The 71,084-nt window shown below is 50.9% G+C and overlaps 3 protein-coding genes across 6 annotated transcripts in view; 1 reads left to right on the top strand and 2 right to left on the bottom strand.

The window, feature by feature from the left end:
* Window positions 1–3,941: 3,941 nt before the first annotated feature.
* Window positions 3,942–21,168, bottom strand: LOC144739917 (phospholipid phosphatase 2-like). Its single transcript, XM_078622800.1, has 7 exons — window positions 20,072–21,168; window positions 12,134–12,288; window positions 8,677–8,823; window positions 7,971–8,101; window positions 6,486–6,543; window positions 5,189–5,365; window positions 3,942–4,832 (listed from the first exon to the last, which is right to left on the bottom strand). The coding sequence occupies exons 1-7, from the start codon at window positions 20,160–20,162 to the stop codon at window positions 4,617–4,619; spliced, it is 975 nt and encodes a 324-aa protein (XP_078478926.1). The 5' UTR covers window positions 20,163–21,168; the 3' UTR covers window positions 3,942–4,616.
* Window positions 21,169–31,599: 10,431 nt separating this feature from the next.
* Window positions 31,600–49,659, top strand: LOC144739926 (deoxyribonuclease-2-alpha-like). Its single transcript, XM_078622812.1, has 7 exons — window positions 31,600–31,698; window positions 35,357–35,457; window positions 37,772–37,922; window positions 39,236–39,317; window positions 40,665–40,826; window positions 41,692–41,889; window positions 44,927–49,659. Exons 1-7 carry the CDS (start codon window positions 31,696–31,698, stop codon window positions 45,364–45,366), a joined length of 1,137 nt encoding a protein of 378 aa, XP_078478938.1. The 5' UTR covers window positions 31,600–31,695; the 3' UTR covers window positions 45,367–49,659.
* A 6,671-nt stretch (window positions 49,660–56,330) lies between these two features.
* The window catches only part of LOC144739938 (interleukin-6 receptor subunit beta-like), a 34,828-nt gene continuing 20,074 nt past the window's right edge, over window positions 56,331–71,084 (bottom strand). Inside the window, exons 6-19 of one of the 4 annotated variants that reach the window (XM_078622845.1) lie at window positions 70,679–70,875; window positions 69,890–70,053; window positions 69,494–69,683; window positions 68,486–68,568; window positions 67,203–67,281; window positions 66,463–66,519; window positions 65,531–65,725; window positions 64,043–64,258; window positions 63,626–63,730; window positions 62,083–62,232; window positions 61,147–61,290; window positions 60,535–60,631; window positions 58,828–58,903; window positions 56,331–57,813 (exon numbers count right to left, since the gene is read on the bottom strand). In XM_078622845.1, coding sequence (XP_078478971.1) covers window positions 57,052–57,813; window positions 58,828–58,903; window positions 60,535–60,631; window positions 61,147–61,290; window positions 62,083–62,232; window positions 63,626–63,730; window positions 64,043–64,258; window positions 65,531–65,725; window positions 66,463–66,519; window positions 67,203–67,281; window positions 68,486–68,568; window positions 69,494–69,683; window positions 69,890–70,053; window positions 70,679–70,875 — 2,515 coding nt within the window. In that variant the 3' untranslated portion in view covers window positions 56,331–57,051. Of the gene's footprint in view, window positions 57,814–58,827; window positions 58,904–60,534; window positions 60,632–61,146; window positions 61,291–62,082; window positions 62,233–63,625; window positions 63,731–64,042; window positions 64,259–65,530; window positions 65,741–66,447; window positions 66,520–67,202; window positions 67,282–68,485; window positions 68,569–69,493; window positions 69,684–69,889; window positions 70,054–70,678; window positions 70,876–71,084 lie in introns of all 4 variants that reach the window. The other 3 variants (XM_078622837.1, XM_078622829.1, XM_078622821.1) reach the window with 3 other exon arrangements.

The following is a 71,084-nucleotide window of genomic DNA, read 5'->3' on the forward strand; positions in this document are numbered from 1 at the left end:
TGGTCGGGATCAACCGGGTCCGTCTTTGCCATCGTCCCTCCGGATGAATAACACGAGTCCCACTTTGCTGAACATCAACAATGTTTGTCATATGCATTGACTGGTTCTGACCATAACAGTGTGGAATTTCCACCACTTGCTCAGGCCTGTCAATTACCTGAGCAAGAGCAAGTGCTCAGCTCATGGCTGTTTCTTTAATTTGAAACTAGAAATGCAATGAAACTTATTTATCTGTAAAGATGGGACGAAATATTAGTGAAGAGGGATACGTAGCATCAGCTTTTTATATATGTAATGTCTTATATGCAATATTGTAAAAATCTAATAAATATTTTAATTATGAAAGTAATTACTAGAATTCATACTCATAATTAACGTTTTTGAGTTTAGATCGCGTTATTTATAAATGTGTCGTAACCCTCCACCACCCGACACGGCCAATCAGTAAAAAAGTGTCACGTTGACAAAAGACAAATAGTTCACTGCTTTACCCCACCGGTGTGTTGAAGCGTGAAACCACAACATTTACAATTTTTTGAGTACGACGTTTCGCTGGTAATTGCATCCAGCATCATCGGGCAATTTGCCCGACACATTTATAAATAACGCGATCTAGACCCAAAAACGTTGATTATGAATAATATTGGTCGCGAAAGCCTACGTGTTAAACAGAATTCATACTCGTTGGTTTTTCCGGTAAGGTACGTGACTTTACCGAAAAAACCACCAAAGAGTATGAATCCTTGCAGTCACGAACACTTCAAATCTAGAACTAATAACGAGAACTTGTAGGTTTTAGTGAACTTGGTTGAGGACAAAGGGTGACACTAATGGATTACAATTTATCGTTGAGCAGGTATGAAAAGGAGGATGATGGTTGACACTGATGATGATTGACTATATTGATGTATGTTTTGTCGGTCGTGGTGGCATTATGGTGGAAGGGATGGAATGGGGTCCCCTGTCTGTCTCCCCGCTCCCTCTTCGTATCCCGACGCCAAGTGCTCTCCGGCGCGTGGACCCTGGGGCAGTTGCACTGCCTGTACACTCGATCGCTAAGGGGCCGTCCATAAATGACGTCACGCAATTTTGGAGGATTTTTTACCCCCCCCCCCCACCCTCGTTACACGGCGTCACAAAAAGACAGACCACCCCTCAAATATGACGTCACAAAGCTCTGCCCCCCCCCCCAAATAAAACATGCTTCAAATCGCTTTAAACTATTGTCATTGTAGTGAGTATTTAATGTGGCGCTGCACTCTGATGTCGTAGGAGAAAACATGTATTTAAAAAGTCTATTTAATTAAGTAGAACGTGTTGTCTATATTTATTTAAAGTTGCGCATTTTTATGTGACGTAACATTTCTTAAACCCCCCGCCCCTCTCGTCACACATCGTCACAAATGTCTGACCCCCCCCCCCCCTAGGTGCGTGACATCATTAATGGACGGCCCCTAAGCCTCTGATGGGAATGTTGATGACCAACCACCACTGGTATTTACAACAAAAAACGCAAAAACCTCAACCAGTCCCTTCAAATAAATCCGGGATGTTTATTCGCATCGCAATACAAGTTGTACATAATTGTGTATCACAACACTAAACATTGGCGAGCTCTTCAGATGGGCGTGCAAACGACTGCAGTGAAACTATAATACTTTAACAAGGCCGCGGCTGGCCACGTGGGTCGAACAAGGGTTTTGAAAACGGCCACGTGGCACAGACAATATTCTCCATTGCACCCACGGTGGCCTGGACGAAATAAAAGCACGGATAATATAAAACCGTCGTTTTGCTTATCTATACAGAATAACATGGGGGCTGAAGCCGTACAATATTTAATACATTGTTTCCTAAAGTAACCGATTTACTTCCCTACAAGAATACGATCACGCGGGGCAATACGTCGTGGAAACCCTAGGGGCCGTCCATAAATGACGTCACGCGATTTTGGACGATTTTTTACCCCCCCCCTCGTCACACGGCGTCACAAAAAGTCAGACCCCCCCTCAAATATGACGTCACAAAGCTCTGCCCCCCCCCCAAAACATTTCAATTTTGAAAATAAAACATGCTTCAAATCGCTTTAAACTATTGTCATTGTAGTGTTATAACAATTAGTTATGTCAAATTTCTCACCCCCCCCCCCCCGTCACACATCGTCACAAATGTCTGACCCCCCCCCCTAGGTGCGTGACGTCATTTATGGACGGCCCCCTAGACGAGTGAGAAGCTCCAAATAATTATTTGGAGCTCCATTGTAATCGAAGCAGCCGCGGGCGTAAATTACCAATTTGTTCACAAGCGCGGATCACCCGCCGGTCGTCTTGCCGAGTCGAGCCACGTGACCTCCCGATAACTCGCACGTGACTCTTGAGCGTCACAATGGGGGCACGGCCGATCACGTGATGTGGAACCACCCACGGGGTGGAATTCCCGGCGCTGCTCGTCCCGAGGGCAGAGATCGAACTTTGGGGACGATTCACGAGCCCACGGCGGTTGTACGAGCTGACACGGTCGTCATTATTTTCGCCTCCTTTTCTGTACGATCCAATGGTTACGTTGTTTGTTAGCTCCATTTCGCCTTCCCACCACGTGATGTCAAACAGACGTCGTGGTCTTTTTGAGTTGTGTTTTACCCTCTCAACATGGTGACACGAATCCTTATTACAACCCATGATGGGCCCTTCAAATACGCAGTCATCGACTCTTACACAAAACGATTCAATGCTCGTATTGTGAATGTAACAATTCGATTTAAATGAATCATGCCAGGCCGAGCGCGTCTGTTCCACGGTTCCATTGACTCATCAACGCATTTCTATCCCCGGTGGGTGATGTTCTCGTGTTGTGGTGGCGATTGTCGTGGCCGAAACGTCCTCGTTACGTTCCCGCGGTCTTGCAGAACATTCTTCGAAAAGCGGACGCCGTGTCTCGCTCTCTCTCACCTAACACGATTATTCCTTCACGAGCCTTTGGCCCGTCCAAGGACGGGTGTATTGCAGTAAATCTGAAACTTGCAAGCGAAAAAGCAGACCGCGACTTGATATATTCATTGCATCCATTCGTGTGTAATTTGTAAGGCCGCGGTGACACAGACTTATTTCATTTAAAGGTTATAATTCCTCCTGGTTCATCACGACGTCCTTTTTACTTTGATGTCTCAACAGCGTCACGGCGATCACGTGACGTGAGGGTTCTGCCTTTGTAGTGAGGGTTGTGAGTTGACGCCGAGGAGGGGGGAGGAGGCGCCTCGCCCCCCCCCATGTGGAGTGACGTCAGCCGCTAATTATTATGAATGGCGGGGGTCCATTTTGATTATTAATGAGGAGCGCTGGTTGATGTGGAGTGACGTCACCTGCTCATGATTATTAATGAGGGGGGCTGGTCGATGTGGAGTGACGTCACGAGTGTTGCACACAGACATTCTTGGCTCATTATAGTAGGTAATAAAAATGGTGGGGGGGCGGGGTGTCCATTTGTAGGACGTCACCTGCTCATGATTATTAATGAGGGGGGCTGTTCGATGTGGAGTGACGTCACTTCCGCATGATTATTAGTGAGGGGGGGGTACTCCATATTCAGTGACGTCACCCGCTCATGATTATTAATGAGGGGTGGGGGGGGGGGTGTACATTTGGAGGACGTCACCTGCTCATGAATATTAATGAGGGGGGCTGGTCGATGTGGAGTGACGTCACGAGCGTTAAGGACATTCCTTCATGCTCTGTAATAAAGAGTGATTCACCCCGTGTCAGTCGTCCGGTATAATTAAATAGCAACTAGCGGTTAGTTTATATATAAGATGTGCAGGGTGGTCCAGATGTCTTGTCACCCCAAATTCATTGACCCGCTAACATTTTTTCCCTTTGCATATTCGTTTCTATTTTAAATAAACCTCGCTTGAATATTTTTTAAGTTTTAGAGAATGCAATGGGGGGGGGGGGGGGGTGTCACAAGACATTTGGACCACCGCCTTGTAAAGTAACATGAGGGTCCTCAGGAGCTGGACTCGCAGTGGACGAGTCGCATGAAGGTCACCCCGCAGTCCTCCTCCTCCTCCCACACTTTCCTCGTCGCTCTTCCTCCCCACCATTGATCTACGTTCCCCCCCCCCGCTCGTTGGAAGCCGACATCAAGTTCAAGTTTCGTTGGAAGCCGACATCGCGTGCCCGACGACTCAAGCCCCAGCGTGACACCGCCAGAGCTCTCCCTCTTATCCAGAGACCAGATTGTGATCTCCCGTATGTGTGCGGCCGCAAACTCATCCGTCGTCGCTATATCAACATTTAAATTAAATCGACAGCGACGCATCAACCGGGAGGGCATGAGCTTCATTAAGATGCAAAGCTTCCCTCCCAGTCTGCATGTGAGCCGCGGGCCCATCGTCCAAACAAACGCAGGGATATGATTAGATAAACCACACCGACGCTGCCCAACAGCGATCGGCTATTTCAAATCGCGCCAGCTATGGGACGATGCATCAGGGGATGCGGTCGCCTCCGTGTTCGATTTTGCGAGCGTCGGGGGACGCAGCGGACCAGGTGAGCCGCGCGTTGGCCCCCGTCGAGTCTCCGCGATGGGAAACAATGAACGTCTCTCGAAGCTGTGGCCCTTTAGGCCATTATGAGCCGCCCCGTGAGCGCCAGGTCGCCCGCCAGCTTCCCGTTGCCGTTGAGGTGGTCCTCGCCGCCTCCGCCGCTGCCGCTGCCGCCGCTGCCGCCGATGCTGGGGGTCCCCGCGGACGGAGGCGACGGGTTCGACGTTGGGCTGGGGACGCGACTCCACTCCAGCCGCACCTCCCGGGGGAAGAGGCCCGAGATGTGGAAGACCTGTGTGGGAGGGAGGTGGTTCTGTTCGTTGATGATGCTTATCCACAGACGAAATCTCAATCGAGGCTCTGGATCTGCAACCAGATCTCCAGGAGCATGGAGCTCTCCCCTTCAGTCTCTGTGCCCCCAAATGCTCTGTGCTCCCATAGGTCATGTGCCACCAATGGGCCTTAGTGCCCCAACAATCCCTGCTCCCCCTGTGATCTCCACACTCCTTGCAATTCACATGCCCCCACCCCCCCAGCTCTCGATCCACGAGCCTCTTCCTTTTCTGAACCCTGCGATACCTGTGAACCCCCTCCCGACCCCAGTACCCCTGCACATCCCCCTCCACCCCCCCCCCCTACGAGCCTCACCACGAACACGGCCACCAGGCCCCCCTGCAGGAACCCGGCGGCGACGTCGCCCACGTGGTGCTTGTAGTCGGAGACGCGCGAGAGGCCCACGAACATGGCGAGCAGCAGCGCCACGGCCTGCAGCAGCGGGCGCAGCGAACGCGCCCCTTGCCAGCGCAGACGCGCCTCCACGTACAGCTAGGGGGGCACGGGGGTGTGGGGGGCACAGGAATGTGGGGACGCAGGGATGTGAGGACACAGGCACGCGGGGACGTGGGGACGTGGGAACACGGGGCATGGAGACACGGGGATGCGGGGAAACAGCGATTCTGGGACACGGAGACGTGGGGACGTGGGAACACGGGGCATGGGGACACGGGGATGCCGGGACACTTGGATGCGGAGGCGCAGAGATTCTGGGACACGGGGACGAGCTATCAGAGACGACATTTCTGGGAGGCTCAACAGGCACCCATGGCGAGCCGAGAGCCACTTCCTCCACCAGCCAGGCCCACAGAACAAGTAGCCGCCCCGCAACCTTCGTGCGACAACAACAACAACATCATCATCCTGGTGCTGTAATCGTCCGCGTCATGGTGGAGAAAGTTAAAGGAACAAAATAGGGACAGTTTTTTTTTTTGCGTACGTGGCATGCGTGGTGGGTTTTCGCTGGGTGAGCCCAATTTCTTTCCGCGGGTCCAATGCTCAAATGTAATTTTCAAAATGGCCCATATATAGTATGAGGGGGCAGGTTTGTAGGGTTATTCCTAATCCTATCACGGACGCATTGGTGGTTCCAGCACCACACCCAGTCATTGCAATTTCCCCAGTGTTGTTCATTTAAGGCTGAGTCCATCGAGGGGAGACCCAGTACAGGTGATGATAACACTTTACAATGGTGTTAATCATTTATTGGGAATTGTATGCAGTGAGTGAAACACTGCGCCACTGTTCCCCACCAACATGCACACACACACAACATAAAGACAACGACCCCCTTGTCGAACCTTAACAGACTGTTGGGGCATCTGTGGAGGCTGGCACGGCACACGAGGTGGTGGTTGGTCAGCACCACGCCCGACTGCCTTTGTCTCCATAGTGGCAATGTGTACACATTTCAACAAGTTGTACTTATTTGAGGCTGAGTCGACCTAGGGGAGACCCAGGACCGTTCTGATAATTGTCACTTCCGTTGGCCTTGAGTGCGGGAATCGCACTCGGGTAGCCGAGTTTGCAGGGCAGTGCGATAACCACTCCACTACTTCTCCCCACGTACACACACACACACGTACGAATACGCGCACGCGCATGTACTCACAACGAGGAAGACCATGCTGTACATTGCGAAGGATGCATGGCCAGAGAAGAACGACTTCCTGGGGAAACAAAGGTCCAGACACAATTACTACAGATCCACGACCACCACATATCCACGACCACTATAGATCCACAATCACTCTAGATGCAAAATCACTACAGATCCAAGACAACTCTAGATCCACGATCACTGTAGATCCGCAATCACTACAATTTTTATCAAAAACATTTAACAGAAGTTGCTGACCCAAGGTTTTGGAGCCACCCCAGGCACGCCTCATTGCATCTCCATTCTGCCATCTCAATCCTCATATAAAAACTCACTCTTATTAAAATCACGAAATTTGAACGTGTGAATGTGATTGTACAATATAATTGCGATTATTACGTTTTTAAAAAAAGATGTAATTGCAGAATGCTTTGATGTTGTCTGCCGGCTGAGTCGCCCTTGATAAAGAAGCGTCCTAGCTCAATGAGCTCCACTCAGTGGGAAATACACTCCTGGTTCTGACACTATAGATCCAGACACGGCCACTCGGACTTTACACTGGCAGAGTATGTGCGACACATTGGAGTTGTCGTTGATCCTGAGCTCTCCCTGACCTCTCGTTCTCTCGCCACACATCTCAACATCGCCAGGACCTCACACCTCCTCCATCTGCCCAACATCTCCCACACCCGTCGCTTCCTCACCCCAGCTGCCACCGAGACCCCCCCCCCACGCACCCCATGCCTCCATCGTCAACATCGTCAACATCATCACGACTCGACGATGGCAACTTTGTCCTCTACGGCCTCCCCACATCCCCAGATCCCTCATCTCCAAATGCATGAACGAGTCAACATTTATTCAACGCTGCAGAATTGTGCTCCGCCGTGGCCAGTCCAGCAATATCCGTCGTACATCTGTGCTCAGTTTAACACGAAGTAGGCTTTCGCGACCGATATCGTCCATAATAAAGGTGTTTGTGGGGTTAGATCGCGGTAAACATGAATGTGTCGTTCGCCCGCCACCACTCGACACAGCCAATTAGTCAGCGTTTTCATGTTACTACTTCCGCACACTGCTTGTGTGTTGGAGAGTAAACCCCACAACATGTACAATTTGAGTACGACGTTTCTCTGGCGATTACAACCAGCTTCATCAGGCGATCTACCAGGATTGTGCAGAAGTCTTCCTGTTTTCGGTCTTAAATAGAGTAAAGTTGACGTCATCATCGTGAGCCTATCAGGTGCGAAGACCAGAGGAGGGTTAATGTAGTCATATCAATTACAATGCGTCGTGCTAATCTGAGAATATGCAGTACCTATTCTACACAGAGACTGAGAGTGCAGAGATTACACCTGTGCTCTCTGCCTTAGCCAACCCGCGCGACTGAACAGCGTGGCAGTCAACTCAGTCTCACGACACCGACACAGGCACGGAGGTGGGGGGAGAGCGCCGATCCGGCAGCGGATTGACAAACGGGCTGCCACACTCTCTCACCGCGCCTCTGTCACGAGCTTGGGGTTGCCCGTGCACACGTCTTCCGTGATGAAGCCCTGCGAGCAGTCGGTGAGCGCCGGGTCCGGGCGGCACACGGACAGGAAGTGAGGGCGCAGACGCCCGGTCCACGTCTGCAGAGACACGGGGAGAGATGGGTACACAGGAGGGGTCAAGAGGGGGGGAGGGAGACGTGAGATGGAGGAGACAGACAGGAGACATATTTCGTGGGGCATGGAGGTAAGAGGAGATACGATGACACAGGATGAGACAAGCACGAGGAGGTGGGGAGAGACACCAAGACAGATACAGGATGAGACGTGGTGACCCAGGGAGAGACACACCGAGGTAGGGGGAAGGCGCAATAAGATGGAGGGCGCACGAGAAAAATGATGGGGGAATTGGAGGACACGTGGAGATATGGGTAAACACAAGGAGACAACGATCGATGGGAGATGAGATGCAGGGGAGACATTAGGAAAAGGGAGACAGGGAATAATAATAAAGGAAGCAGGTTTGATGTTGACGGTAATGATGATGGTGACAATGGTGTTGATGAATGATGGCGGCCATAATGGTGATGATAACGAGGGTGGTGTTGATGACGTGGGTGGTGGTGACGATGGTGACGATGACTATGGTGGTAATGATTATGATGCTGATGCTGCTGATGATGACGCCGACGATGGGCGGTGGGCCCTCAGCGCACCTTGGCGAGTGCGGTGAGGGAGAGGCTCGCCGCGGCCCCCAGCAGGAAGGAGCCCACCAGGCGGTACAGGTTCGGCACCAGGTTCCCTCCGCGCAGAGGATCCCGCCGCAGCTGGGAGCGGCCCCGGATGCATTCCACCAGCACCACCTGCGGTGCCGCGAGCAGCGAGCACACAGCGAACACTCTCTCTCTTAACATCGACTGTCATCGTCATCGACCACGAACGGTATCAGCATCATCAATTGTCATCGATGCACTCCACCAGCACCACCTGCGGTGCCGCGAGCACCACACAGCGAACACTCTCTCCCTTAACATCGATTGTCATCATCATCGTCATCGACCACGAACGGTATCAGCATCATCAATTGTCATCGATGCACTCCACCAGCACCACCTGCGCAGCCGCGAGCACCGCACAGCGAACACTCTCTCTCTTAACATCGACTGTCATCATCGTCATCGACCACGAACGGTATCAGCATCATCAATTGTCATCGACTATCAGCTTCAGTCATCAACATAAATCAGCATCGATTATTATCAGTAAATATCATCATCAGCATAGATCAGCATTAATGAGCATCGACTATCATCAGCCTCAATCAACATCGGCGATCATCATAATCAGCACCGTTCATCATCGACGTCATCTGCACGAACCGCTATGTACATATTCTTAGGTTTTTTCGGTAAAGTCACGTAGGTAAAACATAAAAATAAAAATTAATAAAAGTAAAATAAAAAATAAAATAAAAATAACGACGTTTCGGAGGCAACACAAGCTTCCGTCTTCAGATGGAACCGCCACAGCACGACTGCTGTATCAAGTGAAAGAAATTCCAAGAAAACAGTCCTTGTATATATACTGGCTGAGGGTGGGAGGAGCCAAGGTAGGCCCTGGATATTATGTTTGTGAGGTTCGGTGCGGCTGAAGCACGCTGTTAGGAATGAGCCTTTGTTGTGTCTACATACTCATCAACACTCCTCATTCTAGATTTGAAGCTTTCGTGACTGCAATGATTCATATTCTTAGGTATTTTCGGTAAAGTCACGTAGGTAAAAAAAATTAATTAATAAAAGTAAAATAAAAATAATATTAAATTTGTATTTTACTTTTATAAATTTTAATTTTTTACCTACGTGACTTTACCGAAAAAACCTAAGAAAAATAACACTCCTCATCACGAATTGGCCGATCGTCTCAACGGCGTTCGTGAGTGGATAGCGCCGCCTCCACTGCGCCCCCGTGTGGCAGACAAACGCCACGACGCGCACGCCGGCTGCTTTTGTCGATTGCAGAGCAGCGGCGACGACAATTTCACATTCAGGTGGTCAAAGCCGGAGAGCCGCGTGAGGAGACAGCGGAGCGTGTCCCTCTGATGTCTCCGTCGTGTTTGCGGATCGGGTATTGTGCCGTCCTACGTCGTACGGCCTCTGCTCTGGATGACCACGGCCGTACACTGGAGCGTTTTTAAATTGTCCACTTGTACATCAGGTATCCGCACCTGCCATGGCTTGTTCCAATGGGGTTTAGGGTGGACCATGAGGCTCGTGGAAGATCAAAGCCAGAGATCTTCTGGACATCGAGGTAGCCTGAGCCAGCCTGCTGGGAAGGCATCGAGGGTAGAGATTTACTACATCTCTGACCTCTCTATCTACGTCCTGACGTGGGAAGGGGTCATTGCCCAAAGCGTCACCAATTTAACCTTTCTGTTCTTTTTGAGGCAGTGTTGCTGACGAACGTAAATATAACACGTAGGCTTTCGCGACCAATACTATTATTATAATTGTTTTGTTTTGTGGTCAGATCGTGACAATTAAATGTGTCATAACCCCCCCCTCCACCCAACACAGCCGATGAATACATTTGTCACATGAACAACAAACGTGCCAAACGATGACTGCTTCAGCAGCGGGCACCGGTGTCTTAAAGACACGGGCGCCACAGTGGCGAGATGTCGCCGGGTCTACAGGAGATCCATGGGCTCGATCCCGACCTTGACGACTGCTGCATATTTGGAGTTTGCATGTTCTCCCCGTGGTGGCGTGGATTTTTCTCCGGGTCCTCCGGTTTTACCCTCCACATTTAGAATCAACACGCGTTTCGAGTATTTGGCTGCTATACATTTACACATGATAAGCCGCTTCGTTGAGCTATCATTTGTGGCCAGGTCACTTCTGAAAAATAACTTTTTAGCTCAGTGGGCCTTACCTGATAAATAATAACTATTCATAGTTTACATTTAAATGGGTACGAGACGTGTTGAGTTTTGTTATTTAACGATTATCAAATAACGAATTTCAACCAATTATATGTTGCTGGGAAGGGAGTATTTGTGTCGCCAATAAGCTGATACCGACCAAGGCCAGTAGGGCACACCTCGTTCCTGCAGCGGGGGGGGGGGGGAGGCTTCCATCCAGCAGTGGATTGACACGGGGCAGTACAGCAAAGTGGGGACAATGTTTTGAGAACTGTAGGAAATTACGGGGGCGCGGGGGGGGGGTGCAATGATTAATTCCCGTGGGGAGCGGGGGGCGAGGTGGGTCTGGGTCCCTGACAGACTGCATATCCCTGCAAGCTACATGGATTTCTTGGCTGTAAAACCCGAGATGGATCTCAATGTCTGTCTGACGTGGAACCGTCCCCGATCCTATGGTGCGGCGCTGCCTCCTCTAATGCCGTTTCCTTAAAACGCTTTTTGTCCTGGAGGTTCCAAATTCCTGAGCAGTTCCAAATTCCTGCACGGAAAATTCCTGCGCGAGGACACGCGGCGCGCGATGCTCCCTCTACCCTCCGAGCCGCGCGCGTTCAGCCAGCAAAAGAGCGGCGCACGCTCCAGTGGCCTCGGGCAAATCAGCGCCCCCCCCGCCGCCCGCCGCCTCCGCCCGCCAGCCTTGAACGCTTCCTGCTGAACGTTCGTTCACTCGACCTTTGGTAACTGTTTTTGCTTTATTGTGATAACGTTTTATTTTATTACCCATGGTGTCTGGGAAAGAAGGCCTGGCAAGCGAGTGTGCTGGCAATGTGGCCAAACAGTCAAGGAAAAGCATCAGTGTGGACGTAAAAATGCAGGTTGATACGACGCGTGGAGGTGGGAGAGCATCAGGTTCATGTTGGACGCAGCTTGGGTTTGGCTGCGCCAATGGTTAGAACCATTCTCAAGAATGCAGAGAATACGAGGGCTTCTGCTCAAGCCATCATATCGTTAACTGCAACAAAGACAGCTCATTCAAGGAGTATATTAAGGCTATTACCATTACAACAATGAAGCCCTTATATATCGCTCATAGGTTGCGCTGTCGCTAACGCATCTCCATTGGAACCATGTGATGATGACCTCCAATAGCGCGGTTGCGTATAGCGCTCCGTTTACCAAGAACGCATCCTCAGCATTGTATTGTGGCGACGACTGCGCGCGTTGTGCTCCAGTTGCTTCGTTTGTGCGAGGCTCACGCTGACGACGGTGATGAGAACCCCCCCGGCGCTGAGCGCTCCGTCCGAGATCGTGTCGCTCGTGACGGGGTAGGAGATGGTTTGGTCCCCGCAGTAGAAGCCCCGGTGAATGGGGCTCACGATGTTGAGCTCCAGCGCGAGGAACGGCAGGGCGGCTAGCGGGGGGGGGGGGGGGTGTGGGGAGGGGGTCACGCGGCCGGGGAGAGAAGGCAGAGGTCACAGCGATGAGTGAGCGAAACCGCAGTGGATTATCAAATATGCATACGAAACCTTTTTTTTACCAAAAACTATTTTTGCATATTTTTGTAAATGTTTATTTCGATTGTTATATGGACATCATGCCATACAATGCTGGAATACCGTAATTTAGTGCATTCTTGTACCTCAATTAACGACCCGCGGAAGCAGATACTGTATTAGATAACTACTTCTGAGATTCAAACAATACATTCTCTCCGCACTATGGGGGCACAACTTTCTACTATGCTCTACTAAAAATTGACGGTCATTGCATTGCGGGTAAACTGACGTTTAAAAAACATATCTTAGTAAATATATTTATTCTTCCCAAAAATAAGCCAAACCAAATGTCACGTGATAACAAAACAAATTGAGTCATTGGTGGCCACGTGGTTAGCGTCTACTCATTAACTCCACTAGAGAACCCCGTTAAACCACGGGCGGTAGTTGAAGCCCAGATTCGAAGCCAGGATTCTCAGCAGTGCCAGCACAAAGCACAGACCTCTGAACAAGCCTACCCAGTCAACATTGCAATAACGTGAGAGATATTTCCGAATGGATCACTTCATCTCACGACGTGTAATGACAGGGTGACACCTACTGGCTGGAAGGGGAATCACGGTTACGGGCAAGGTTAATTAACAACCAATCAGAGAAGGAGGTGTATCTGGGCCAAAGGTGGAAGGTGGGGTTAGCCGAGATACTCCGGGAACCTGCTCGAAGGTTCAACGAGAGGGCGGGGCCGGAGGCGGGGCCTAGCCACGCCTGGGGGGATATAAGGGGGAGCGAACTCGGGGCTCTGGGCTCGTGTGGGGTCCAGGGTCCTGGCTGTGTCGCTGTTCACCGACATCTCTCTCTGTCACCCGGCCACGTGGAAGATCTCTTGCGTGGCTTCCATCCATCGCCGTCATCGCCACACCGCCAGCCAGCAGTGTAGCCGAGTGAGGGCGATGGGACCACGCCGAGTGATCGGCTGTGTGTAGCCAGTTGAGACGTTAATATCTAGTGTTGTACTCAGTGTGAGGAAGAATAAGTGTTGGCCTGTGTTGTGCCCAGTGGCTACACACAGTCGATCACTCGGATGCTGCTCATTACATACGTATGACATAGTGCCAATAGACCAGGATATAGGACTTATTCTCTGCTCTTCAATTCTCATCTAGTTCCACAAAATAGACTGAAACAGCACAATTGAGATGCATTGTTTTGAGAAAAACACAAATATATGTCCACAACAACATTTTATCGTATCGAAAATCAGTATACAGGGTTGTGTAAATACTTTTTTTTTAAATCTGCTTTGAGAAATTAAGGGATTTTTTATTGTGTCTGTTCAATGCAATTGGGCACGTTCATTAACACTCGTACTATTTCAAATGCTATATACGTGTTCAGCGTGTGAGTTTTACACAGAGCCAGGCAGAAGCTTCAACCTTATTTTGCACAAATTGTAGTCGCAATTCTGAGGCCGTGGCCGAGCTTTGGTTATCAGGCAGCCTTCAACGGTCTTTAGAACACTGCACTGTACACTCATACTGCAGTGGGGAAGAAGCAGACAGCTAATTTATTCTCGTGTGAGATCACAAATCTTCACTGTCCACCCCAGGGTTGTCTCTTGGATGTCTCTACATGTCACTGGGTTTTTAATTAAGAAGTAGTACGGATTAAAAAAAAACCTTCTTTTCGGTTTCAGAGTTCAGAAACTTCCCGTTTTGCAAAGGGGGACTTTTGCTTCCTTTAGCAGCCACTGCTGGGTCATTGCGATCTGTGTTTGCAAAATCGTCCTGATTAGAGCTGTGGGTCATTGGATGGAATTCGTCACGTGTTGCTCATTTCTTATTCTCAGCACAGCGTTGTTCGGTGTGCACTTACTTGAATATTTATGTGAATACGATACCACAGATGTTCCGATGCAATACTGAATCGATTGAACCCCTCGGTAAGTTTGCGTATTATCAGCCCTGATCTATCCGCTGCTGGATGAAGGCCTCACCGGAGCCGTCGCCAATATCTCTCTGTCTCGCAACGCGACGGGTCCATGTAGCTCACAAGATGAATTCATCACTACCCCTTTGACTGCCACTCCATCATTAGTCTCGACCACCTGGCTAAACTCAATTAAACAATTTTGTTTCAGATCAGCGGTAAGGCCCGCTGAGCTATATAGCTCTTTTTCAGAAGCAACCTGGTCACAAATGCTCAACGAAGTGGCTTATCGCGTGGAATGTACAACAGCCAACGCATGTTGATTCTAAATGTGGCGGGAAAAACTGAAGGACCCGGAGAAAAATCCACACAGCTACGGGGAGAGCGACACCGCAAACTCCAAATATACAGGAGTCAGGGTCGGGATCGACCTCCTGTATACCAGGCGAGGTAGTTAACATCTCGCCACACATGAACTTGACCTGAAACTTGCCCTTCCTTGCGACTTGCTCTGCCCGTGCCCACTGAGCTTGTTCCATAGGCAGCAAGATGTCTCCAACATGTGGGACCTCTTCTCGACGTGTTCCTCTTCCGGCCTCCCAGCGCCAACCCAGCACACGCAGCTCGCCATGCCTCTTTGCTCACTTTCTCAGCTTGTTATTCAATTTTCGCCGTCGATGTTCCGTACGCCGAATGACCCAAAATCGATAGGTGTGGGTAAAGACAGGAGCCATGGTGGCCGCAGAGTGTGCAAGCGGTGCAACTGCACGGTGAGGATGCCAGGTATTGAATTCATCACGCATAGTCGGCGAAGGACCGTCGTGCCAAACGTGTGACCTCTTGCGATAGCATTCGCATCAACTTGCTCTTGCTGCCACACACCGGTGTCTTAGAGTGATTTGTTTGATCCACGGATCACGGGGGGCGAGGGGGGGGGGGGGGCTGTGGGGCGACTACGGGGGGCAGCTCCTTTCCTTTGAGGGTCGCAGTTCTCACTTCGAACGTCAACCGCCAACTGAAGTGAGCGCAATTTGTTGGCGTTTTTGCGCATCAAGACGGGGCGACGGTGTCCAAAAAGTGACACCACTGCCGTCTCCCAGCACCGGGCAATGAAGGGGGAGGTCATTGGATAGGTTGGGGGGCTCATGTCCTACCTCGCACCAGGGCCCATGCCAACCACGCTACTGCGTGGGTGGCAGAGATGCCCTCTGTGCAAGTCTGGGTGGGACAAGAGCCGCCGTCGGGGGTGCATTCTTCCTCCACAATGGGTTCTAGTAAAAGTGAAACTCGAAGCCACTTGGCATTGACGGCGTTATAACCTTTGCGCGCCCTTGCGTAGCACAGAGGCTCTTGACCGAGCAGATCGAGGTTGTGACACCTACGGCCCGCTTGTCAATCCACCGCTGAATCAGGGGCTCTCCCTATCGTGCGGGTTATGGATGGATTTTTGGTTGACCATACTTCTCACCGCGCTGTTCAGTGAGGGATTGGCAAAGGTGGGGGATCATATGTTGGAGCATAGAACAGTGCAACAATGGATTGTGCTGCACCGCTGCACTGTTGCCCATAACCTAACTCCGCAGCAGCCGATGACGCTTGTTTTGTGCGTGGTGTTTGCCCATCCGCGAGCGACTTTGACTCAACGCTGCTTCGCTTCATGGATCTGACGAGATCGGGCCGCACTGCGGTGGTTTGATCATAGGCAATTAAACTTATTCGAATATTTTCATCTCTTTATTCAAATTAGTTGAGTGACTCACTGTTTTTTCCAGAAATGTGTTTTTTTTCTCGTAGATGTGACGAGCACTCGTGGGGACGCGTGCTGTTATTTCACGGGATTTATCCATCGGCGTGCTGACTGTAACCGTGATTGCATAAAATCCATCGCGTGTGGCCGATTTCGACATGAACCTCATTCACCGCTTCCCAAATATATGACGGCATTTAAATATGCATCCTGTTCGCGTGTAAGAAAGGTCTCTTTGGGGTTAGGTATACATCACATGTTTATACATCGAATCGATTTGCCAAATAACGTTTGTGAGAATAAACGACGCATTAACCCCAAACGGTGAAGATGAGCCTCGTGCCTCTGATGACTCTTCGCCACCGCCACCCCCTTCACTCTTCCACCTCCTTCATCCCCTTCACTTTCCCACCTCCTCCTCCACCCCCTTCACTCTTTCACTGCTTCCACCCTCCACCTCCTCGCCCATATCTCCTTATTCTCCCCCCCCAACCCCTTGCCCGCATCTATCCTTCTCCGCTCCTCCGCCCCCATCGCCCGCATCACCACAATCGCCCACCTGATCTCATTCCACAGGTGAAACCACGCGCATGGGATTTCCGCTTCACGTGACCCAACGAACATCTCGCAGAGTCTGGAAAATTCCTCGTTTCCATGACCACCGGGAACAACCCCAGATCTTGCTGTGGTTCGGCACCAGTTCCCAGATCTGGGTTCCCACGCTCCGTGACCCATGGTGCTGCTCTGTCGCGTCGGACCAAACCGTGGAGCGCATCATCTGACGCTTGCCGGCGTCGCCCATACACGGGCAACGCCACAGACATCCGCGACATCTCCCCTGGGGGCCACCGCATGGCCCAACGACCTCAGCATTAACTTCTAACCACGGTGGCGAGATGTTAACTACCTCGCCTGGTATGCAGTAGTTCGTGGGTTCAATCCCGACCCTGACGCCTGCTGCTGTATATTTGGAGTTTGCATGTGCTCCCCGCGGTCGTTTTCCAGGGTCAGCCCAGATAAAAACGCACGGCTGAGTTTAAAAACCGAGCCTGGGAGCCCAGGTACCGAGACCGTTTGGAATGTTGACCCAGACTGCTGTGCGAACACACACTCGTGCGTCCAGGGCCGGTTTGAGAAGCGAGCCAGCACGCTCCCCCGTGGTTGTGGAGACTCGTGCAGCGCCTCCGCTATTCTCTGGGCTCAGTGTTATGTCCGAGACTACCATCCCCACAGATTCGTGGCAAGAAAATCAGTCTCGCATGTACTCGTGTCTCGAACCCGAAAACCTAACCCAAATAACCATGGAATGTGGCTTCCCTTCTTAATTCGTCGACTGCAACCCGAGGACGGTCTGTGATTGGATGAAAACCTGATCGATCGATATACATTTGCGGGGACATTAGTCACTTCCGAAAGAGTCAACGCATCTGGCTCGAGAGAGTCATCTAAAGAGTCAACGGCTCTGGCTCGAGAGTGAGTCTTACGGGTCAGTGATCATTTCCAAGAGTGAACCCCTTGGGATTCCTAAGATTCGGTGTCCGAGGTTCAGAGTGGCAGGCGACGGCACTCCGAGGGATGATTGTGTCTCGTCAATAGACGCAGCTCAGAGAGCCAGACTACAGCACCCATTGACCAACACAACTATCGCAGTTCAGAATCTTTAGCATCGGAATAAGGATCTTTATTTCGACTGGAAGAATCTGACGACCTATGCATCTCTTTTTTTCCTACAGATGATGTCCGGTTAGCGAGCACCATTGCACCGTCAATGCCGCGTAACGTCGATTACCTCCCCGCGTTCACCACCTGGCAACGGTCACGTGGTGAAGTAGATGCATGGTCAAATAACTCGCGTGCACGAGACGTCGTGGGGAGGTGGGGTGGGGTGGGGGGAGGGGGTCCTCATCCAGCAGTGGACTGGCAAACGATTCATACTCTTAGTTCTTTCGGTAAAGTCACGTAGGTAAAACATTTAATTAAAATAAATAAATAAATAAAAAGTGATTTTATAAAGTTTCATATTCTTTATTTATTCTGTGTTTTATATATTTTTATTTTATTAATTTTAATTTCATTTTTTTATTAATTTTTATTTCATTTTTTACCTACGTGACTTTACCGAAAGAACTAAGAGTATGAATCCTTGCAGTCACGAAAGCTTCAAATCTAGAATTAATGGCAAACGATTCTGTAAGAGGAATACTCCACGGCATTCTAATTGTCACGCTTAGGGTAACGGTGCGAAGGGAACTGCACAACGCGAGATGAGAGAAACACGGCAGACAATGCAAGCGATAAGGGACGAACGACATCCAGACAAAAACAAGAACCGAATGCATTGTTGAATACATTGTTTGACGCCCGACACTTGACAATCTAATCCAGGCGAGAAACCGGTGAGAGGTGGGCGGGGGGACGGGGGCGACAGGAGTGAATTGTTAACTTATTCAGGGCAGTGCGTCCTCAACCACGGCCAATTATCCGCGAAGAGACTTTAATCCTATAAACTCGAAGTCGTTCTAAGAGTCACACTGTACCACCCCCCGACCCACTACAATGAGAGGGTGCAGCAGCATCGATCATCTGCCAGAGAGTCCACGTGCCCAGAGCAGACATTTCACTTGTCGGTACCACACGAGGTGGCGAGGAGATGTTAACTCCCTCGCCTGGTGTGCAAGAGGTCGTGGGTTCGATCCCGACCCTGACGCCTGCTGCTGTATGTTTGGAGTTGGCGGTGTCGCTTTCTCCCCGTGGTCGCGTCGATTTTTCTCAGGGTACTCCAGTTTCCCCCTCCATATTTAGAGAGACACGCGTTCAGAGTATTTGGATTCTGATATACATTTGCAAACGATTAACCACTCCGTTGCTTGTGAAAGAGAGCTACATCGCTCAGTGGGCCTTATCTGATCAATTAAATAGTCTAAAATTTACTTTAGCGGTTCTAATTCCTTAATGTGGCCAATAACAGTGAATTATGTGATAAGTCGTATAAGTGAGGTTATCAAGAAAATTAGTCCACTCTCGTTGGCCGTGCAGATACATGGGGACCTACTAAAGGTGTGTTACCTTAGGTGGTACCGATTTCTGCTGTGGCCCATGGACGATATAATTGGCTACCTCGAGCCAGCGGTGGAGATTCCACATTCCCATAGCGGCGTTCACACACCTCCCGCGAACCCCAATGTTTGAGCGTCAGTACTCTGTATCAGCCCCAGATGAGTTGCGATGATGACTCTGGCTAAGCGGTGCCCCGTATAAACACAAACCTTCCTTTAGAAGATGCCCCACACCGCACACGAATCCACGCGCACACACACGCACACAGACCCACACAACGCGCAATAGCAAAGATCCCCTGTATAGACACATCCACTGCTGGCGCGAGTGTTGTGCGCATGTACCGATGAAGACCGGAACGGCGCGCACCACGGAGCAGCGTGGTGTGGTCAGATCCACATCGGGCGGCCTTCGTCTCCCCAGTGCTAATGTTGACGCACCGTACCGCCAGATTACTCGTTCATGGCCGAGTCGAACTATGCCACTGGTAATAGCCGTGGCCGGGAATCATAAAAATTGTAACCGGAATTGTATGGAGCAATGCGGTAACCACTGCGCAAACCGCTCCCTTCCTCGCGACTACAAAACAAAGACAAAGATCCCCCATATATAGCCTTCATAGACTGTTGGAGCAAGTGCTGTTAGCGAGTAGCAGCACCTATGAAGGCCGGCACGGCACCACGCCCGGCCGTCTTTGTCTCGGCCAGTGGCGATGTTTACACACCGCACCAGGTGCTCATTTGAGGCTGAGTCGACCTAGGGGAGGCCCATGACCGGTTCAGACAATCGTCACTGGTGGTGTTGGTCGTGAGCGGGAATCCAACTCGTGTCGCCAGCTTCGTAGCGCAGCGCGCTGACCGCTACACCACCGCTCACCACTACGCGCAGGCATTAACCGAGACACAGAGAGATTGGGGGAAGGGAGTGGGGGAAGTTTGCGAGCGCCTATTAAGGCTCTGCATGCTCACCTATGAGGAGGCACGCGATGTCGAGAAGCACAAAGGAGCCGCAGATTCGTTGGCAACGAGATGGGGAGTCCCGGTCCAGTTGGGAATCCATGAGTAGAGAGGGTGCGGGTTTGTGTGTTCGTGAGTGAGTGTGTGTAATAGGTGCTCGCTAACAGCACATGTCTCAACAGTGTGTGTAAGGCTATACGGGTGATCTTTGTCTTTGTGGATAATAGGTGCTCGCTAACAGCACTTGCCCCGACAACCTGTTAAGGCTATACGGGGGATCTTTGTCTTTATAGAGTTTGCCTGCGTGTATGAAAGAGCGTGTGCGTTACTGAGCGTTGTGTTAAAGGTATAGTTGCTATGTAAGCATGTATGTCTGTGTGATCCCGAGTACCTATGCATGTACACGTGTGTTTATAACAGTTTGTATGCTGGAGATTGTGTGTATAAGAAAGTGTGTGTGTGTATTAGAATGTGTACGAGCGAGGTGTGTGTGTGTATGCGTCCGCGTGGACGTGTGCAGCGTGTCTGGGTGAGAGCGTGTGCCCGTGTGATCACACCTGGGCGCGTGGGAGAGAGAGAGAACCAGGAGGCAGAGTGGGAGGGATGGAGGGAAACATGGGCGGGGTTCGTTGTGGATGCTCTTGATAAGAACCGTCACGTACACGCGCCTGCATGCATACCTGTGTGACAGACAAAGATCCCCAGTATAGCCTTTGAGCAGGCTGTTGGGGCAAGTGCTGTATTAGCGAGCGCTTAGGAAGGCCGGTACCACTCCCGGACTGCCTTTGTTTCCCCATTGCTGATGCTTGTTGTTGTGAGCGTCGCTCCTCTGCCCTCCGTTGTTGCTGGAGGACGACTGACTCCCGCAGCCCAGTAGCAACGTCCTTCACGAACCTCCCCCTCCTGCACAGAGGTCGATGTTGACAGCGCTGGTACCAGTCATCGGCAAACTCCAATCACCTCAAATCTTCCCATTTCCTCTCAAGCCCGCGGAGCGCCTTTTGAGCCCCCTCGATCCGGCCAAACAGACGCCGCTGCATGGGCCAAGCGTTGGTTGGCCACGCGGACTACGCCGCCCAGCCAACGCAGCCTCGCCTGCTGGATGAGTCCACTCACACGAGTCCAGATCTGTCGAGGATCTGTCTCTCTGTGCACCCCCCTTCTCCCCGTGCCCAAATCCCTTTCTCGGTCCTGCTCCCCTCCTTGCACCCCCTCCACTGAAATAAAGCTCCCTGCGCATTGAGACGTTGCCTCTCTTAAAGCCTCGCCTCCTCTACGTTGCCCATTCTCTTCCCTCGCTCCTCCACTCCTTCCCCCCCTCCCTTACCTTTTCGTGACCTCTAAGTACCCCCATATCTCTCATTCCTTAACCGTTGCACGATCTCTACCATCTAAATCATTCTATTGTCACATTTTTGTCATTGTATGTCAAACGCCGTCAGTAAAAGCGCTCTGTTGATATACAATTATATTAGATGTGTGAGCTCCTCACGCAGATGTAGCCAGGCCAACCGCAGGAGGGATCGTTCGGCAGGTCAGGCTGAATGTTTCAAGCCGGCCCCAGGTTTCCCCCCCCTCCACTTAAAGGTAAGCGTAAACAGTGGCCGATAAATAGACCTCGGGGCTTCGTGTGGAGTGACAAGCCAGGTAGCTCCTCCACATGGCGTTACGCAGCCAATTAAGAGAAATTACCGCTCGACTGATTGATTGTGAGCGAGATCTCCGTTGCTAAGGCAGAGATCGTGGTGGCCGCGAGCACGCGACACGGCCCAGGTGCGGGAAGCCCTCATCCAAAAACAACGGCAGCAGTTCGCCATTCAGTGGCGGTGACGTCACCGCGGCGCTTGTGCCAGGCTAGGTGCACTTTGAGGCCACGTGAAGTGTCAACGGCTCTCTGGCACGAGGTGGTCGCGGGACAGACCCAGGTCACGTGCCATGGGTTGACGGGCAAGCGCCCCGTTACTCGAGGGGAGTGCTCAGTGCTGTAGAGGCTACCCAGGCAGGTGTCTTCAGTTTCCGTGGGGGTGATGGTAAAACCCCACGTCTTCGAGCACCCATGAAGACGAGAACTGCACACGAGCGGGTTGTGGTGTGCCGAGAACCATGCTCGGTCGTCTTTGTCTCCGCAGTGCTTAAGTTTACACACCGCACTATGTACTGATTTAAGGCTGAGTCGACCTGGAGATGCACAGGGACAGTTTCTGATATCGCCGCATGGGTTTTTCGCGGTTGTGCTCTTCGTTTCTCTGATGTGATTTGGGGTTGCACCGCGTGTTGATCGGCACAACGTCCGACGTTTCACTCCACATTCTGGGAGCTTCTTCAGGAACAGACGAAGATTCGGGAGCTATGCACATCATAAAGATGTGGACATTACTCGCCACTGATGTTAGCCGTGACTCGGAATCGAACTTTGGCCGTGCAGTGCGCTCACCATCACGCCACCGCTCCCCACGTGCGCACACACACACACATATGCTGTACGTACACACGATAAACATGCCGTTACACACAAACCCACGCCTATCATCTTGTGTACATTGTATGGAGCGCATTGATTGGTGGGCATCAGGGTGGCGATGTGGTAACATGCATAGCAACTCAGGCCCTGGGTTCGATTCTTGACTTGGGCACACCTTACCATGCATGCGCAGTTCCTGCGTTCTTCCCATGTTCTGCATGGATTTCCTCCGGGTTATCTCCTTTCCTCCGATATATAAAACAAACAAAAAATCTAAATGTAACTAAATTACATGTTAATGGCCAAATACCGCAATTCGTGTAAATTACTCAATTTGGACTACACACAGCAATATCATCAATCCCCCACCCCACCATAGTCCAAAAGCTTAGCAAGGGGCCTCGTGAAAAATGGTCTTGAGACTCAGTCTAAACAAGCAAAACGATAATAATACTAATACTAATGAAACTTAATAACAATTCCTGAAAACATGCACGCACGAAGGGGAGAATAGCGTGAGCGGAGGAGATAAGCGACTGTTGTGAATTCCTGCGCGCGTGCCGGGGGCTTTCTTGTGGATCTTGCTGTTCTTGGGACACCTCTTGCCCCCCTAGCATCAGCAGTTTGTTAAAGCGGCCACTCCCTGCTGATGAGACTCAGATAAGTCGAGACCGCCTCAGCGGTTTTGTCGTTTTTTTTTTATAAAAAAGTTTATGGGACCTAAAATGTATCATGAGAGGCTGTAAGCGGTGAAATACACCCCCCGGTGTGGCTTTTCGTAGATATGTTGATCGTACACGACCCGTTTCGTGTTTCGGAAATACGCAGTGATGCGCCAGCGAGATATGAGGCTCACTTACTGGACTGGTAGTGCCGCTTTGTGATGTCTAAATGCAGGGCTGTGGGTATACTCTGACGATTGCTATCACATTCTTACGCTAACCCAACATGTGACCTATGACCAAATCACCCTGCGTGCGTCCGATCGCTCGTCGGATCTTGGAAACTACGCAGAGGGCCGAGCCCGCTCAGTGCAGCGCCTCGATGGGTGGCTGCCAGGGCTTGCCAGGTGCTGTAGGTGGCACCCAGTGGTGAGTGTAATCCCCTCTTCTTTGTATTTCGTGGTGGAGGTGGTGGTGGGCTTTCTCCGGGTGCTCCAGTTTCAGCTCGTACGAAGCTAAACTCTCATTAGTGAAATTGGCCAAACATCCCAATGTAAACGTGACCATCCTGAAAGATTGGTCTTGAGAATGAGTCAGGCTTTTCTGGGTAAAAAAAAAGTGGCATTGCACGTGGCACATGGTTGGACTGGTGTATGTAAGAATCAATTAATTCGAATGAAAACAACTTACGTGCAAAATTATATAAATTATAGCGAATGGTTATGTAAGAGACATACAAAGTGATACGCTATATAGTACAATCGATAGAGTCATCTAAAAGCAAATGGCGTCCCTGACGTCTGCCAATCAAATGACTGCGCGGGCGACTCGTAACATCATCATCACCAACAACAACAACCACCATGAGCTATCCACTGCTGGATGAAGGTCTCCCCATGCCGTCTTCCGTCTCTCCCAGGGCCCTGCGATGTAGCGACCCGTCTCGCTCCTGCACACGAGGAGCCGATTTCCTCATCGATTCGTCCTCTCGGGGCGTGTTTACCTTCTTTGGTTGCGCCTTACTCCTTTGTCGACAAAAAAAAACCTACAGAGACATTGCACCGTAAACATTGAGGCGGCCATCACTCCTGGCCCGAGCGCGGTAGCTTCCTTCTCACCAAAGCGGTAGCACTCCCCCCTAAAGACGCGGTTTATGTAGTAATGGGGTCTTTACTCATTTCCTTATTGGGTAACTTTGTTGTTTTACTGTGGGAGAAACCCAGAGAGGCCAGAGAATATGTGCCACTCTGTGATAAGTTAGCGGTGGTCTTCCTGTGTACAAAAATGACCCACGGCAATGAGAACGTGGCATTTCCACAATAAACGTGTCAAACTGCCATTTCCATATCTGACTCTGTGCCACGAACTGACAATTAGCTTCACTCCCGTGCCACGTTCGCTAACTTGAATCGTGGGGGCCTACACTTTGACCTTTTGACCTTGAAAAATAAACGTATGAGGTTGGAGTCGATGACCACGTGATGCACGGTAACCGAACGCGAGAGACGGGGTCGACGCAAGGTTTTACTTGGGCGGAGTGGAGGTTGTCTCAGCCTAAAATGCACACACACACACCTCGCCCCCTGAGCAACCCTGGCAAGCTGACAGTTACTGCGTGCAGTTATCACGACGTGTTTTCTTCGTCGTCAAAATTCCAGACCCTGAACTCTGGACCCGAAAAAAGCGATTTTTAGGCATGTCAGATTTGAACGATGGCGATGCACACAGACACCGCTGTATAGCCCGCTCAGACTGTTGGGGCAAGTGCTGTTAGCTCGCACCTATGAAGGCCAGCACGGCACACGAGGGGTGGTGTGGCCAGCACCACGCCCAACCGCCTTTGTCTCCTCAGTGGCGATGTTTTTACACACCGCACCAGGTACTCATTTGAGGCTGAGTCGACCTAGAGGAGGCACAGGACCGATTTCTAATAATCGTCACTGGTGGTTGGCTGTGAGCGGGAATCGAACTCCGGTCGTTTAGTCCGTAGCGCAGCGCACAAATAACTGCGCTACCGCTCCCCAACATGTGTAGACACTGCACACACAACACTACACCTATACACATATACACCTATACCAAACTTAATTTGGAAATTTCGTGACTGCAGGAATTACTCTTTGGTTCTTTCGGTAAAGTCACATAGAAAGAGAAAATAATAAAGAAAATAATAATAGCACCTGCAATTATTTAAATTAGTATTTAATTAATTATTTTCTTTTTATACGTGACTTTACCATAAAGAACCAAAGAGTTACACCTATACCATCAGACATGATTAATTCTAGATTTTAAGCTTTCGTAACTGCAAGGATTCATACTCTTAGTTTTTTCGGTAAAGTCACGTAGGTAAAAAATGAAATAAAAATTAATAAAAGTAATAATAGTCCTGTACGATGCAACAATTCATCAGACATGATTAACCCACTGCTGAATGAGCCTTCGTTATCTCTCACGGTCCTTGTACGATGCAACAATTCATCTATCTGCACACACGAGCTGCGTTTCCTCCCTTGGCTGCCACCCCATGGTGACTCGTCGGTGTCTCTGTCGCAAACGATCACCGCTTTTTGGCGACGTGTCCTGTACCCAAGCCCACTCGATATGGGATATCGATCACTTGCTTTACCGGCGTGTAATTTCAAGCTCCCAATACAGTATTGGACTCTCGTGGAAAAAAATATTCTTGAGTCTCAATGAGGCGTTGCTGTTGAAATAAAGGGCATTAGTTGTCACTGTCTTATTATTTATGCATTGGTAGTTTGGCCAATTTCTTTTTAAGAACGGTTATGCACGAGGGAGGAAACCAAAGAACCCACCACCCACTAAAATGGTCCACACAGATGATTCACGAATCCACCTGTCTTCAGCAGGTTTGGGAATTGCACGAATCTGCGGTGGTTCACATCAGATCATGGGTAGGTGACTATCACGACAGCCACAACCATTGTCATTGGCCACAGGATTGTTTCATATTCCAAATCCAAACATCCTCCAAGCGGCATCGAGACTCAGTGAGTCAACATTAAACATTCAATACGCATTCATACACGCACACACACCGAGCCCTGAGTCACACATACACAAACAAAGGTTCCCTTGCGTTTCCTTTAACAGGCTGTTGGGACAAGTGCTGTAAGCTATCGAGCACACACACACACACACCCACACTAAGTCAACCGGGAAGACTGGGGGCAAGTGCTATTGACGAGCACCTATTAAGGCCGACATGGCAGCGGTGCGGCCAGGACCACGCCCGAACGCCTTTGTCTTCCCCGCGCCATTGTCTCCGCAGTGCTATTGTCTCCCCACTTTGTCGTCATAGGGGGCGCCAGGTATTGATTTAAATGTAACCCTGGGGGAGGCTCAAGGCAGGTTAAGAGAACTGGTTACTGGTGGCCATGGAATCTAACTTGGGTTGCTGGGGCATTGGTTAGCGATAGTCGGGTAACGTTAATCGCTGCGTCACTGCCGCTGACACATGCACACAAAGACAAAGACCCCCCCCCCGGCGGTGTAGCCTTTAACAGGATGTGGGGGCAAGAGCACCTATGAAGGTTTGAGTGGCACACGCGGGGATGGGTGGCCGACGCAGCGTCCGGCACCAGGTACTCCTCATTTAATGCTGAGTCGACCTAGGGGTGGCCCAGGACTGGTTACAATATTCGTCACCGTTGTTGGTATTGAGCGGGAATCGAACTCGGGTCTCCGGTTGAGTTGCGCAGTGCGATAACCATTGCGCCACCACTCCCAACACAGACACACTGACATATGCACACTCACAAACACCGCAATCGTTTAACAAACTGGTTTGTCTGCTTATATAACGCACACAGACAAAGATCCCCCGTATAGCCGTATCAGACTGTTGGGCCAAGTGCTGTTAGAGAACACTTGATCAAGGCCGCCACGGCGCACGTGGCCAGAACCACACCCGACCGCCTTTGTCTCTCCAGCGTGAATGTTTAATACAGGTAATTATTTTAAGGCTGATTCCATCTCGGGTAGGGCAAGAAACGGTTCACGAAACACTCGCCACTGATGTTAGCCGTGACCGAGAATCAGAGGTGTGGACTCGAGTCATGTGACTTGGACTCGAGTCAGACTCGAGTCATGAATTTGATGACTTGCGACTCGACTTGGACTTGCATAACAATGACTTTGTCCCACCTATGAGATGTGGACTCGAGTCATGTGACTTGGACTCGAGTCAGACTCGAGTCATGAATTTGATGACTTGCGACTCGACTTGGACTTGCATAACAATGACTTTGTCCCACCTCTGCCGAGAATCGAACTCAGGCGGTCAGGTTTAATAGTGCAGTGCTCGATACCACAGCGCCACCACTCCCCGTGCATAGACAAACGCGCGCACTCACAAATGCACAATACATATTCATTATGCGCACAAAAACACTCACGCATAAACACACCTGTTTTTCTACCTAAACCGCAAAATCTTTGACTCCAGCCCAACCCTCATCCCTGTCTCAACACATCCAGGACTATTGCGGAAGAGAAATCCGCGGAGGTCAAATCGGTCGAAACCCACCGGTTGTGACGCCAACAGCAATATCCCGCGAACTGCAGATGCAGGTGAAATCCGTAGAAGCTGGCGTGAACGTAAAGCAGATAATTTACTTCCGATAGACATCCACGGATTCCACCGCAAACATTAAATCAGGCTAGCCAATGTAGTCATTAGAAATCGGTGGAAGCCAGCTCAAACCTAACTAGATATAAAAAAAATACGTGGAAGCCAGAAAAAATTAAACCACGGCAATTTAGGTACCGCACAGTATTAAAAACCCATGGAGCGAAAAAGTAAACCAGAGATGTAGGTAAGGGACATCCGTGGAAGCCAAGGCAAAACGTAAATCAGTTTTGAGAAACGGTAAAAGTGACCAACCTTATTTGTATAAAAGTTTATTGAAATAAGCAGAGTTATTCCTCGCACTTCTGAGTGGAAACATCAACATTGACAAATCAGCTCAAGCCTCCCCTAAATCACTCGTGTGACCACCCTCATTTTGAATCCCTCCCTTCTCCCCGCCCCCTGGGAAAACAGACGCTGCTCCGTGTACCGTCGAGTCCCTTGTGGATCCTCATCTCTCCCAAGCAGCTCGTTGCTCCAGTTGCCTTGAGTTTCTTTTCCATCCTTCGCCTCTTATTTCCCATTCTTTCTCTCCTTTCTTCCCTTTCCTGTTACTTTTTCCCCCATGAAAAAGGAGAATCCATGCATGAAGTAGATACATTCTGCAGCCGATGTGGTCATTACATCTCTACCCATTTATCCTTACACGTCTATTTGGGGCCTTCATTGGATGTAATGATCGAATTTTGCCTCGTTTTACAACTCGTTGAATTGTTTTTATTTGTGTCAGTCCCATGTGTGTACTGTCTTGTATCCAACAACACCAGACATGTACTATGTCTGCCAGTGGCGGGCCGTGTATTTTACACCTAGGCCTTCAGTTCTATCCTCCCGCAATTAAACCGCCTTCGAATAACCTCACCATGACACAAGGGCTATAGGCTGTTGTCATTCGACGTAACCACCCCATATTCGCAGTGACAGTAACCTTTATCGAGTGGAATAAAGAGATTTAACACGAGGCTCAACACCTATGAGAGTTACAATACACTCATTGCAGAGACATGAATACATGGTTACTGAAACCATCAAGGATGTACCACGATTACGCAGTATGACAGGATGCTGCATCACAAATAGACATCGCATAGCCCAAATCAATGTCATTACTAAAGAAACAAGAACAAACTCACAATAACCAGTCACATTTACTCATACGACCACCAAGCAAGCAAAAATGCCGTAAAACACAAATAACACAATCAGGATTCAACAGGCTTCCCCACAGAAAATAAAATCTAAAGCACTACATCTAAAAATTTAAACGTCACAAAATAAAGTTTCAATAAATCTTAGACGATGCTACGTTACGTGCTAGCTAGTTTTACTTCAGTTAGCTAACTGGCCCTCCGATCATGCCACACTAAAATGCTGACGTAGGCGGCTAGGCCAGCTAGAGGGCTCCGCGTGCCAAGAACACGCCCAACATGGAAAACTCGACATCTGATTGGTTAAAGAATGACAATCAACAACATCGTCCCCAATTGCTTCAACAGCAGAGGGGTTTCACTCGAAATTCTGAAGGCCTCAGGGTAGATTTTTTTTTACCCGGAGAGGCGTAGACAGCACAGGCAGAAACAGGCAGAACATCTGATTGGATAAAAGCTATGAGCTGCACTGGAAGCAGTACAACTTGAGGGATAAAGTAGCAATGCAATTACGTTAATAGGGGCCGTCCATAAATGACGTCACGCGATTTTGGACGAATTATGTACCCCCCCCCTCGTCACACAGCGTCACAAAAAGTCAGCCCCCCCCTTCAAATATGACGTCACAAAGCTCTGCCCCCCCCCCAAATAAAACATGCTTCAATTCGTTGAAACTATTGTCATTGTAGTGCGTATTTAATGTGGCGCTGCACTCTGAAGTTGTAGGATAAAACATTTATTAAAAAGTCTATTTAATAAAGTATAACGTGTTGTCTATATTTATTTAAAGTTGCGCATTTTTGTGACGTCACATTTCTCAACCCCCCTCCCCCCCATCGTCACAAATGTCTGACCCCCCCCCCCCAGGTGCGCGACGTCATTTATGGACGGCCCCATAGACTGATGGGAACGAACTTTGACAATCTCTAGGCCCGCAGAGAAGAAGGCCTTCCTGGCCCTGATGGCGCGCCTCTGATTGTCCGGCATTGTGAGACACGAATTCGTGGTGGCTTCTGCCGGTTGTGGGGGGGAGGAGGGGAGGAGGGAGGGGGGAAGGGGGGGAGGAGGGAGGGGGGGAGGAGGGAGGGGGGGAGGAAGGAGGGGGGGAGGAGGGGGGGAGGAGAGGGGGGGAGGAGGGGGGGAGGAGGGGGGGAGGAAGGAGGGGGAGAGGAGGGAGGGGGGAGAGGAGGGAGGGGGGAGGAAGGAGGGGGAAGGAAGGAGGGGGGGAGGAAGGAGGGGGGGAGGAGGGAGGGGGGAGGAAGGAGGGGGGAGGAGGGAGGGGGGGAGGGAGGAGGGTGGGGGGGAGGAGGGGGGGGAGGAGGGAGGGGGGGAGGAGGGGGGGGAGGAGGGGGGGAGGGAGGGGGGGAGGAAGGAGGGGGGAGGAAGGAGGGGGAGAAGAAGGGGGGGAGGAGGGAGGGGGGAGGAAGGAGGAAGGAGGAGGGAGGGGGGGAGGGAGGAGGGTGGGGGGGAGGAGGGGGGGGGAGGGAGGGGGGGAGGAGGGGGGGAGGAGGGGGGGAGGGAGGGGGGGAGGAAGGAGGGAGGGAGGAAGGAGGGGGGGAGGAGGGAGGGGGGAGGAAGGAGGGGGGAGGAGGGAAGGGGGGAGGGAGGAGGGTGGGGGGGAGGAGGGGGGGGGAGGAGGGAGGGGGGGAGGAAGGAGGGGGAGAAGAAGGGGGGGAGGAGGGAGGGGGGAGGAAGGAGGGGGGAGGAGGGAGGGGGGGAGGGAGGGAGGAGGGTGGGGGGGAGGAGGGGGGGGAGGAGGGAGGGGGGGAGGAGGGGGGGGAGGAGGGGGGAGGAAGGAGGGGGGGAGGAAGGAGGGGGTGAAGAAGGGGGGGAGGAGGGAGGGGGGAGGAAGGAGGGGGGAGGAGGGAGGGGGGGAGGGAGGAGGGTGGGGGGGAGGAGGGGGGGGAGGAGGGAGGGGGGGAGGAGGGAGGGGGGGGAGGAGGGTGGGGGGGAGGAAGGAGGGGGGGGAGGAAGGAGGGGGGGGAGGAGGGAGGGGGGAGGAAGGAGGGGGGAGGAGGGAGGGGGGGAGGGAGGAGGGTGGGGGGAGGAGGGGGGGGGAGGAGGGAGGGGGGGAGGAGGGGGGGGAGGAGGGGGGGAGGGAGGGGGGGAGGAAGGAGGGGGGGAGGAAAGAGGGGGAGAGAAGGGGGGGAGGAGGGAGGGGGGAGGAAGGAGGGGGGAGGAGGGAGGGGGGGAGGGAAGAGGGTGGGGGGGAGGAGGGTGGGGAGGAGGGAGGGGGGGAGGAGGGGGGGAGGAGGGGGGGAGGGAGGGGGGGAGGAAGGAGGGGGGGAGGAAGGAGGGGGTGAAGAAGGGGGTGAAGAAGGGGGGGAGGAGGGAGGGGGGAGGAAGGAGGGGGGAGGAGGGAGGAAGGAGGGGGGAGGAGGGAGGAAGGAGGGGGAGGAGGGAGGGGGGGAGGGAGGAGGGTGGGGGGGAGGAGGGGGGGAGGAGGGAGGGGGGGAGGAGGGAGGGGGGGAGGAGGGTGGGGGGGAGGAGGGAGGTCGGGGGAGGGTGGGAGGAGGAGGGGGAGAGGAGGGAGGCGGCGGAGGGTGGGAGGAGGAGGGGGAGGAGACTCACGGCCCCTCCCCTCGACAACTCGGAATCGATTGCTCGGAATCGCCGCCGCGTCTAATCGACTCGGCGGATCGATTCGCTGGCACTTTATTTCCTGATCACGCCGGGCAGGTGGCGTTGTTGCGTGTGGAGCGGCGTTAAATATGGTGAGTGACATTTGTTTAATCTCTTCGCTACTTTTCTCTTTATTCTTGATTTATTTTCCCCATCACTATTAAAGGCGATTGTTTATTTTTGTTTGTTGGTGTATCGTCACTTTTATGCGACCACGCCGATCGCGTCCGCAAAGCTCGTTTTGTATCGATTTGCAGATTTCGTGACAGCAAGAATCCATACTCTTTGGTTCTTTCGGTAGAGCCACTGAATCGTTTTGTATTTTCAAGGCGCTCAGCAGCGGGGCCCGCAATGTGTCTCGTGTGGGGAGCCTGGCTTGGCAATGCCACATCGATAGGCTCCGCCGATCGATGTGCTGTTGAGAGACTCATGCAGCCAGCTATGGCTGCAGGGTTTTGGTAGTACATGTTGTTTATGTCGTTTATTGTGAAAATTCCGTCACAGTTCCTATGGTCACTGTTACATTGCTTTCATGGCTATATTTAGGTGATTTCGAAAAATGTACTGGTTTAGCCATGTTTGTTTGTTGTAGTATGGAGTTAGACTGATGGCCTTAATCTAAGTTGTCTTGTGGTTGTTGTTGTTTGACTTGCATCCCACTGGAATTTGTGCACACAGCGTTGGTGTACGGTGATTTTTTCTGCAATATTTTGCTGCCTTTTCTTGGATTTTCTGTTTGCAATCAGTCACATATTCACTTTAAGATGTTTTTTGGTCATGTTTTTGTTTTCTGTTTGTTGCGGTTGCACCCGATTCAAGAGCCGAATGGCTCACAGGGCTATACCTAATACATGAACTTGAACAATCGAACTCCTCCCGCGTGCCACGATGGACTTGGGACCCGGGCACTGGAATGTGGAGTTTAGCCGAGCTTCGTATGACGCACGACATCAGTTGACACCGCGTGGTTCCCAGTGGGATGACCGGGCCCCCGGCATACTAACGTGCAATGCAACACCGCGCCTCTAAGAGGCAAGGGCAGCCGATGGTTTTGTCGATGTGGGTCACGAAATGAGACGACGTCTTCATGCCGGAGGCATCCGATGAACGACGAAGTTCCTTTTTGACAGATGTCCAGCGACGCTTCTGCGGTCCTCGTCATAGGAACGTGGACAATGAGCGTGCAAATCCACAATCAACTCGAAGCCCTTTGTCACTCCACTGCTGGATGAAGCCCCCCCCCCCCCGGGGGGCCGTGTCAATTATGGGGGTTGTTTGACCATACTTCACCACGCCCGTCAGCTTGGATTGGTGGGGGTGTGGGGTTTCCATGTCATTCGCCAGTGATGTGAGCCGTGGTCAGGAATTTAATTACTCTTAGTTCTTTCGGTAAAGTCACGTAGGTAAAAATTGAAATTAAAATTAATAATAATATTATTTTATTTTTATAAATTTTAATTTAATTTTTTACCTACGTGACTTTACCGAAAGAACTAAGAGTATGAATCCTTGCAGTCACGAAAGCTTCAAATCTAGAAGGAATTGAATTCACGTTCTTTGGGGGTTAGAGTGCAGTGCGCTAACCGCAGCGCCACCGCTCCCCGACAAATCTGCAATGGTTCAGTGTTGGTGAATTTGGATTGACTCGCTCCTGCCTTGTCGATGTGGTGTGTCATGTAACTCGGTTGAGTGTATACGGCGGTGGGCGAGATCCACATTGCCACGACGGAATTCACTCTGCCCTGTTAAGACGACGTCTCCGGAGTAAGTTATGTTCAGATTCCACGTTTCTGTGACGGGGCCAAGTATTCCCCCTCAGACGCTGCTGACACCCGCTGAACAACAACATTCGCGGCTCAAGTATCAGTTCCCGTCGAAGTGACGAACAGAGTTTCATTTTTAACGGAGACTCGTGACTGCGTTTTAACCCAAAGACCAGCCCTAGTGGTTCCTACCCAATAGCCCTTAGAACCAACACTCGCCCTGACACTACTAACACGATAATAGGGGTTTTCCCTTTTTTTTCTGGCAACAAAACTGAAACCTTTTTACAAGGAATCATGTCTGCATTAACCACAATACTTGTGGTCAAAATGCAAACAAAAACCACACTGATAATATATGCATTGTCCTTGAAGCTGATTGGTCCACACCAGAGACAGCTTTCTTTTGAGCCTCGTCTCAATTGGTGCTCGACCAGAGGACGCCAAAAGGCCTACAGCTAAAAGACAATGCACTATCAAAGTAATGAGGGATCGGGGTGAGCATCTACATCATTAGACCTTCTTTGCCAGTACCAAAATATAATAATAGGGGTTTTCCCTTGTTTTTGACTAACACGACCAATAACCCCAGCGTCAACGCTAGCCCTAACACCAATACAGACTCTGGACTTTGAAAGTAGTTGTAGCCCGCCGCCTTACCTTGACCGCTTCACACTAGCAATCAGTTCCTATGACCACTGTTACATTGCTTTTATAGCTTTATTTTGGTGATTTTGAAAACGTTTTGGTTTAGCCATGTTTGTTTGTTGTAGTACAGAGTTAGACTGATAACTTTAATCTGAATTGTCTTGTGGTTGTTATTGTTTGACTTGCATCCCACTGGAAGTTTTGCACAGCGTCTAAATGCGGTGTTTTTTCTGTAAGACTTTGCTGTTTTTTCCAGGATTTTTCTGTTGCGTGTAGTCACTTTAATATGTTTCCTGTTCATGTTTTTGTTTGTTGCGGTTGCACCGAGTCAAGAGCCGCATGGCTCACAAGGTTATCTCCATATATATAAAAGGCAAAGTTGTGATTATGTGTGTCTGTTCAAAATGTTTAGCGTACTTCCCGACATGCAACAAACTGGAAATTTGCCATGTGGGTACTTTCCAGACTGTGCACCATGCAAAAATTATAAAAATACGCTTTTTTCGGGGGGGGGGGGGGGGGGGGAGCTCAATAATGCATTTATTTTTTGCACGGCAAGTGAGCTGTGACGTCACAGCTGTCATGTGACCCGTGCACGTGGAAGCGTTACGCATTGTAGTGTAGTGGTTAGCGCGCTGCGCTACGAACCCGGCAACCCGAATTCGATTCCCGCGCACGGCCACCACCGCTGACGATTATTTGAACCAGTCCTGGGCCTCCCCTAGGTCCACTCAGCCTCAAACAATTAACTGGTGTGGTGTGTGAACATCGCCACTGGAGAGACAAAGGCGGCCGGGCGTGGTGAATTAAGTCCCGGGCGATGCCGGGGTAGTAAAGCTAGTACCTAATAAATGAAAATGAAACTATCCATCACACCGGCACAAGCACTAGTCTGACCACAACATAAAATCTACCCCGAGCACTCGCCCTCACGGGCACACAAGGCCGACCCACAACCTTGACTACAACAAGCCGAGCACTAGGCCTGCTGTATGTGATGATGATAATTGTTGATGATGGAGATATTGGTGGTGTTGGTGGTGATTATAGTGTTCATGGTTATATATGATGGTAATCGATTATAGTGATGATAATAATGATAAGGATGACGGTGATAGCTGATTATGTTAACTCAAGACGATGACGACAATGGTGATGATGGTAATTTTGGAAGTTAAATTGTTTATGGTTATATATATATATGATCATATCTTATTATAATGATGATGACGTTGGTGATGGTGCTAATGGTGAAGGTGATGGCACATTGTGATGACGATGGTGGCATTTGCGATGCCGTTGAAGATAGTGATGTTGGTGGTGATGGTGATTTGTCTAGGAAGGAGCGATGTCTCTGGTGGTGTTCCTCCTCTTCTCGATGACGGGAACCACATGGTGTCACGTCTCCTGTCTCAACGGGGAGGGGAAATCCGTGGATTGGTATGTGCCTCTCAGGCTACCCCACCACGGACACGTGCACCCACTCTCTACAGAGAGACTCGGCTTCACAAGACGGGGCCTCAGGACCGGAGTCTTGATTGAGACTCAACGCTCGGAGACTGGGTATCATCAACATTAGGGTCTTTATCGAGACTCGGCTGCAGAAGACCGAGTCTCGAGATCAGAGTACTGACACTTGGGTGTTAGGAGATCGGGCTTTGTGGTTCTATTTCCAAAAACAAATGTCATGTGACCGCACACGACCAGGATTTGAATTCAAAACTTTCTGATAATGAGTTATATGCTGCATCATCTATTTTAAAGTGATTTGCATTTTGCAGAAATAGGGGAAGTCAGTCATGGCCAGAGGAAGGGTCTTGAGCCTGGACTTGGGCATGGGCAGGAACTTTGATGGAGTTTCAGTGTATGGGGGGTAACAGAGGCAAAATAGTTGTGTTTATTCTCTTGTACTCCACCTGACAAGAAAAGGGAACATTCCGCTTCGTGTGCAGTACCCCATCGGCCGCATGTATTCAGGCTCGCAGCCATTATACCCTGCTGCAGGTGAACTGTTAATGCGTCACCCTATCAAAGGAATTTGAAACTCCTATTCAGCCCTTGGTAAGGCAAAGGTTCCCTAACCCCTGATCAAATTGAAACGGCATCTCAAGATGCTGTTTACAATCGTGGGATGTATAAAGACAACCGCCAGACCCGAAAACAGATGACTGATCCCTATGTTCCACTGCACATGCGAGCCAGCCCCGAGCTGTTGTTGTATATATTGTGTTTTGAAAAAACATTTTTATGAAAAATGTAATTTAATGAAATTATGCATTTTTTAATTATGCAAATACATGCGATTATGCAAATTATGCTCGGCTTTGTTGCCTAGGGGTGTGTTTATTGTGAGTCATTTGTGTGTGATGTGATGCTCAGCTTTGTTGTCTAGGGTTGTATTACAAATCGTGATAATACAATGATTCTCGCTGAACTTTTACTGATTATGATTTTAGTGCAATTATGTCCGGTCTCAGGATTCAGATGTCGCCGCAGGATACAGATCTCATAATTAATATTATTATGCATGAACTTAGGAAGGAACCACTCAGACTCTTCTGTGTTAAGCATCTTTAATATCTAAAAACTCTCTAATATGTGATCGGAATTACCACTACCGTACTCCTGTAGATGGCCTACTCATCGATCCGTACAATTAACCCTCAATGGTTTCGTTGTTAAAACTGAGCGATAGAACAATAGGCTAACTCCTCAGAGTAGCGCGACCATACACGGCGGTAGGAGAAGTCCGTAAATATGACAATATTCATGGGGAGGGGCTGGTCACCCCGTGGTGCCCTTATAAAACTCAACGTTTAACCTACTCACGCCGGCTTGTGCCTGCCCTCACAGTCGGGCATATTTGTGGAATACACCACGCCGCTGTTGACCCTGGCCATTGACCGAGCAACCCAACGTTCCTACCAGCCAGAGGTCGCAAACGGGTTTTGATTCCTTACCCGTACCCGGCCGCACCAGGGTCGCAAACGGGTACCTGTACCCGTACCCGGCTGGGTACGGGTAGCCGGGTATCGGGTAGGGTACGGGTATCGGGTACCCGATTGCGACCTCTGCTACCAGCTCCCTCCGCAGGAATGTGTTTATAGCGGTTCTAACGAGTCAGTGGCTTCCGCTGTGCGGCGTTCTTTGCACTGAACATACCTCGGGTCCCCAGCAGGGGCGCTGGGTCGGCGTGTGGATGTGTGTGTGTCTGTGTGTGTGTATGTGTCTGTGTGTGTGTGTGTCGAACACACGGCGCTCTTGGCTGCGCCATCAGTCTCTCCACCGCGGGGTGGTTGCTGAGTCTGCACGCTGCTCACGTTGGCGGCGGTGTTGCATTTTTTCTTGGAACTCGCTGAATCCATATATATAAGAAAATCTATTACATAAAAAAATAGGCAATATCACTGTAAATATATGTTTTTGGAAAAGGCATATATACAACACTGTTCAAGAGGCGCCAGTTTTGTGTTTCACTGCACTCGAGATGTATATAGACGATTCTCTGACATCACACACACACGTCATTAGCACCGCCTCTGGCCCTGCTTGTGAGGCTGGCATATCACGGTGCGGTTCCGGGTCAGCTCCGTAAATAGCCAATTTAAAACCACCCGAACAGCGAGGGCCCCCGGCTTGGCTCGGATGTGCCAGTGGAAAATAGGTTTTGGATACTGACTCAATGTCCAAAGGTGGTACCCATGATGGAGTTCCGTGTGCTGCGTCCCCACCCTTCCCCAACCGCGTCTCGCAGGTTCATAGTCTACAAGCTGCCTAAGGGAAAAGATTACCTCTACTTGGACAAATCAACGCAGAGCTGGCAGAAGGCCCAAGTTGATGTCGATGACAATTCCAGCCCTGTTTACCAGACGGTCAACCAGCTCTACAACGGGAACACGACCGAGGTGAGACCCAAACAGTGCCAACGAGAGGCCCAAATACTTATCAAGGCGAGGCCCGAACACCGCCACCAAGATGATTAATTATGAGTGGTTAGATCTATAACCTGAAAACCATCAAAGGTCATCCTTGTGAACAAGACCATGCTGACATGTTTGTCGTAATGGACTGTTTCCACCCCCCCTGGTGAAAAAAGATTGGGATTTTATCAGTTTGGATGAAAGATTAGGTCAAACATCTCAGCACAGTGCCATCCTGATAATATGCATTGAGAGTCTCCCTTAAGATGTCATCAACACGATCAAAGCTATTGAAAAGTGAGGCCTGAACACTCACCAAGGTGACTGACCTCTTGTTCCCAACCTCAGAGTCCATGGCTGCTCAGCTGTTGCGCAAAAACCATCCCCTTCATCCCCCACACATGCTCCCCTGAGCGAGCACTGTTCCCCGGACGTGAGAGCGAAGGGGACATTCCGATTCGCATCTTGGAACCAAAACAAACGCGGCCAAAACCTCATCGACTTGGCGGTTTGCTCCTGAGTTGGCGAATAGGAGGCACAGGAAGATTTTCACCGGAAAGGCAAACAAAAGGAACCGCTAGCGTGAATCGGCCCCATTGGCAAGTGGCTGTGACGCGATGCTGTTTTTATCCCGAGCGCGTCAAGTATAATGATGATAATAATCAGGTTTAGTCGCATACAGCGTCGTCGTTATTCATGCAATTTGCACGTCATAATCTCTTGCGGGACCACAGACAAGTTGGGAAGCAACAGCCAGGCAGTGAGCCAGCTCTACCAGAAATTGCCTGAGCTCTGCAGTCCTCTGGATATTAAGATGTTTTTAGCCGTACAGACAGGAAAGATCAGGATCAGAATATTGAAATATACTGGAAGCATCTGATGAGCTTATACAGCTCTTTTTTACAGATGTCCAGTAGGGGCGGGTAAGAAAGTTACAACAACAAACACTACAAAAACAGGATCGTAGTGCAAAGTTCAGGAAAGTTAAACAAATCACCCAAAACACGTACAAATAAAACGAAACCATCCCCATCCTACCAGGCAAAGCCCGCTAAGGTATTAACTTATTTTGCAGAAGCGACCTGGCCACAAATGATAGGTCAGCAAAGTGACCAATTATTTCTATATTTATCACGGCAAAATAATTTCAATTATCTCAATGCACGTTTCTGAATGTGGAGGGGAAGGCAGTCATGGCCAGAGGAAAAGATTATCCTCTATCATATTTGTAGTGTTCTTTATGAGCCTCTCCTCGTTGCGTTCATTGCGACACCCGCTCATTGTCGTGTGGCGTGCAGGCCGGCGACGTCGCCTTCATTCTCTATAACGATGAACCACCCAACTCCCCTCGCTACGACAGCATCTGCGGCCACACCAAAGGTGGGGGCCCACATCACGCTGTCCCTTGCACCCCGCCCACCCTCGCGCTTCACGGATGGAGGGGGCGGGGTGGGGGGAACTTGAGTTCGGATCTCACTGTTTTTGGTGACTCAGGAGAAATTGGACACCAATTAGGAAGGGCATCGTCTAATACTGGGGAGGGGTGGTATTGTGGTTGCGTGAATAGCCGTTGCCTCGGTTTGCTTGACGAGTGTGGGATAGAACTAGGGCTGGGCTAGCATCTAGTTTTCTAGTGCATTTAGGTTATGGCTACTACTAGGGTGTAATTGGCTGGTGTGATTAGGATTTGAGGCAGAGCTATTTCTGAGTTTTTGTTGGTTGGTTGGTTGTGGTTCTGGAAATAAATTTGGCTGCTGTTACGATCTGGTTGGCTATTGCAGTGTGTATGAGGGCTCAGGTTTTAGTTTTGTTGGTTACTTTTGTTAAGTGTCAGGATCATGGATAGAGCCATACCCCTACATGCCACACGTGGGCAATGTCGCTCCTTCCTTCCTCTTGGTTGACCTTACCCACCGGGTGTTCCGTGATAGAGGAGGAGGAGGCGGTGAGGGCAGTCACAGGCCTCGTGGCTGCATCAGAAGGACCGTGACGGCCAAGACTTTGGGATTGGAGGGGAGCTCGTCCGGAGGCTCTGCCAGGAGGGCCTTCTGGGAAGGTCGCTCATTTGGACAATTTCCAAGGAAGGGGAGGGACTGCAGGAGCTGGCGCCGGAGGTTGGATGGTGGTTTATTCTCTTTCGGTGTTAGCTCCCACCCTTGAGCGGGTAATGGTGGCTGTGAACGCCGGTAATCCAGCACTGTCGAGGCAGCGAGGGTTGGTGGATCGTACACATATCGTTAAACTCCCTTCCCGTGGACAAGGAGGTGCCATACCCTGGCTAGCCAGAAGAAGGCAGTACAGCAAGTGGACCAATCTCCATCTGTTTCCATCTGTATGGGATAGATTATTGCCCCCTTGCACGCTAAGCTTTCTCTGGGTGCTCTGGTTTCCTCTGACATGTAATCACGAAGTAATCGTTTGATATTGCATTAATAGGATCACAGGGCTTGGGGAGGGTTACTCATGCCTCCGAGTAATTCTCTCTCTTCATGAGTGGGCGAAACACTCTGCGGCGCATCGCAATTATAAATTATTACGTAAATATCATTGCTGTTTTTACACGAGGTTCAGGGCTAGGTCTGGTGTCACAGTAAGGACTCGTGTCCTCCACCACAAGCAGTTTGCCCTTGGCCCCCTTTCTCCCACGTATGGCATTGCCCCTGTGCTGGTCACACGCCGGCCGCTGCTGCTGCCCCTGCTACCCCTGCTGCCCCTTCCCCTGTGCAGGCGTCGTGATGCTGGACGGGGCGGGCGGCTTCTGGCTCGTGCACAGCACGCCGCACTTCCCGCCGTCGGTGCCGGGGCCGTTTGCGTGGCCCCACACGGCGCTGCGCTACGGCCAGTCCTTCCTGTGCGTCTCCTACGGTTTCGACCAGTTCAGCGACATCGGTGGGCGCGCTGTGTTACGCACGCACGCACAACAACAAGAACGAAAACGATTCTATTCTATTTTGTTGTATTTATAAAGTGCCTTTCACCAAGGCGTTTAACAATAATTGTTGACTACAGTACAAAATGGTAAGATAAGGGATGGGGATCAGGTAGTGACTAGGGAGGGTGGAGGTAGCGAGGTGGAGGCTGCGGCAGTGGTGGCATTAAGGGCGTTAGGCAAGAGGCCACGTGACCTAGGTGCCATGGGTTGACTGGCTGAGATGAGTGGCAGTTAGCTGCACCAGCTGTGCCCCCTACTGGTCCAACTGCGCCAGAGTTACGCACACACACGCACAAAGACATTCCTGCATGTAACCGGTAGGTGGTGTTAGCGAGCATCTGTGAAGGAGGGCGCAGCGCACGAGAGAAGTTGGCGTGACCAGCATCTCGCGTGACCAAGCTGCCTTTATCTCCCCGGTGTTTCCAACCATGTTTTGTAGCCCCGCAGCATACAACACCAATCATGAACAGTGGCCATCCATCCATGCGCTATCCAGGCTCAACGCTGCTTATCTCCTGAGAGTTTGGAGAGAACTGAGTAGCTTGACAAACTTGCGAGGGTTATCTCTGAGTAATGGGTACAGACTGCGATAACAAACGCTTATTTCACTGGCTTGGTCATAGGCTTCTCACGTACATATGTGATGATGCTGATGATGCTTATAATAATAGGGCTATCGGTGATGACGTCGATAATGACGACGAAGATGACGATCGTGGCGCTGACATGAAAATGATGATATTGATAGTGACAATGATGGTAACAATGATGACGACGTTGATGACGTTGATGACGATAATGACGCGGCGATATTTATCACAGCCCTGCAGCTGCGCTACAACGAGCCAGACCACTACAGCTGCCAAGTCGGGGCCCAGCTCCAGGACAAGTTGCCCGACCTGCAGGCGCTGTGCGCCAAAACGAAACTGCAGGTGGAGTCCACGACGCGTGTTGTCGAGCTCACCTCCTCCGCCGGGAAAACCTTCCGCAGCTTCGCCAAGACACACCACTTCGACGACGGTGGGTCACGTCGTCGTCCGTCCGTGGTGCACGCACTCGCCGGTCCACATAGAGGCTCGCTTGTTGGACTGGCCTGGCCGCCCCCTCCCCGTGCTGCTTGTAGTCACGCCCGGGCTTGTAGTCTGCCTTGGAGAGGGTTCAAGTTTATTTAGTTTAACCTGGTGAGAATTCATCGGCGGCAGTCACCTGGGTGATATAAATGATGGAGGCAGAATGGATATAATGCAAACAACATGGTACAGCGATGAATAAGATGGAAGTTGAATCCAACACAAGCAAATAAGAATGAGAGTAAAAACAACATGGTTTCATAGGAAATGGAAAACAGTGCTGAAACATAATTAATAAGAAATTCAATTAATATCCCATAACAAAAGTTGGCCTCGGACAAATTACTTTAAAAAACTCTCATAGTAAAACTACGTTACAGAAACATCAACACAGACTTGGGATATAGTGTGTAAACAGGTACATGATTTGTGTCAAATACAACTGCAAGTGAATTTATAATCAAGAATCGACAGCTTGACATCAAGTTGTAATTCAGATGGGAGAGTGTGGGCGATTCTCAGTTATAAGCTGCTGCTGGTGGTGGACAGTCTCTTTATAGAATGAATGCTTTTACACGTTGGACAGTCTCTTTATAGAATGAATGCTTTTACACATTTTTTTATCCCACGATTATGATACCGATTTACAGGATGCTTAAATGTCTGTGCAATTCAAAGTGCATTGCATCACATCTCATCTCAATTACTCTCGTGCCCCAGAAGCAACTCTCCCGGCGCAGCACAAGTTGAACACAGCACCGTTCTGCATATGGGGAGGGCATAATGATGATGGGCTGAGTCAAACTCTGGAATGGGATTTCAACTCGAGACTCTTCAGTAGTGAGTTGAGGGCTTGCTGTGACTAGCTAATGCCCCTCTTATGCTGACCCGCTTATAATTGCCTCTCCATGTGTGCACACGTCAGACCTAATACGTGGAAGTGGTGGCATCTAAGCCCAAAAGCTTAAATCGCCTCCCCGTGTGTACGTGTGTGTGTGTGTACGTGTGTGTCTACGTGTGTGTACGTGTGTGCGTACAATAAAGCAGAGACCTACATCTCTGCTTTATTGACCTGGTCAAGGCCTATGATACCATCAGTAGGACTGGGCTCTGGGTTGTTCTTCGTGCTTTCGGAGTCCCTGACCCTCTGCTCACGATCATTAAGGACCTTCATGATGGTGAGCGGGCCCGGGTAAAACTACGTGGCCGGGAGTCGGAGCCTTTCCCTGTACACCTTGGGGTGCGACAGGGATGTCCTCTGGCTCCCACATTATTTAACATCTATTTCGACTGCGTAGTTCGTGAAGCCTTCAATAGCTGTACCGGGGGAATTACCATTTGGTACAGATATAATGGGAGGCTGATCGACGCCCGGGTGCGATCAAGGGATGGCTCCCTATTGGTCAACCACGTTATGTATGCCGATGATTTGGTAATAGCTGCTCATTCAGAAGAGGAGTTGGAGACGCTGCTGCTGAGACTGGAGCGTGCCACTAAGAGGTGGGGCCTTACCATCAGCCCCACCAAAACTAAGCACCTGCCTGGGTATTTTGTACCATCGGACACTCCACCCCCACAACTCCCAATTGGTGATGGGGCAGTTGTGGAGAGAGTGGAGAGTTTCCCATACCTGGGCAGTGTGCTTATGACCGGCTCCAGTTTATCAGCAGAGGTCTCACTCCGAATCAGTCGAGCGGCAATATCTTTTCATCGGTTGCGTAACGCTGTGTGGAAGCTACCTGGTCTGTCGCTCCGCACGAAGCTTCAGGTCTTTTCGGCCACGGTCATTCCCTCCCTTCTCTACGCTTGCGAAACGTGGACCCCCCTAGTGGAGCATCTTCGCCGGTTGGAAACATTTAGGCTGGCCTGCCTACGATCCATCCTGGGTTTAACCAGGCTGGATTGTGTGAGGAGCTCACAAGTCCTTGAAAGATCTGGGCAAAGTCTCATCAGTGAGCTCCTCCGGCAGGCAAGGCTGCGTTGGCTGGGTCATGTAGCCCGCATGCCCAGCCACCGCATGCCTAAGCAGCTTTTGTTCGGCCGGATCGAGGGGGCTAAACGGGCGCGGCACGGGCTAGAGAAGAGATGGAGTGATGTGGTACAGGAGGACGTGGAGCTGAGTGGACTTGCCGATGACTGGTACCAGCGGTGTCAAGATCGGCCTCAGTGGAGGAGGCTCGTGAAGGACGCTACTGGGCAGTTGGAGGCAGTCGCCCTCCAACAACAACGGAGGGCGGAGGAGCGACGCTCACAACAACGAGCAGAGCGCCGGGTGGCTAAAGCACAGCAAGTTGGCACAGTAGGGGGCACAGGTGGTGCATCAGTCAGTCATCTCGGTCATCTCGGTCAGTCGACCCGTGGCACCTGGGTCTGCCCCGTGACCTCCTGCCAGCGGGCGTTCGACACTTCACGTGGCCTCAAGGTGCACTTGGCCTGGCACAAGCGTCGTGGTGACGTCACCGCCACTTAGTGGCGAATGGCGGTTGTTGTTGTTGTTGTTGTACGCACGCGTGTGTGGGGAGCGGCAGTGCAACAGTAAGCGAGTCGCACTACGAACTCGGCGACCCGAGTTCAATTCCCACTCACGGCCTTAATTGGTGTTGGCTAACAGCACTTTCCCCAATAGTCTGTTCAAGGCTATATGGGGAATCTTGTGTATGTGTTGGCCGTGTGGGTGTGGGGAGCAGTAGTGCAGCAATTAGTGTACTGCCCTACGAACTCGGTGACCCGAGTTCAATTCCTGCTCACTACCAACACCAGTGACAATTATCTGAACCGGTCCTGAACCGAGGTCGACTTAACCTCAAATGATTACTTGGTGCGGTGCGTCAATATCGCCGCTGCGGAGACAAAGGCGGCCGGGCGTGGTGTTGGCCACCTAACCCCTCGTGTGCCATGCCGGCCTTGATATTTTCTCGCTAACAGCACTCGCCCGGACAGTCTGTTAAAGGCTATATGGGAGATCTTTGTCTTTGTGCGTGCGTCAGATCTGTACGTTGACTTGGTGGCACCCAACCTCAAGAGCAGCCTCTACCTGGAATCGTGGGTCCACGGCGTCGGGGTGTTCGACTCAAACTGCTCGGGCGAGTTCTGCGTTTGCCGCGTCTCTTCCATCTCCCTGCCGAGCGTTGCCCCTTTCTCCTCCGAGGAGGACCACTCCAAGTGGTGTGTGTCGCAGACGGGCGGGTCCACCGGCGGCGGGGCCTGGACCTGCGTGGGGGACATCAACCGTAACCGCGGCGAGGAGTACCGGGGGGGCGGAACAGTGTGCACCGATGACCCCACCATCTGGGCCGCCTTTGCCAAGGCCACGACCCGCGTGGAGCCCTGCCCTGCTGGGCCGCGAGACAACAACAACAACAGGGGGTCGTGTGACTGTGCTGTGCCCGCATGCCGTGCCGGCTACGTTGGCTTGCCTGGCTTGTAGGGGCTATGAGGAGGGTAAAGGGGTTAACGCAGAGTCTGAAGTGCATAACGCTCTTTAGCGCGGAGACTCCCCGATTAGCTTCATTAACTTGCGAGGGTTATCTCATGGTAATGGGTAGAGTCTGCTATAACAAACGCTTATTTCGCTTGCTTGCCTAGATCGTACGAGTGAACACACAGCAATTGGTGTGCGCACCGCCATACGGCTAGAGACTCTTTGATTGCCTGGCTCGTAGGGGTTAACGGTCATGGGTACTAACTGCTACGGGGTCTTGAATGGGCACCACTGTAACATAGAGACTAGGCACTGGCTTGCCTAGCTTCTAAGGGTTAACAGTGATGGGTACATGCCACTATAGCAAAGGACTTCCCTGTTGCACTGGCTTGCCCGGCGTGTAGAAGTTGCAAGGGTTCAGAGTTTAATTATTTGACACAGTCTGAGGTGTTTGATGCTGTAATAGTGAAACTCTGTTAATGGGATGGGTTGACTAACTTTTAAGGGTTAACACTGATAAATAGGCGCTCACCGCTACTTTGCGGAGGCTTGATTATTGTGCTGGGATTGCCTGGCTTGTAAGAATTAACACAGGGTCTTGGGTACGTAATTGCTGTAACAGAGACTCTCAATGTAATAGCGCCTCCCAGCTTGTAAGGGTTCACGTGAAATAAGGGGTGGTATGCAATGAGGCTCGCTTAATGTACCGGCTTGCGGTTTGTGGGAAACTCACTCGAGCGCAAATAATGTGCAAGTAATACTCTGTCGAGTGTTTTTTTTAATGTGGAATCTCACAATTGGGTTACCTTAGCTGGACTGCGATGTAAATAATCTCTGCGATGCACATGGATACTTCCTTGTGGCACTCGCTCGTTGGGTTTGTCATTTTGCATTGCCGACGTGACAGATTGTGCTTTTTTTGGTGAATCGCGTTCATTTGCCCGGTGTAAGCTCCTGGCCCACAGTTTGAGCGACGAGCTCCGCTTTGGCGTTCAGGGTTTCTCTCAAACCCCAATCCTCGCGATTCGCTGTCGCACGTCTTCTTGAGTTTTGTACCAAGTGTCATGCGTTCAAATACAAATCCAGAGGTTACAAGCTGCACACGCCTCGTGATTGCGAAAACATGTTCCACTTGTAATTAGAGAACGGAAGTTCTAAGTATGTGTGTCCCTCATGGCGCAGAGATGATTATTAATTATTAATGATGATTAATGATGACGTCACCCTGCTGCTGTTGCTCTATTTAAGACCGGGAGCCAGAGCAGAGCCTCACCATTCTGGCGAATTGCCCGATGATGGTGGATGCAATTACCAGCGAAACGTCGTACTCAAAAATTGTAAATGTTGTGGTTTCACACTTCAACACACCGGTGGGCTAAAGCAGTGAACTATTTGTCTTTTGTCAACGTGACACTTTTTTACTGTTTGGCCGTATCGGGTGGTGGAGGGTTACGACACATTTATAAATAGCGCGATCTAAACCCAAAAACGTTGATTATGAATAATATTGGTCGCGAAAGCCTACGTGTTAAACAGAGATGATTATTAATTGAAGTTAAGACGATTTGTGTGTAGGTGCGTTACATGGTGGCACAGTGGTTAGCACACTGCACAACGAGCCTGGTGACTCATTCGGCCACCTTCAGTGACGAACATGTGAACTGGTTTTGGACTTCCCAAGGCCAACTCGGCCTTCTATGTGTGCCTAGTGCGGTGTGTGACACGTTACCATTGGGGAGACAAATGCAGCCCAGACGGGGTCCTGGCCACCACCCACCCCTCTGTGTTCTGTGTTGGCCTTCACAGGTGCTCTCTAACGGCACTTGCCCCAACAGTCTGTTAAAGACCGTACGGCGGATGTTTGTCTTTGTACGTGAAGTGCCCGAACTGATGCAGAAGATAATAGCTTTGTATGTCATGGGATGGGGGTGCGCTACTGGACATCTGTGAAGAAGAGCTGCATTACTCATCAGATTCCACCAGTCTAAATATTCTGATTTTTGCAGTAATGGGGCACGTGCAAGTAGGTACCGACTGAATTAGTATTTGAATGGAGAAGACACATGACTGGGGTATTATTGTGCACGCAATGTGTGATGATAATTATGTTAATGTACCATTTTTGGGCTCCCACCTGACCAGTTATATAGGGCTCTATAGGCTGCAGGGCGCCACAGTTTCGAGATGTTAACTGCCTCGTCTGGTATACAGGAGGTCGTTGGTTCGACCCTGACGCCTGTATATTTGGAGTTTGCATGTCTCTGTCCCCGTGGTCACGTGGATTTTTCTCCAGGTTCTCTGGGGTTTCCCACCCACATTTAGAAACATGCGTTTAGAGTATTTGGCTGCTATAAATGTCCACATGATAAGCCACTTAGTTGAGCTATCATTTGTGGACAGGTCGCTTCTGAAAAAGAGCTATATGGCTCAGTGGGCCTTATCTGGTAAAATAAAAGTAAGAATCATCGTTTTTAATAGTTTTAGCATTCGCACATCCGGCAGAGAAAGCTCTCATGATGATGCCACTGCCATTCAATTATTCGTATTAGCTGCATGAATTCTAGAATATATATATTTTATACAAAGTGTTTTTTGTTACTGGCCACTTGGCATATTGGGCCTGTGCTCAGAAACCGTGATGATACACGTATAATACTGGTAGGAACGAAGTGAGCCAGCCTACAATAGATTATATTGTCCGTCCGTCCGTCCGATGTCCGATTAGGTGTAGCAACATCGCCCCCTACTGCAAACACTTGGCAGGACCCTACAAAAACCTTTAGACTCAGCGAGGCTTTCCTGGCTAAACAAGTGTAACATTCCCTTATAATTCCCTGAGATAGTTTTTAATTAAAACATTTAAATTAAAAATTAACTCACAGCGGCCTGAAGCCTACAGCTAGGCCTAAAGCCTAGAACTAGGCCTCAAACTCTTCCTTCGTATCGTACCCCCGCCATTTCATTTTATTATAGCCATTCATTTGTTCGTTCCTACCAGCCCACCCCGCAGGGACCTGTTATCTACGATTTGCAGCCTGTCAGCCAACACTGGTATAAACATAGGCATTTTCGTTCCTTTTCTATTATGTACATCCACAGTGACTTGCGCACAAACACGTCGTTGACCACGAGTACCCCGTCCCTCTGTTAGCCCCCCCCCCTCCCGATACGTTCCATTCATTGGCTACCACATTCTGATAAGCCCCTCCCCTCCCTCCCCCCTTAACTGGTACTTAAGAGCTTGCCTCCCTCACTTGATGCAGCAAATCTGGCTGTGACGGTCCCACCTGATGACGGAGACTTGTGTTGCCTCGGAAACGTCGTTATTTTTATTGTTTTATTTTTATTAATTTTAATTTAATTTTTTACCTACATGGTGACTTTACCGAAAGAACTAAAAGCAGGAAGGGGGAGTCGCTGCTGCTCACGTCACTCGGCCTGCTGCCGTGGCTCGTGTGCAGTGCCTCCACTCGGCTATGGGCCACTTCAGCCCGTCGTGTTGATGGGGGGGGGGGCTATAGGGGACTGAGCCCCCCCCTCTGCTCAAGGCTCAGCCCTCCTAAATTCTTATAGTTTAATTCTAGATTTGAAGGTTTTTTCGGTAAAGTCACGTGGGTAAAAAATAAAATTAAAATTAATAAAATTAATAATAGAAATAAAATAATAATCTTATATTTCGATTTAAAGCTTTCGTGACTGCAGGGATTCATCTTCTTGGTTCTTTCGGTAAAGTCACGTAGAAGGGAAATAATAAAATGATAAAAATAAAACATAATAACATAATAAAATAATATTTTATTACGTTTTATTTTTATTATTTTATTATTTTCCTTCTAATAATACAAATAAAACATAATAACATAATAAAATAATATTTTATTATCATGTTTTATTATTTCCCTTCTACGTGACTTTACCGAAAGAACCAAGAAGAATACTCTGATAGTTTAGGCATTGAGCCTCACACGGGGGGAGCTGCCGCCAGGCATTATGCCCCATTAGGAGCCCTGTTGGCGTCTTCCAGTCACCATTGTTTTCTGTACCCCTCGAATTTTTGTATGCCCCCCCACCCGACCCCCCCCCCCCCCTTAAACAACATGACGCTACAGGGTTCCTTTTGGTCAGTTGCTGCACTGGAGACTCTCTGGCTTGTCATGTTTTGACACAGTGCCGGGCAGGTTTTAAAACGACCCCTCCATGTCCATATAGTGAACAAGCATTTTTTGTTGACCTCTTCCTGAAATGTCGTGTCTGATGTCTTCTACAACGTAAAAATAAACTTCGGCGTGTATATTTTAATTGGTGTTATGTGTCAATCCGTCTGTACGAGATGCCGGCCTAATAATTAGAGGATTCTGATGTCGTGATACGTGACATTTATTTTTGCATGATGCGAAATGTGTGCGAGCGCCTAACAAGCCATTCTGGGTGCTTTGAAAAACGGCCATGGTCACGAAATACCGCCGATTATTTACCGTGCAAAAAAAAATATTTTTTAAGGCCACATGTTATTGATGAATGAGTTTCATAGTAATTGTTTTGTTTACTGCACTATTGGTAACACAGCAGCATCACCAAGAAGACAGTTGTGTAACCTCTGGAAGATGACCGCCTCTCAACCACGAGGTGTATTCTGTACTCTGATGCGTTGATGTGCGATGAAAAGGGTCATTGCCCAAAACGTCGCCTATTTTACATATGTAATTTTTCTCCCACTTGAGGCCACAGTGTGATCGACTGTTGAGATAACTTGCGCAGATAAAACGAGGCACAACGAGCGACCGCGTGGAGCTGGCTCGCATGTCACTGGCTTGCCCGGCTTGTCGTGCCACTGCTGAACAGTTCAGCTCGTCACAGGTTGCCTCATTTCCACGGCCGCTAGGAACCGTGCTAGAGCAGTGGCCGAGTGCATTTGGCACGGGCCCTGGTCCGAGAAATACAACGGTGGGGGGAGGGGTGGAGTGCTCTCTCGCTGTCTATTTCCCCCTCTGTACAGCCCGGCACCTGGGCTCACCCGGCCTCTGGGGCCCGGTGCAGTTGTGCTGCCTGCACGCCCAAAACCTGTGCGAGAGCCAAGCCAGCGCCCATTCACACGGCAGCAGCCCACTCTGATGACACTGTGCAACACGATTTTTGTTCCTGGGTAGTAAGTGTTATCTTCCTATTGCTTATGCCTCAAAAGTATAGAAAATGGCTATTATTCTCCACAAACTTTGCTTTTGTGACCAGGACTTTATGTTAAGGAATGACACAAATGCACACCACGTTTTCTCATTGAAAATAGGTACATTTCAAAATATCACTGTCTTGGTCACAAAACAAAGTCTTTGGGGAATAATAGCCATTTTCTGTGCTTTTGAGGCATAAGCAATTAGAAAATAACACTTACTACCCAGGAACAAAAGTGTATTTTGTTTTTGTTACACAATGTTACGTATCTTGAACTTCTTTCTGATTAGAACCGGTTGTGGTTGGTTCTCGAGTGTGGCAGAGCCAACCTTGGGAAGGGTGCGGGCCGCTTTCAGCCGGGCCCACGACAGAGCCAGTGGCGAGGTCACGGGGGGTTGCTTCTGTGATTTTTTTTACTATAAAAATGTTTTAGCAGGTAAGGCCCACTGCTCTTTTGAGCTCTTTTGAGCTCTTTTTCAGAATTGGCCTGGCTATCACAAATGATAGCGCAATGAAGTGGCTTATCGTGTGTAAATGTCCCAGCCTTCTGATGTTGCTCACCCACCCGGCCAAAATAACGCAATTAAAGGCTTCCCCCCGCCCCTTATGGGGGGTTAACCATAATTCACCTTGGTAGTGTGAGTTGAAGTGGGAGGTAATACCGATTTAGATAACACTCGTCACTGATGTTTGCCCCGGCTGGGAATTGAACTCGTCTTGCTGGGTGTATAGAGGAGTGTGCTGAAATCGCTACCCGCTGTGCCACCGGTCCACATTTCTCAGAATTTACCAAATGTCTAAAATGTATTTCTGATCTTTCTATTCTAATATTTTCAACGATGAATCACATTTCAGCACTCTAGTCCTTCCAGAACATCTTTAGAATTGACATCGGTCACTCACGGCCGGCTCTGTATCTTATTGAGTCCGACTACTGAAAAAGAGAGACATACACATGCATGGCAAGTGGCTATATATTTGGCAAATACACGTATACAGGAAGAAAAATACATCTGCTGTAATCTATGCCACATGCGGACACAAGAGACATGAGAAGACTCCCATGGGAGTGGGGGGTGGGGGGGTTGTCAGGTGCGGCTTCTCCGGTAACGCCTTCAGCTCCCTCTCGCATTCAGGGCCACGCAGCTCAGGCAATTGTTGGCAGCCAGCTGCCTTGTTCGCTCGTCTGTTGTTTTCCGCGCGCTCCGAATCATTCGCGGTCTCTTCTTGAGAGCGAAGGAAACATGCGCAAGCTGCATATTCCAAATGATTCTTACAATCGCAACATATCACGATCCACCACACAGCCCATGCCGAGAGCTGAGCCGAGCTCTAAACACCGTGGCTCCCATGGGACTGTCTACCCGAGCTGCCCCAAGTTGGTCCGATATCTCCCAGAACTCAAGCTTGAAGGACAGCACGAGTTATATATATATAAATGGCGTTTCCATGATCTGCCAGGTTAGTCAAGTCGAGTAAGATCTGCCAGCAGATCTGTCTCGGAGAGAGATCGGAGTCAAAGGTCAAAATCACTTTTGCTGAACAAGTTGAATTAAACTCATTGATTGCTCCGCCCATGGGGCCGTCCATAAATGACGTCACGCGATTTTGGATGATTTGACCCCCCCCTCCCCTTCGTCACACGCTCACAAAAAGTCAGACCCCCCCTCAAATATGATGTCACAAAGCTCTGCCCCCCCCCCCCCCCCAAAATAAAACATGCTTCAAATCGCGTTAAACTATTGTCATTGTAGTGCGTATTTAATGTGGCGCTGCACTCTGATGTTGTAGGATAAAACATTTATTTAAAAGTCTATTTAATTAAGTAGAACGTGTTGTTTATATTTATTTAAAGTTGCGCATTTTGATGTGACGTCACATTTCTCAACCCCCCTCCCCTCGTCACACATCGTCACAAATGTCGAACCCCCACCCCCCCCCCCCCCCAGGTGCGTGACGTCATTTATGGACGGGTTATTTCTGCCTCTTCCCTGCTGCCGCCCTTTGGAGTTCTCTCTCATCATCTAACCCCCCCCCCCCCCAAGCTCTTGATAATAACCTTACTCAATTCAACAAACGCGTTACACTCCATTACAACTGTGATAACGGCACCGTTTACTGCTGTCCATTTTACATGTTGGGGCCCTTTGCTCAGCAACCGTGTTACCGAAACGAATGCATCAAATTGGCCGTGAAATGTCGTTGTGGGTGCAACATTTTGATCGCAACACGTTTGGCGAAGTTTTTCCTCTCCGGCCGTATTGTGACGATGTGGTGAGGAGGAGGGAAGTCAGCCCCGGTCTGTCGAGCGAGACCAGCGCCCACAACATTCGTGACGCGCAGCCCCAAATTCACGGCCAAAAACTCGAGCTCGCAGTCACTCACGGGACGGCGAACTCATGCTCTAAGTCGAGTTTGGGTGGCTCACTGGGACCGATTCTCACGGGACGGCGAAATCATGCTCTAAGTCGAGTTTGGGTGGCTCACTGAGACCAATTCTCACGGGACGGCAAACTCATTGTCTAAGTCGAGTTTGGGTGGCTCACTGAGACCGATTCTCACGGGGCGGCAAACTCATGCTCTAAGTCGAGTTTGGGTGGCTCACTGAGACCGATTCTCACGGAACGGCAAACTCATGCTCTAAGTCGAGTTTGGGTGGCTCACTGAGACCCATTCTATCGGAACCCTTGACCGGAGTTGTCCCCGCTCTGGAATCCTTGGCCGATTCGTCACACAGCAGCGAGTGCTCTCTCTCTCTCTCTACACGTGGGTTGTTTGCGGTGGGAGGAAATCGCAGAGCCCGGAGAAGACCCCACCTTGCACACGAGGGGACAACACTCAAAACTCTGCCACACAAATTGGTCCGTTGCAGTACATACAACCTACTTTCTATACTGTTGAGGCATTTCGGTACGACTGCATTGCGTGTGTCCGTGTGTATCTCCGGCATCTGTGTGTATGCGTCTTTTTGATATTTGTCTCTGTGTCAATGTGCTTCTAAGCTTGTGTGTTTCCCTCTACATTTTAACTTCTATTTCTGCTTGTGTGTATCTGTGTGTCTTGTTAGCTGTGTGCGTATGTCTGTGTGCTTTTACGTGCGTGACTATTTATTATGTGTGAATGTGTGCCTGTTTCTCGATGTGTACATCTTTGTGTGTAATTACGTTGCTTCTGCATGTATGTCTTTGCGTATGTGTGAGCTTCTGTGTATCTCCATGTGTATGAATATGTGTGTGAAAGTGGCTTTGTGTGCCTGTGTGCGCATTAATGTGTCTCTGTATATATATGTGTGAATCTGTCTCTCTATGCATGTGTAGGTGAATGTCTTGTGTGGTTCTGTGCATTATTCTACGTGTCCGTAAGCTTCTACGCAAGCAAACTCACACGTGGTGCTTACACAGCCAGACTGACCCATTAGCTCTCAGGATATTTCCACTGATCGGTCAGTCTCACAACAGCCATGAACCAAGTTCTTTAACTTCCGAGGTGACAACAAAGCAGCGTCAGAACATTAAAGGCCCGATCAACATTAAACCGACAGTCCTCACCAAAATCAGAAAAAAAAGCATTTAACGTTGCGGTCAAGAGACCTCCAGTGACATCACTGCAGCGACGAATGGAAACGTTGGCATCGAGACTTTGGTTTGCTCGCTTTAACAGACGCTGCTGCATATTGGCCTGGAATGCCCATCAGCTGATGGACGAACACACATTTAGGCGTGGCGACACCGAAAGGAACATTGCTTAAATAGACGTCAGTGATGTAATTGTAGCGACTGGGAATGTCATTGTGTGGTGCCGGGGGGCCTGCGAGGCCGCGGCGGGATGGACACTGTTGTGGGTACACCCCGGACACGTGGTGTGGTACCAGCCCGAGTGGGGGCTGGGTGAGCGCCGTGGCACCACGCACAGCGTGCGGTGCGGGCTCCCGTTGAGAGAGCGAGAGAGCGTCAGCCAGCTGGGGTTACGTTGGGGGCATGATACTCTGGCTGACCTGGGGACACGTGACCGGATGATACTGGAGGGGGGCCACCGGTGGAGGGGGCCAATGGGTGGTCACATGGTCCGGGAAGAACTCTCGAGAGCCTTCGGGCAAGGGGGCGAGAGAGATCGAGAAGGTGGGCGGGGCGAGAGGCGGAGCCAGCCCCAGCCTGGCCCGAGAAAGGGGGGGGGGGGGCCCTGTGAGGGGCTGGGGTTTCTTACTGCTGGAGAGGCAGGAGATCCACGTCAAGCTGGAAGAAGCCTCCAGCCACGCGGTCCGGGACCCAGCTTGTGGTCCGGACCGGGATCGCGGAACCGTGTTTAGTTCCGCCGTAGCGTGGTTAGTTGGGTGGTCACCACCCGAGAGAGTGTTGTGCAAAATAGCCTGGAGTATGTTGTGTTAATAGCCTGGAGTATGTGGTGCTAAGAGTTTAATAAAACGTGTTGCTCCCAAGACGTCTGTGACTCAGGTGGATTCACTACATAATTAAATTGCTCCTGACCGGAAATGTCATTCACCTAATCGAATTTTGATCGAAATCGTTGTTGGGGACATTTACTTGATACAGCTATCGTGCTGTGACGGTTCCACCTGAAGACGGAAGCTTGTGTTGCCTCCGAAACGTCGTGATTTTTATTTTATTTTACTAATTTTAATTTTTTACCTACGTGACTTTACCGAAATAACCTAAGAATATGACATTGGCGAGGTTGGCGTTGCCGTCGCGGACAGACCGAGACGCATATCCCCTCGGTCCACGGCTGCCGGACCTGCATCGCTTGAGGAGCACCGATCTCCGAGATGAGGGTTCAGGTTTCTTCCTTACCCTACCGTACGCCGTTGGGTGTCACGTCTCACTCTTCGCTGCACACTCCTTCCGGGAGGGGGGAGCTTCTTTCAAGAACTCACATTTTCTAAACTTCAGACAAGACGGCAAACAGCACGCAGCACCAACCCGAGAGCCCGTCGGCGAGAGCAACGCAGCAGAACGGCGACAACCGACGCAGTAGCTGAAGGTGTCTGGGGGGGGGGAAACCCCATAACCCCACGAGAAGATACATTATTCGGTGATTACTTCGTCGGCAGTGGTGGTGCACAAGCACAAATAACAACGCAACAAAAAAACTCAACGCATTTGTCAATAACAACGTGGCCTTTAGAAAGGAAAAGTATATAATTGGTGACTTTGCATGCAATGGGCCTTCTTCTGGGCTCTCTATGTGCTGTGAAGAAGGTCCTTTGCTTGAAACGTCGCCTATTATATCCTCTTTCTTTTTAAGTCATGGTTATTGATGGGTGTTGAGTGTTTTTTATTTGTACATTTAGATAAATGTAGTTTCATCTCCCTACAGATGGTCATGAAATTAATTCAATAAAATAGAAATTTTATTTGCCTAATAAAGAGAAGGCCACTTTCTGGACAATGCGATTCCGTGGATTATTATTTCCAAGGCACCCCTCCATTTTAACCTGGAATGATTCAATCGTCTTACTTCACAACGCATCACCATCTTTAAAGGCGCTCTATCAATTATAATTCACTTCCCCGGATCCTGAGACAAGATTCTTTCACATTACATATTCAATGTTTACAAGATATGCACGCTCACACTGCTAGCTGCCAGCAAAAAAAACACTTAAAAACAAAATCAATGGTCCAGTGTAAGGGTCATCGGAGCCTCGTTTAACGACCGCTAACCCGGGCCCGGCTCCAGCTCCTCCAGTAGACCTGTTGTGTGGGCCACATCGTGATAGACCCGCTGAGGAGAGTACACGTGGGTGGGGGGGGGGGACAAAGTACACGTGGGTGGGGGCGGAAGTACACGTGGGTGGGGGGGGGGGGAAAGTACACGTGGGTGGGGGCGGAAGTACACGTGGGTGGGGGGCCAAAGGGACATGTTGAAGTGAAGGTTCCACCCGGGCACTCCACTATAAACAACAACTATTTTATAGATCACGTAGAGCCAACCGAGCTTCCAGCCCTTGTTCAGAGGCGACCTGGCCACGTGTGATAGCTCATCGAAGTGACTTGTATGTGGGGATTTATAGTTGCAGCCAAACGGTCTAAAAGCATTTCTGTAGCGTTGCTAGACTGGCTTGGACTCGGGATTATCTGTCTAAGGCACGACCACTCGAGTACTCGGCATGCCCATCCATAAGTCGTTTAATTATTAATCCGTATATTCCTATAATCCTGTGAAGGCAAAATGTGTCAAATGAGGACAAAGTGAGGCGAGATCTAAGTGGCGTGCCAAAATAATTTCCGGAATAGCATCGCGGATTGAAACTTAACACTGCCATCACACTATTGATACATCCGTAAAGTGGAACACGACCCGCACTTGAAAGGATCCCAGAAGTAGTTCCATGAGTTCCACTTCCACGGGTTGATCTCTAACACGGGTGGGTTGCACTCCCCTATGGGAGCTGCGAACGGATTCTCCGTCTCATGAAATGGCACCGATAGCACCATCGGGATAGAGTGGGACAAGAACTGTTGATGGGGAATACGAGGGGGGAGGGCGGGGGGGGTGAGGACCTCACTGGGGCATGTAACCGGGGTCCTTGACCGACTGCGGCAGGTAGCTCATCACCATGCCGGGCTCGGTGGGACTCTCTGCCGTGTCCGGGTCGAGCAGCAAAACTTTTTCCATATCCACAAACAGCTCCACGTGCCTCGTGTCTCGACGACCTCCACCGCCGCTGCCACCGCCGCCGCCAAAAACATTGTCACCATCATTGCCATTACCAGAAACAGCAACTCCACCGTTACCAACACAACCATCACCGCCGCCACTAAAAATGCCCCTTCTACCATAACCGGCCCCAACATCGGTAATGCCACCACCACCGCCGCCAAATTCGTTTTCTCGTTGTTGGCTGCCACCGGGCCTCGGTTGCTCACGTGCAGCCGGCCATTGCCCGTCACCCGCCATGAGGTTTTCGTAGGAGGGAGCGACGGTGTTGATGTAGCGCCGCACTGACTGCGGCGGTGGCGGTAGCGGCAGTATCGGTGCCGCCGGTGCTGGAGGTGTCGATTTGGCGCCGTGGTCAACGAGGGATATGGACGAGTACGGTTCATCGTCGCCACCGCCCCTGCCTCTGCCACCGCCGCCGCCGCTACCGCCGTTGCCGTTGCTGTTGCCGTGAAGTGTGGGGAGGGAGGTCTGCTCAGGGGGACACTTCTCTCTGGGCTCCTCGAAGTTCAGAGGAAACTCCTCTTCCGTCTGAATGATGTTTGGTTCGGCATCACAGAGCCAGGAATTCTGGCTCACAGGGCTGATGGGCTCTGAGGTCGTCTGCTGATGGGGGAGGAATGGGGGAGGAATGGGGGGCGGAAAGGCGTCATAGTCAAGATAATTTCCATAAATTTCAGACGGACATTTTGGACATTTTTAAGACAATTTCCCACTCAAATTAGCATTTAGTCTGTGGTCATCTCTTGTTATGTATATACTGTACATGGTTAGCTGTGAGGTCACTTGCCATGACATCAAAACGTGTTTTGAAAATTTCCCTAAACTTGTTCAGAACAAAAATGTGTTAAACAGATCTAGGTCGGAGAAAACTGTGGTGTATGTTAAGAAACAGATTTGCATGATTCACATAACAGGTGACTAATGAACTTGTTATGCATATATTTTATTATTATGCTTATAACTTGGACAGATTTAGCTATGAAGAACAAGCCAATATGTTTCACACGTTATTGGCTGTGAAACAAAACTTGATTTTAGAAACAGGTAATCCATTAGTTTGATTGCCCAAGTAACATTTAAGTCCATCGACCATTGGGCCTACTGAACCAAAAGTTTACAGTAACATTAGTTCAAAGTAGCAACCTTGCGATAATTTTTTGTTGTTGTTTGTGCTTTTTGTTTTGGTTCCATTTCTTAATTAGTTTATTCGTTTGAGATTTTACTTGGTAGTAGAATTTTCATTCGCTTGATAGTGGCTGTATATAGGATATGGTCCTTATATATAATTACTGTACATCGTTATGAGATGCTATTAGCATGAATGATGCTACATAAAATATATTTTAATGAACCTCTGAGTTTTTTTAATGAAGTTCCTGAGTCTTAGTTCAGCCACAATCTTGCTTTTATTGGTGGTTTAATCAGGGACGAGAAGGCGAATAAAAGCCTACGCCAATTTCCTAAAGTCACACCCAGGAGGAATTGTCGTGGGGCCGGATGAACGGGCCCAGGGACGTGGGCCTCGGCCCCTCGCGCTCTCTTCGCTCCGTCGTAAACGAGAGCACACCGCGCGGATTCCTCACGAGTGACGTTGTGCGGAAGAGAGATCTTGGGTACCTTGTTGAAGACCAGGCCTTTGAGGGCCTTGCTTTCTTTGGGCGACGCGACATTAGGCCAACATATCTCCTTGAACCTGACACGAAGAGAGTTAAGGGGCCATGTGTTAGGGCGAGCTGTGAGAGATAGATCTAGACCTGGATCCTGTGTGAGAGTATGAGACTGGATAAGAGATGTACTGGATTTTAAGTTTACCGTTAAGAATCAACGTTAGTGTTAGGGTTTGGATTAGGAGCAAGGTTATCGTTCAGGCTGAGCATTAGCATCCAGTTTCTCCTTCCACATTTAGAAACATGTGTTTAGAGTACTTGACTGCCATACATTTACACGTGATAATCCACTTAATTGGGCTATCATTTGTGGCCAGGTCGCTTCTGAAAAACAGCAATATAGCTCAGTGTGTCTTACCTGGTAAAATAACAAGTAGTTTTAGTTTAGCTTAACACGTAGGCTTTTGCCTAAACACTTCTATTATTATTACTATCCATAGGAGGTTTTTGACTGTCTCCTGATGATGCCGGTTGTAATTACCGGCGAAACGTCGTACTCGAATTGTAAATGTTGTGGATGTCCTCTCCAACACACCGGTGTGCATGTCTTCTTTACGGGACGAACCTTACTAATTGGCTGTGTCAGGTGGTGGCGGGTTCAACGGCACTTTTATATTTACCTGATCTCACCCAAACATCTTTGTTGTGGAGTCTTCGTCTAGTCTAACTCGGGTCAGGGCAAGGGTCATGGCTAGGGAGAGGCCTGGTGTCCGAGTGAGGTCATGACGAGGTTGAGTGTTAGGGCTACGGTGAGTGTTATAGGGTCAGGGTCAGTGTTATAGGGTCAGGGTGAGTGCTATAGATTCAGGGTGAATGTTATAGGGTGAGTGTTATAGGGTCGGGGTGAGAGTTATAGGGTCAGGGTGAGTGGTATAGGGTCAGGCTGAGTGTTATAGGGTCAGGGTGAGTATTATAGGGTGAGTGTTATAGGGTCAGGGTGAGTACTATAGGTTCAGGGTGAAAGGGTGAGTGGTATAGGTTCGGGGTGAGTGCTATAGGGTCAGGGTGAATGTTATAGAGTCAGGGTGAGTGTCATGGCTAGGGTGAGTGTTATAGGGTCAGGGTGAGTGTTATAGGGTCAGGGTGAGTGTTATAGGGTCAGGGTGAGTGTCATGGCTAGGGTGAGTGTTATAGGGTCAGGGTGAGTGTTATAGGGTCAGGGTGAGTGCTATAGGGTCAGGGTGAGTGTTATAGGGTCAGGGTAAGTGCTATAGGGTCATGGTGAGTGTTATAGGGTCAGGGTGAGTGTTATAGGGTCAGGGTGAGTGTTATAGGGTCGGGGTGAGTGTTATAGGGTGAGTGTTATAGGGTCAGGGTGAGTGTTATAGGGTCAGGGTGAGTGTTATAGGGTCGGGGTGAGTGTTATAGGGTGAGTGTTATAGGGTCAGGGTGAGTGCTATAGGTTCAGGATGAGTGTTATAGGTTCGGGGTGAGTGTTATAGGGTCAGGGTGAGTGTTATAGGGTCAGGGTGAGTGTTATAGCTTCAGGGTGAGTGCTATAGGTTCAGGGTGAGTGCTATAGGTTCAGGGTGAGTGCTATAGGTTCAGGGTGAGTGCTATAGGTTCAGGGTGAGTGCTATAGGTTCAGGGTGAGTGCTTTAGGTTCAGGGTGAGTGCTATAGGTTCAGGGTGAGGGCCGTGGTAGTTGGGGTCGCACCTGCCCTGCACTTTGCCCCACACCAGCATGATGACCACGAGGAAGAAGAGGCCCAGGAGACTTGCAGACACCACAATGGCCTCCAGCTCCCCCACGTCTGCGCAGGTCGGGAATCATCACAGCGTGGAGTCAACGCGGGGGGACGCTGGCGGTGTGTGCGTGTACGCGAGTCTCAGCGTACGCCAGAGTGCTGGACCTATACCCGGTGTAAGTATGTGTGCACGTATGTGTGCGTATGGCATTCATAGGTGCTGGCTAACAGCACTTTCCCCAAAAGTCTATACGGGGGTTCTTTGCCTTTATGTATGTGTATGTGATTGTGTTGAAGGTGTACTGCGTGTATGTGTGCGTGTACTTGTATGCGTGTGTGATTGCGAGTCTCACCGTATGCGAGTGTGCTGAAGGTGTACTGCGTGTATGTGTGCGTGTACTTGTATGCGTGTGTGATTGCGAGTCTCACCGTATGCGAGTGTGCTGAAGGTGTACTGCGTGTATGTGTGCGTGTACTTGTATGCGTGTGTGATTGCGAGTCTCACCGTATGCGAGTGTGCTGAAGGTGTACTGCGTGTATGTGTGCGTGTACTTGTATGCGTGTGTGATTGCGAGTCTCACCGTATGCGAGTGTGCTGAAGGTGTACTCGGTGCTGCGTGGCCCGCGCCCAGCGGCGTTGCGTGCACACACGCTCACCGTGTACATGGAACTCGGCGTGAGATCCAGCAGCAGCACCTTGCTCTCGTTCCAACTCACAAACAGCGCTGAGCACACACACACACACAAACAAAGATCCCCCATATAGCCTTAATAGACTGCTGGGGCAAGTGCTCTTAGCGAGGCACCTATGAAGGCGGGCAAGACACACACAGTGGTGGGCAACCAGCACCACGCCTCGCCGCATTTGTTTCCCCAGTGGCGATGTTTACACACCGCACCAAGTGGAAGGCCCAGAACCGGTTCAGGTAATCGTCACTGGTGGTGGCCATGAGTGGGCATCAAGTTAAGGCTGGTGTGTCAAGGGTTGGGGGTTGGGGGTTGGGGTTGGGGTTGGGGTTGGGGTTGAGGCTGGTGTTGAGGGATTGGGGTTAGCGTTGAGGGTTAGGGGTCCCAGTTGAGATTTGAGTATTGAGGGTTAGAGGTCAGAGTTGAAGCTGATGTGTTGAGGGTTAGGGGTCAGAGTTGAAGCTGATATGTTGAGGGTTACAGGTCAGAGTTGAAGCTGATATGTTGAGGGTTACAGGTCAGAGTTGAAGCTGATGTGTTGAGGGTTACAGGTCAGAGTTGAAGCTGATGTGTTGAGGGTTACAGGTCAGAGTTGAAGCTGATATGTTGAGGGTTACAGGTCAGAGTTGAAGCTGATATGTTGAGGGTTACAGGTCAGAGTTGAAGCTGATATGTTGAGGGTTACAGGTCAGAGTTGAAGCTGATATGTTGAGGGTTACAGGTCAGAGTTGAAGCTGATATGTTGAGGGTTACAGGTCAGAGTTGAAGCTGATATGTTGAGGGTTAGGGGTGAGAGTTGAGGCTGATGTGTCAAGCTGCCTGGGTCGTACTCGTAAGCTTGTTGTTGCTGACGCTATTGACATTGATGCTGTAGTCGAGGAGAATCCCTCGCTGGTCCGCAAGATGAAGTGGATTCCACGACACCGTGGCTGAGGTCTTCCTTTGTTGCACGTGTATCCCACCCGGGCCAGCAGAAGGGGCTGATACAGGCACGACACAGCATTAACACAGCACTGACACATCCCTGAATCAGCATTAGCACAGGACTGACTTAGCACTGACACAGTCACGACGCAGCACTGACAACACCGCCATTAACACGACGTTGGTACAGCGTGAACACAACCGTTTAAATTAACCGTGAACCTCACCTCATTGTAAGGCCACCACATTTCTGGTAAGCTCAGCCACTGCGTGTGGCCACCTCAATTCGTGATCTCGGTCTCGCCCGATCCTCTGCAAACTCCACCCACCGCTCCATTTGCCCCTCCCTCCACCCCCGTATCGTGAATGAAGCGCGAGGCCAGGACGTTTTAAGCCAGGGACAACATCGCGTTTTTCATGAACGCTGGAGGACACTGGGACGGCCTTTCTCAAACGTGACGGAGCACCGTGTCCAATTATATCCGATTGTGCTTTCCCCAAAGCTGCCTCCTGTTCATCAATGCTTGATATGCCCAATCGAGGGGGCTAAACGGGCGCGGCACGGGTTAGAGAAGAGATGGAGTGATGTGGTACAGGAGGATGTGGAGCTGAGTGGACTTGCCGATGACTGGTACCAACGGTGTCAAGATCGGCCTCAGTGGAGGAGGCTCGTGAAGGACGCTACTGGGCAGTTGCAGGCAGTCGCCCTCCAACAACAACAGAGGGCGAAGGAGCGATGCTCACAACAACGAGCGGAGCGCCGGGTAGCTAAAGCACAGAAAGTTGGCACAGTAGAGGGCACAGGTGGTGCATCAGCCAGTCATCTCAGTCAGTCGACCCGTGGCACCTGGGTCTGCCCCGTGACATCCTGCCAGCGGGCGTTTGACACTTTACGTGGCCTGAAGGTGCACCTGGCCTGGCACAAGCTACGTTGTGACGTCACCGCCACTTAGTGGAGAATGGCGGTTGTTGTTGTTGTGTGTACGGTATGGAGAGCAGGAGTGTAGTGGTTAGCGGGAAGCGGTCGTGTAGCGGTTAGCGCTCTGCGCTATGAACCCGGTGACCCGAGTTCGATTCCCGCTCATGGCAAATTCCAGTGACGATTATCTGAATCGGTCCTGGGCCTTCCCTAGATCGATTCAGCCTCAAAGGAGTACCTGGTGCGGTGTGTAAACATTGCTACTCAGGAGACAAATGGGGCCGGGCGTGGTGCTGGCCACCCACCCCCTCGTGTGCCGTGCTGACCTTCATAGGTGCTCGCTAACAGCACCTGTCCCAACAGTCTGTTAAGGCTATGGGGGGATATTTTTCATTGTTTGTGTGCACGTGTGTCAGTGTGTGTGTGTCAGTGTGTGTGTGTCAGTGTGTGTGTGTCAGTGTGTGTGTGTCAGTGTGTGTGCGTACACACGCTACGCTGTGCACTGCACATGCACACCGCCCAGGGCTCACCCTCCTCGGCCGAGTAGGCCCGCTTGTACACGGCCGCCCCCACCGAGGCATCCGCCATGATGGGACAAAGGGAAACGGCATAGCACTGGCCACGCACCACCGCGTCTGGCACGGGACACACGGGACGCGGGACACACGGGACATGTTAGACATGAGCGACACCCGGCACACGAGATACACGGCACGCGAGACACACGTGTGCTGAAGGTGGACCTCCCCACGACAAAAGCCAGGCTACGAGCCGGCACTGCTTGTCGTGTACAACAATGCAGCGCCACGTTTCAGCCGGAGCCCCCCCCCCCCCTTACCTGCTCTGCCTGGACCAAACGCCCAGCCCATGCAAAAGACCCACCCACCACGTGCGCCCGCCCCAACCTCTCCGGTCTGTGTGCGTGTGCCATTTTAATAGGCGCTCACCGATTGGTGCGGAGCGGGCCTCGGCTGGCAGCCTCCACCAGCGCGGCTCCGAGCAGGCCGCCTCCTCCTCCTCCTCGCACCGGTGGCAAACCTGCAGCGCCCAGCCCGAGGGCTTCAGAGGCGGCGGCAGCGGTGGCGGCAACCACCGCCACTTGACGGCGAGCCGTGTGTCCCCTCCGCTCCGCACGTCTAGGGTCAGCGATTCCCTGAGGGGTCCTGATGAGCAGAGGGGGGAAGGGGGAAAGAGGGGGAGGAAGGGGGGGGGGTGAGGGTTCCACATGGGGACAGGGTCCAACGCTGCGTTTCCACGACCGTCGGAAGCCGGAGCTGAGCCAGCGTTGGGGCTGCTCTAGGAATGGCCCAGCACCGCTCCTTTTTTGTCCCCTACCACTGCAACCTCTCTCCCTCTCCCTCGGCCGTGTTCTCTTCATGTTCACATTAAAAGTATTTAAATAATGAAGATGTATTTTAACCAACACCGCAACCATTGCCGTCATCACTGCCACCACCACCAATACAAACATCACCACCACAACCAAAACCCACCCTCACCATTACCGTCAACACCACGACAACCTCCTTTATCCTCATAACCACCACTACAATCATGATGAGGGTCATGGGTTCATACGGCCGATGGAGAGTTCTAATTAATTGGGCCATTCGATTACTTCATCTGAGAGTTTGTGAATTTAAAGATACACCCACCCACAAAATCACTCACCGACCGCCTTCAAATGTATATTTGTGGCAGTGTCCAAGTAACGTGGTCCCTGGTGTGGAGCAAGTAGCCGCAGCTGCGCACAGGAGAGCGAGTCTCTGATTCTCCACTTGAGCATCAGGTGGACACTGCGTCTTGCGTGCTTTGTGCCCATCCGGTTAAGCGCTGCCCATTGTTTCCATGGAGGATAGAAGCCGGCCAGTGCTGTGGTGGGGTCACCGATTTCAGTCTGTGTTGGTGGACTCACCCATTAAAGATGTGTAACCATAACAGACTGTTGGGGCAAGTGCTGTTAGCGAGCGCTTATGAAGGCCGGCACGGCACACGAGAGGGTGGGTGGCCAGCAGCACGCCCCAGCCGCCTTTGTCTCTCCAGTCGCGATGTTTGCACATCGCACCACGTACTCATTTGAGGCTGAGTCAACATAGAAGAGGCCCAGGACCGATTCAGATAATCCTCACTAGTGTTGCCCGTTTCGTCGCAGCAGCGCGCTAACCGCTACACTACCATCGTCGCCACCACACCACCACCACCACACCACCACCACCACCACACCACCACCACCAACACCACCACCACCAACACTACCACCACCAACACCACCACCGCCGCCACCACCACCACCGCCACCACCACTACCACCACCACCAACACCACCACCACCAACACCACCACCACCAACACCACCACCACCACCAACACCACCACCACCACCACCACACCACCACCACCACCACGACGCTCACGGCCACCTCCCGGGCGCTCACCTCGTTGTGTCTTCCTCGTGGCGATGCGGATGTGTGCGACGGGCGAGGCCCCCGCGCTGTTGCAGACCCAGAGCCAGACGAGTGCGCCCGCCACGGCGCCCCTCGGCCTCCCCGTGGGCGGGGTGACGACGGGTGCCGACGCCGGGGTGCGCACGGTCAGCGAGCGTCTCGTCGCATCGAGGCGCCGCAGGGAACCTGAGCACACGTGGCCTCGGGTGGGGAGAACGGAGATGCACGCGAGCGTTGGGGGGGTGGCGGGGGACACGGGGAATTAGACGATACAGAGACACGCGGGGAGATACGGCCAGACAATGCACATAAAACAACGATCTTCACTACATCAGGGGACCTACTTTGCCAGTACCAATATATGAAACTAGGTTTTCCCCTTTTTTTCTGGCAATAAAACACCAAACTGAAACCTTTTACGAGGAATCATGTCTGCATTAACCACATATACTTGGTCAAAATGCCAACAAAACATACTCTGATAGTATATGCATTGTCAAGTATATGCATTGTCAATGCATATACTATCAGAGTAGGTTTTTGTTCGCAGGAAGTCACTCCCGGGACGGAGCCAAGTGTGATGGGTTAAAAATGACGAAGATCACCGACAAGTGGACCACCACCACCGCCACCACCGCGTGCTTCCCCACAGCGCCTACTGCCGCCGCATTTTATCCGCCCGGCACCCCGCTCATTGTTGTGCGCGTTGCGCCTCTTGCCGGTACGTACGTTCACGTCAAAAATGATCACCAACCCAGCGGCTACGCTACTGCTACAGGGGCCCGTGAGCTGGCTGGGCCAGGTGCTGGGACATAAAGGAGAGAGAAATTGGGCAGGGGGCCATGTTTCATTCCTTGCACCAGCAAGGCCCAAGGCAACCACGCTTCTGCCGCTGTCACCACCACTACCTCCATCATCTTCACCTCCTTCTCCATGATCATCTGCTTCTTGGTGCAATTTTCCCGCACCCTCACAGCCTCCTGTGAAACAGACACACAGACACACACAATTACTCACACACACGTACTCCAAAAACGACGGTCGTCATTCACCAATAAGAAGTGGCGGTGACATCACCACGGCACTCGCGCTACGCTAGGCGCATGTTGAGGCTGTCTCGTTGAAGTGTCCAAGGCTCGTCGGCAAGAAGTCACAGGACAGACCCAGGTGTTGTGAAATGACCGACTGATATGACTCCACTGTGCCAAATAGCTGCGTGTTAGCCGGGGGCACCTATTAAATCTGGCATGGCACACAAGAAGAAATGTGAACACTACCACGCCCGGCCATCTTTGTCTCCCTAGAGCTGATGTTGACACAACGCACCAGCTACATTTTTAAGGCCACTTAGGGAAGGCCACTTAGGGAAGGCCACTTAAGGAAGGCCACTTAGGGAAGGCCACTTAGGGAAGGCCCAGATATCCGCTACTGCTGTTGGCTGCGAGTGGGAATCGAACTCGGGTTGCCGGGTTTGCAGCACAGTACACTAACCACCGCACTATCACGCCCCCACAATTACAGACGCACTCACGCTCTCAGCAGTGACTTGGCCATCATGAACCTCCTTACAGCGTCCCAGACGCTAAAGTTCTAAACCCCAGCATAGCAGCAGTGCCACCCGGGCGTGTGTGTGTCGACCCGGCCATTACGAGCCGTTAGTTACCGTGCCGTTTCTTGGAGGTGTGGGAGCAGACGAGGCGGTACTCGAGTATCTCCCCTCGTGCCAGTGACTTGTCCAGTGCCTGGGACGACGGGGGGAGCAGGAGGGCGGAGTGGGGGAGTTACTCGCCAGCTGCTCACACCGTACGTACAAGAGACACTTGCTAAGAGCGGCTGCCTGTGTGTGCACGTGCTTGTAGAGCAGGGGGGGCGATTAGCAATCGGTGAAGTAAATGTCATCGGTGAAGTCGATTCATCGATTGTAAATCTCGTGAAGTTTATTAATCTATTAGTACTCGGTTAAGTCGATTGATCTATTAGTCCCCAGCTCAGTCGATTGATCGATTAGTAATCGGTTAAGCCAATGCATCGATTCGTAGTCGGTTTAGTCGAATAATCGGTTAGTAAATGGTTACGTCTATTAATCATTTAGTAATTGATGAAGTCGATTAATTGATCATTAATCAGCCATGTAAAGTAATCGATTACCAATCGGTTAAGTCGATTAATCGACGGGAAGCGGTAATCGACTTCTCTCCTTGTGGTCCATTACACGGGTCCCATGTCAAACAATCGATTACCAATCGGTTAAGTCGATTAATCGACGGGAAGCGGTAATCGACTTCTCTCCTTGTGGTCCATTACACGGGTCCCTTTATATGCGGCCGTCGCGAAGGAAGGAACCCCTGACAAGTCAGCACGGCTGATGCCAAACACATCGCCAAAGCCCCGACCATCGCCCTCCCGTCCAGCGGCACACGTGGGAACTCATTTTGTGAAATCCGATTGGTCGAGCAACCGAACCGCTCGTGTGATCGACGACACAGATAATCAGATCTCCCAGCGTGACGACGTTCTTTGACGTAATAGGGGTAAAGATATCACCACCCCTACCCCCACCCCGACCTACCCACGGGTACTGCCCCTCCGAGAATCGTCGTGATTTCAAATGGTTAATTTAGTGTCTCTGACACGACCATTATGAACCCTTAAGAAACCGATGCATTTAGGCACCCAGCCCAGGGCATGAATATAGGTCATCTGAGGTCATTGCCTCACTGCCTGGGCTTAGCCAATTTGAATACCCCCCCCCCCCCCCCCCGAGACAGAGAGCGAGAGACACCCAACCCCCAGTTCTGGAACCCAAGCCTTAAGCAATACCGACCCCAGCGTCTCTGACACGGTGATCCGCACCTCCGATTAGCACGGTTGGCTACGTATAGTGCGAAAGAAGTTCAACGTACGTGCATCGTGAATCCCTTAGGGACAACAGGGGGAACTCCGTACCTTCCAAACCAGAGTGGTCACTTGGTTCCCCATTTTGTCTGGTTCACCAGGGATCCTCCACAGCTCTGGGGCTACAAGAGGTGCTGAGAGACACATGTCAACACACACACACACAGAAAGAACAAGAAAATAAATCGTGCATGCGAATGGATTCTACGGCGCTTTCCAACATGCGTTCTGCGTCATGGAAGCCTGGCTGTCAAAGTAAAATATAATTGCATATTTCCAAATAGTCTTTTAAGCGCAGGCAGGTCTGCATCTGCTAGTTTTGAGCAACCCTTCGGTCAACATAGCTACTGTTTAATACGGTATATCCTGGAAAGCAACACAACTTCATGCTAAAATGTCATTAATATTGGATCAGCTTTTCAAGAATAATTGTGACCCCCCTCCACCCCCGCACCCCTTTCACAGAAAGGCAGACAAACAGACCTAATGCATGATCGCCTTCGACCTTATTTGAAAAGCATAAAAAAAATAAAGATTCCTTGAATGTGTCTCTGTGCCCCTGTGTCCTCACCATGGCACTTTGCCTCTGTGGCCTATCGTCCCCGTGTAGTCCCCGTGTGTGAGAGGTCGCAACCGGGTATCCGATACCCGTACCCTACCCGATACCCGTAACCTACCCGATACCCGGCTACCTGTACCCGGCCGGGTACGGGTATGGGTACCCGTCTGCGACCCTGGTGCGGCCGGGTACGGGTAGGCCGTGAGTCACTGGTGAGTAACTATTTGTCACTCATTTCCCAACGTCTTGTCTCTTCTCACAATTCAAGTTCCTAGAATCAACCCACCCGCGCCTGCAACATGGCTTCATCCCAGAGGTCGCAATCGGGTACCCGATACCCGTACCCTACCCGTACCCGGCCGGGTATAGGTAACCGGGTATCGGGTAGGGTACGGGTACGGCTACCCGATTGCGACGCTGGTGCGGCCGGGTACGGGTAAGGAATCAAAACCCGTTTGCGAGCTCTGCCGCGTGTCCACGCGTGTCCCTGCGTCTCGTACCGGCCTCGGGGGTGGTGAAGTTGAGCTGCTTGCTCCACTCGCTCCACACGGGCGGGGGAGCGGCCCGGCCCCTCGCCTTGCCAGCCACGGCGCCGGACTCGAAGGTGCAGCGCAGGCGAGCCGTGTAGCTCGAGTACGGGCGCAGGGAGAACAGCGAGTGGGTGCGCGAGTTTGTATGGATGTTCGAGTACTGGTGATGGCACGGAAGGTGGGGGGGGGGGGGGGTAAATCCAGGGTCACACGGGTCATCTCGTTGTTGAAGAATATTTGACGAGTGCTGGCGAATGTTGGCGAGTACTCGGTGGGTTTCGCAGAGTCCCGGTGAGTTCTAAAGTGCGTCTGTGAGTTTTTGCTGATTGCCGGTAAGTGTTTGTGCGTGGCAGTTTGCGAGCGCACCTTGGTGGTGGTGCCGTCGGCGTGGCTGGTCATGGACAGCTCGTACTGCAGCGGGAAGTAGTGCTCGTAGTTGGCGTTGGGCGGCGGGCTCCAGCGCAGCGTGACCTCCTCCGCCAGGCCCTCCGTCAGAATGGGCTTCTCCCACACTGGGGTGTCCGTCTTCACTGCTCACGCCACACGCACAGCACACAAGCGTCACCCCATACACACACACGGGGCCGCAGCAAACACACTGCCGTTTAACCCACACCAGGGACACAGACTTGGGTCCCACCACGAAGGCAAAGATCCTACGTATAGTCTTAACAGACTGTTGGGGCAAGTGCTGTTAGCGAGCACCTATGAAGGCTACCACGATACAAGAGGGGATGGGTGGCCAGCACCACGCCCAGCTGCCTTTGTCTCCCTAGTTGCAATGTTTACACACCGCACCAGGTACTGGCCATGAGCGGGAATCAAACTCGGGTCGCCGGGTTTGTAGCGCAGCGCACTAACTGCTACACGACCGCTCCCCACACCACACACACAGGGTCACATGCACATATACATCCAGGATCAAACCCGCACCGAGGTCACACACACAGGGTGATGCAGTTAACAGGAAAAACCTAAAAGCCACACCACCCTCTACTGATGGACAAATACCCACTTGTAAGCCGGTGTTGATTTTATATGTGTGTGCGTGTGCGTGCGTGTGTGTGCGTGTGTGTGCGTGTGTGTGCGCGTGTGTGCATGCGTGTGTGCATGCGTGCGCGCGTGTGCATGTGCATGCGTGCCGGTGCACTCAACCTGTTTGCCGACGAGACGTGGTGATCACGGCGGACTCGGCACGCCCAAGTGCATTGTGGGCGATTACACGGAGGTCGTAGTGCCTTCCGAGAAGCAGCTTCTCGCGGGGAAGCATGCACGACGTAGAGGTAGCAGAAGCTGCAGCAGAAGCGGCAGTGTCTTGCAGCGAAACGCAGTCAATCCAGGGCCTCTCCAGCCTGGAGTGCAAAGCACACCCCTCGGCTACACTCACATCCACCACCACCATCACCACGACCACCACCACGACCACCATCATCATCATCATCATAATCGTTATTATAACCATCATCATCACCACCAGCAGTAGCAGCAGCATCACCACCACCATCATCATCATCATTGATCACTACTATCATCATCATCGCCGTCGTCATTATCGCCACCG

Source organism: Lampetra planeri, chromosome 3 (assembly GCF_965212315.1).
Source record: "Lampetra planeri chromosome 3, kcLamPlan1.2.h2, whole genome shotgun sequence".
Taxonomy (NCBI): domain Eukaryota; kingdom Metazoa; phylum Chordata; class Hyperoartia; order Petromyzontiformes; family Petromyzontidae; genus Lampetra; species Lampetra planeri.

Coding starts and splice junctions, on each gene's coding strand:
- LOC144739917 (XM_078622800.1), bottom strand. CDS start 20,162: ATGGATTCCCAACTGGACCGGGACTCCCCATCTCGTTGCCAACGAATC. Junction 8,824..12,133: donor TTCTCATCACCGTCGTCAGC/GTGAGCCTCGCA, acceptor GCGGCACCGCAG/GTGGTGCTGGTGGAATGCAT. Junction 4,833..5,188: donor GCCTGGTGGCCGTGTTCGTG/GTGAGGCTCGTA, acceptor CCTCCCACACAG/GTCTTCCACATCTCGGGCCT.
- LOC144739926 (XM_078622812.1), top strand. Junction 35,458..37,771: donor GAGGGGAAATCCGTGGATTG/GTATGTGCCTCT, acceptor CGCGTCTCGCAG/GTTCATAGTCTACAAGCTGC. Junction 40,827..41,691: donor CGACCAGTTCAGCGACATCG/GTGGGCGCGCTG, acceptor TATTTATCACAG/CCCTGCAGCTGCGCTACAAC.